The sequence below is a fragment of the Pseudophryne corroboree genome, chromosome 6 (assembly GCF_028390025.1).
Source record: "Pseudophryne corroboree isolate aPseCor3 chromosome 6, aPseCor3.hap2, whole genome shotgun sequence".
NCBI lineage: Eukaryota > Metazoa > Chordata > Amphibia > Anura > Myobatrachidae > Pseudophryne > Pseudophryne corroboree.
Window position 1 is genome coordinate 62,942,141 of NC_086449.1, and position 72,089 is coordinate 63,014,229.

Below are 72,089 nucleotides of genomic sequence, written 5' to 3' on the forward strand. Positions count from 1 at the left end.
TGAGGTCACATCCCTTGTACGGGTGCCCCTTTAACGGGTGCGAGTGCAAGCATGCACACACCCATCCTGCCACCACCATCTCACAAAATGCAGTCACGGATCCAGGGAGCTGCATGGGCACACACACTGACTGCAAGCACGCCAGCAAGCAAAACTACGTTTTATAAAAATACTAATGTGGGGCATAAGTGTCAGGTGGATTACTGTGTGGAATTATGTGTATTATGGACATTACTAATGTAAGGTGTATGTGTAAGGTGCATTACTGTGTGGCATTATGTGTATTATGGGCATTACAAATGTGAGGCATATGTGTAAGGTGCATCACTGTGTGGAATTATGTGTATTATGGGCATTACTAATGTAAGGTACATGTGTAAGGTGCATCACTGTGTAGCATTATGTGTATTATGGGCATTACTAATGTAAGGTATATGTGTCAGGTGCATCACTGTGTGGAATTATGTGTATTATGGGCATTACTAATGTAAGGTGTATGTGTAAGGTGCATTACTGTGTGGCATTATGTGTATTATGGGCATTACTAATGTGAGGCATATGTGTAAGGTGCATCACTGTGTGGAATTATGTGTATTATGGGCATTACTAATGTAAGGTACATGTGTAAGGTGCATCACTGTGTAGCATTATGTGTATTATGGGCATTACTAATGTAAGGTATATGTGTCAGGTGCATCACTGTGTGGAATTATGTGTATTATGGGCATTACTAATGTAAGGTGTATGTGTAAGGTGCATTACTGTGTAGCATTATGTGTATTATGGGCATTACTAATGTGGGGCATATGTGTCAGGTGCATCACTGTGTGGAATTATGTGTATTATGGGCATTACTAATGTAAGGTACATGTGTAAGGTGCATCACTGTGTAGCATTATGTGTATTATGGGCATTATTAATGTGGGGTATATGTGTCATGTGCATCACTGTGTGGAATTATGTGTATTATGGGCATTACTAATGTAAGGTATATGTGTAAGGTGCATTACTGTGTGGAATTATGTGTATTATGGGCATTACTAATGTGGGACATATGTGTAAGGTGCATTACTGTGTGGCATTATGTGTATTATGGGCATTACTAATGCGGGATATATGTGTAAGGTGCATCACTGAGTAGCATTATGTGTATTATGGGCATTATTAATGTGGGATATATGTGTAAGTTTCATTACTGTTTGGATTTATGTGTATTTTGGGCATTACTGTGTGCCATTATGCAGGGTTGAACTGGCACACAGGGTAACCCCCCAGTGGGCCCTTCTGCCTATATGTTGCTTGGTCAGATGCAGAACTAGCGGCGGTGCTAGGGGGCACCAGACAAAATTTTGCCTAGGGCATCAAATTGGCTAGGGACGGCTCTGACTAAACCCACAAGGTTCGGATGGTTTGGGGCATATTTATATGGTGCCACACAGACACTCCTACATCTGAAACACAAACCAATCACGTTTGAGTGACAAAAACAAAAGTACAGGTGGAAATGCGGCTGCAACATACTAAAACACCGACGTGAATGAAGACTACGGGGTATATTTACTAAGGTACCGATTTTAACTGATTTAGCTTTTTTTCTTCTAAGTGTCATCTCGGTAATTTACCAAACTGAAATCTCGGCAGTGATGAGGGCATTCATATTTTTATTATGGCTGTGTAGTAAAAATACGAATGAATACACCATCGGTCAAACGCGGCAGTTTAGGTATAGAACTCGGTCATTTACTAAGCATTTGTATTTGAAAACTCTACCGTCAAAATGCATGTGCGGGCATGAAAAAATAATATTCGTACAAAAAGCCTATAAAAAAGTAGACCTGCTTTTGAGAAGCATGTTTACATGTGTTGCCAATTCAACATTACTCACACCTGACTTTTGGGTCATTTAAGAGGGGCCCAAACACATTTTTCTCCTCTCTCACTCTGAAATGGCTGCTATCGTGTGTAGTACTGCTTTCTTGTTTGCTGGGGGATAACTGACTCTGTTCCATGAGGCTACAATAAACCAAGTCCAGGAAAATGAACATGGTCAGCAGGTTGTACAGGTTCCGCACAGGCTGGGCATGCTTGGTTTTTGTAATGGCCATTTAAACTTTAACAAATTGGCTGCTGACCAGGTTATACAGATAGTCTGACTACATGTAAATTAAATTTTCCGTCTGTATGACCTTGTCAAACTGAACCTAGACCTTGAGACAGCACGCTCTCGCTCTGTCTCAGGCCTGCACAAACTCCTGGCTGTGTTGCACTTTATGGCTACTGGCAGCTTCCAGCCTGTGACTGGCGATGTCATTAGTCTCTCACAGGCCACCTTTCATAAATAATTAATTCAGGTGAGTTAAAATACACATACACGTCTATGGGGTAAATTTACTAAGGTGGGAGATTTTTAGAACTGGTGATGTTGCCCATGGCAACCAATCAGATTCTACTTACCAGTTATCTAGCTGCTTCTAGCGGATAATAGATATAATCTGATTGGTTGGTATGGGCAACATCACCAGTTCTAAAAATCTCCCACCTTAGTAAATGTACCCCTATGTCTAAGTGGTGCTTCTGTACTGTAATATAACACAGTATTGTAATGATTACAGGTCATGACACTCACATTAAATTTAGGAATGTCCACTCAGGTTTTGGATGTCTTGGATGGCCACATAGATGCCTCTCTCTGCTTCCCTACCCTGGAGTCGCAGTGGCATGCAGTCAGGGTAGCTTTCTCTGAGCTTGCGGCCATGCCCAATGTGCTGGGTGCCATAGATTACACACACGTTGAGCTGAGGCCACCTAGGGGCAGGCAATATATTTATACCAATAGACATCTGGGCCTACACACTAATGTGCAGGTGGTTTCTTTTGCTAATTAAACAAGACACATATTCCTTGTGAGCAATTTATTACCTACAACAAAGGCATTTTTGCCCCAACAAATCAACATAATATAACATTTGACAAACTATTAGCTGCAGGGCAGATTATTATTATTTTTTTGTGTGTGCTGGGTGCCGAGGATTGGACTGGCTCATTTCTCCTGGTTCTACTGGAGCGTTTAACTGGGGATTGAACTGGGGTCTGGTTTGGTGTAGTTGTCCCCGAGCTAGAGCGGACTTGGTGTGATGCCAACACATTAATGCTTTGACTGAGTATATTGAGGCTGGCAGGGAGTTGCGTATTAGCTGCAGTGTTGCTTGCTATTATTCGGGACATTTTGTTGGTGATAATTTGGTTGTGTTGGATGAGCTGAATTAGGGTTTGTTGTTGCCGCTGTTGTTCATCCATGATGCGTTGGATATTTGCTTGCATTTGGCAGTTGTCTGCCCTCATCTGTTCCATTGAATTGGCTATTCTTCCCACTTGAACTATAAGTCTGCCTGAGTTTCGAGCCAGTCTAGGCAGATGATGGGGCAGACTTGGCAGGTATTGGCTGTGGGTGTTAAGGCACGCATAGTTTTGTGCCTGTTGTGTGGCCCAACTGCTCCAAAACTCAGGGCTGGTGTTGTGCTCAATTTGGGGCTGGGGGATGTTGGGGGTGGTTGGGGTATGTCCTGCGGTGTGTTTGTCTGGGTATCATCTATGGGTTGCAGGTGTAGAGTGTATGTATCCTGCTGGTCACTTTCCTGCTGGGCATCCTTGGCCATGATGGCTGGTTCTGCATGGGGTTGAAGACAGACAGTATTTAGTAACTTTTGAGCATTGGTCTTACTATAGCTTTACGTCAACATGCATTACTTCTTAATATTTATGTGGGAATTAATAAAAAGATTGTGGGCTAAACTTAACTATGTTGTTCACCTTTTTGTATAAATATGTTGATTCTAACGTTCACTACTCAGTTGTAAAAAGTTTGATGGAATTGTTGGACTCTGAGCCCTAATTAATGTGCAACCACGAAGAACTCGAACAAATACAAATATCTACATTTACATATTGGGTATGAAGCTTCCTTTGGAACAACACACACAATACAATAAATGTGTTTACCAATACACTTATACATTGTTCAAGGCAGTCAGTGGTCTGGTCAAAACGTTCTCAAAAATAGTGCTAGAAAATGTACACATTAACAATGGGTCAAAAAGTCTTAAGGTGCCCTACATTTAGAACTGGTGATGTGGGCCATGCAAAAACAATTGGTTGAGACTTAATATTTATGCAGGTGTTTTCCCAAAATAATCAAAATATACATATTTGTTGCTATGGCCAACATGACATATGAGAATTAACCATCTAAAAAAACCTTACCACCATGTGCTTGCTGTTGGTGATTATTACAAGGATGACTGGTCACTTGTGTTTTTTGTTTTTTTTTGCTGTACACAAACAGTGGGGCAGATGTATAAACCTGGAGAAAGCATAAGGAAGTGATAAACCAGTGATATGTGCAAGGTCATAAAGGCCCAAAGGCAAACAGCTCCAATATGTAAATGAACAGTTATGTTGTTTTGTGCTGCTGCCTTTATCACCTTGCACATATCACTGGTTTTTCACTTCCTTATGCCTTCTCCAGGTTAATACATCTACCACACTGTTTTTATAGTTATTTACAGGAAACTGCTATGTTTACTCACCAGACAACTGAGGGGATTGTGGATCCTCACTTTGTGGGCTTGCCAAAATAGCTTGTGGTGGCAGGGCCGACACTGTGAAGATGCGACATTGGGGTGGTGATGATGGTGCTGGGGCTTCAGCCTCAAGACGGCGTCTCTTGTTTGGCATCCTAGTAACCGAGCCCTGTGATGTTCGCCTTAGTGGAGGGGCGTTTGCTGAAGAAGAACCTATGTGATAAGATAAACATTAATGTTTTGTTTTCCTATGTGTTTGCAGAATATGTGTATACAGTAAAATCTTACCTGCATTGCCACCATCTGCATCTCTTGGCAGTGTGGGATGTGGCCTGGCTGTGCTGCTTCTCTGGCGTACTGTAAAAATATGAAGATTGTCCTTAGGAACATACTTGGTTTAAGAATATGTTTATGCAAATTCCTTATTGTGATGTAAACATATGTGGAACCTGATGTAAGTAAACTAAACGATGCTTATGTATTTCTGCCTGACTTAAGTGGGTGTGCATACTTGAAATAATAAACAATTTTTCAAAACAATACATTAGAGATGAGCAGGTTCGGTTCCTCGGAATCCGAACCCGCCCGAACTTCAGCTTTTTTTTCACGGGTCCGAGCAGGCTCGGATCCTCCAGCCTTGCTCGGTTAACCCGAGCGCGCCCGAACGTCATCATCCCGCTGTCGGATTCTCGCGAGACTCGGATTCTATATAAGGAGCCGCGTGTCGCCGCCATTTTCACACGTGCATTGAGATTGATAGGGAGAGGACGTGGCTGGCGTCCTCTCCGTTTAGACTTAGAGACACTTGATTTACTACTAATTTAGTAATTTTGGGGAGCATTAGGAGTACTCAGAGTGCAGAGTTTTGCTGATAGTTAGTGACCGCCAGTTTTATTTATTATTTATAATCCGTTCTCTGCCTGAAAAAAAACGATACACAGTCACATACCATATCTGTGCTCAGCCTCAGTGTGCTGCATGATATATCATCTATGTATATCTGACTGTGCTGAGTGCTCACAGTGCTCACACAGCTTAATTGTGGGGGAGACTGGGGAGCAGTTATAGCAGGAGTACAGTGCACACTTTTGCTGCCAGTGTGACCACCAGTATATTGTCTGCCTGAAAAAGTTAAACACTCCTGTGGTGTTTTTTTTTTAAATTCTATAAACGCATTCTGCTGACAGTGTCCAGCAGGTCCGTCATTCATAATATTATATAAATATTTACCTGCAGTAGTGTTATATATTTTTTTTCATCTCTATCATCTTTATCATCTCTATATTAGCAGACGCAGTACGGTAGTCCACGGCTGTGGCTATCTCTGTGTCGTCAGTGCTCGTCCATAATTGTATACCTACCTACCTACCTACCTACCTGTGGTGGGGTTTTATTTTCTATCTTCTTCATACTAGTAGTTTAGGAGTCTGCTGACAGTGTCCAGCAGGTCAGTCATTATATCATATATACCTGCAGTAGTGATATATATATATTTTTTATATCATTATCATCTCTATACTAGCAGACACAGTACGGTAGTCCACGGCTGTAGCTACCTCTGTGTCGTCAGTGCTCGTCCATAATTGTATTCCTACCTGTGGTGGGTTTTTTTTTCCTATCTTCTTCATACTAGTAGTTCAGCAGTCTGCTGACAGTGTCCAGCAGGTCCGTCATTATATATTATATATACACCTGCAGTAGTGATATATATATATTTTTTATATCATTATCATCTCTATACTAGCAGACACAGTACGGTAGTCCACGGCTGTAGCTACCTCTGTGACGTCAGTGCTCGTCCATAATTGTATACCTACTTGTGGTGGGTTTTTTTTTCTATCTTCTTCATACTAATAGTTTAGGAGTCTGCTGACAGTGTCCACCAGGTCCGTCATTATATATTATATATACTTGCAGTAGTGATATATATATATTTTTTATATAATTATCATCTCTATACTAGCAGACACAGTATGGTAGTCCATGGCTGTAGCTACCTCTGTGTCGTCAGTCACTTGTCATCCATAAGTATACTAGTATCCATCCATCTCCATTGTTTACCTGAGGTGCCTTTTAGTTGTGCCTATTAAAATATGGAGAACAAAAATGTTGAGGTTCCAAAAATAGGGAAAGATGAAGATCCACTTCCACCTCGTGCTGAAGCTGCTGCCACTAGTCATGGCCGAGACGATGAAATTCCATCCACGTCGTCTGCCAAGGCCGATGCCCAATGTACAGAGCATGTAAAATCCAAAACACAAAATATCAGTAATAAAAGGACTCAAAAATCTAAAATAAAATCGTCAGAGGAGAAGCGTAAACTTGCCAATATGCCATTTACCACACGGAATGGCAAGGAACGGCTGAGGCCCTGGCCTATGTTCATGGCTAGTGGTTCAGCTTCACATGAGGATGGAAGCACTCAGCCTCTCGCTAGAAAAATGAAAAGACTTAAGCTGGCAAAAGCACAGCAAAGAACTGTGCGTTCTTCAAAATCCCAAATCCACAAGGAGAGTCCAATTGTGTCGGTTGCGATGCCTGACCTTCCCAACACTGGACGTGAAGAGCATGCGCCTTCCACCATTTGCACGCCCCCTGCAAGTGCTGGAAGGAGCACCCGCAGTCCAGTTCCTGATAGTCAGATTGAAGATGTCAGTGTTGAAGTACACCAGGATGAGGAGGATATGGGTGTTGCTGGCACTGGGGAGGAAATTGACAAGGAGGATTCTGATGGTGAGGTGGTTTGTTTAAGTCAGGCACCCGGGGAGACACCTGTTGTCCGTGGGAGGAATATGGCCATTGACATGCCTGGTGAAAATACCAAAAAAATCAGCACTTCGTTGTGGAAGTATTTCAACAGAAATGCGGACAACAGGTGTCAAGCCGTGTGTTGCCTTTGTCAAGCTGTAATAAGTAGGGGTAAGGACGTTAACCACCTCGGAACATCCTCCCTTATATGTCACCTGCAGCGCATTCATCATGTCAGTGACAAGTTCAAAAACTTTGGGCGACAGCGGAAGCAGTCCACTGACCAGTAAATCCCTTCCTCTTGTAACCATGCTCACGCAAACCACCCCACCAACTCCCTCAGTGTCAATTTCCTCCTTCCCCAGGAATGCCAATAGTCCTGCAGGCCATGTCACTGGCAATTCTGACGAGTCCTCTCCTGCCTGGGATTCCTTAGATGCATCCTTGAGTGTAACGCCTACTGCTGCTGGCGCTGCTGTTGTTGCTGCTGGGAGTCAATGGTCATCCCAGAGGGGAAGTCGTAAGACCACTTTTACAACTTCCACCAAGCAATTGACTGTCCAACAGTCCTTTGCGAGGAAGATGAAATATCACAGCAGTCATCCTGCTGCAAAGCGGATAACTGAGGCCTTGGCATCATGGGCGGTGAGAAACGTGGTTCCGGTATCCATCATTACTGCAGAGCCAACTAGAGACTTGATTGAGGTACTGTGTCCCCGGTACCAAATTCCATCTAGGTTCCATTTCTCTAGGCAGGCGATACCGAAAATGTACACAGACCTCAGAAAAAGACTCACCAGTGTCCTAAAAAATGCAGTTGTACCCAATGTCCACTTAACCACGGACATGTGGACAAGTGGAGCAGGGCAGACTCAGGACTATATGACTGTGACAGCCCACTGGGTAGATGTATTGACTCCCGCCGCAAGAACAGCAGCGGCGGCACCAGTAGCAGCATCTCGCAAACTCCAACTCTTTCCTTGGCAGGCTACGCTTTGTATCACCGATTTCCAGAATACGCACACAGCTGAAAACCTCTTACGGCAACTGAGGAAGATCATCGCAGAATGGCTTACCCCAATTGGACTCTCCTGTGGATTTGTGGCATCGGACAACGCCAGCAATATTGTGCGTGCATTATATCTGGGCAAATTCCAGCACGTCCCATGTTTTGCACATACCTTGAATTTGGTGGTGCAGAATTATTTAAAAAACGACAGGGGCGTGCAAGAGATACTGTCGGTGGCCAGAACAATTGCGGGACACTTTCAGCGTACAGGCACCACGTACAGAAGACTGGAGCAACACCAAAAACGCCTGAACCTGCCCTGCCATCATCTGAAGCAAGAAGTGGTAACGAGGTGGAATTCAACCCTCTATATGCTTCAGAGGTTGGAGGAGCAGCAAAAGGCCATTCAAGCCTATACATCTGACCACGATATAGGAGGTGGAATGCACCTGACTCAAGCTCAGTGGAGAATGATTTCAACATTGTGCAAGGTTCTGATACCTTTTGAACTTGCCACACGTGAAGTCAGTTCAGACACTGCCAGCCTGAGTCAGGTCATTCCCCTCATCAGGCTTTTGCAGAAGAAGCTGGAGACATTGAAGGAGGAGCTAAGACAGAGCGATTCCGCTAGGCATGTGGGACTTGTGGATGGAGGCCTTCATTCGCTTAACCAGGATTCACGGGTGGTCAATCTGTTGAAATCAGAGCACTACATTTTGGCCACCGTGCTCGATCCTAGATTTAAAACCTACGTTGTATCTCTCTTTCCGGCAGACACAAGTCTGCAGGGGTTGAAAGACCTGCTGGTGAGAAAATTATCAAGTCAAGTGGAACTTGATCGGTCAACAGCTCCTCCTTCACATTCTCCCGCAATTGGGGGTGCGAGGAAAAGGCTCAGAATTCCGAGCCCACCCGCTGGCGGTGATGCAGGGCAGTATGGGGCGAGTGCTGACATCTGGTCCGGACTGAAGGACCTGCCAACGATTACGGACATGTCGTCTACTGTCACTGCATATGATTCTCTCACCATTGAAAGAATGGTGGAGGATTATATGAGTGACCGCATCCAAGTAGGCACGTCAGACAGTGTGTACGTATACTGGCAGGAAAAAGAGGCAATTTGGGGGCCCTTGCACAAACTGGCTTTATTCTACCTAAGTTGCCCTCCCACAAGTGTGTACTTCGAAAGAGTGTTTAGTGCAGCCGCTCACCTTGTCAGCAATCGGCGTACAAGGTTACTTCCAGAAAATGTGGAGAAGATGATGTTCATTAAAATGTATTATAATCAATTCCTCCGTGGAGACATTCACCATCAGCAATTGCCTCCACAAAGTACACAGGGAGCTGAGATGGTGGATTCCAGTGGGGGCGAAATGACAATCTGTGAGGAGGGGGATGTACACGGTGATGAATCGGAGGATGATGATGAGGTGGACATCTTGCCTCTGTAGAGCCAGTTTGTGCAAGGAGAGATTAATTGCTTCTTTTTTTGGTGGGGGTCCAAACGAACCCGTCATTTCAGTCACAGTCGTGTGGCAGACCCTGTCACTGAAATTATGGGTTGGTTAAAGTGTGCATGTCCTGTTTATACAACATAAGGGTGGGTGGGAGGGCCCAAGGACAATTCCATCTTGCACCTCTTTTTTCTTTAATTTTTCTTTGCGTCATGTGCTGTTTGGGGAGTGTTTTTTGGAAGGGCCATCCTGCGTGACACTGCAGTGCCACTCCTAGATGGGCCAGGTGTTTGTGTCGGCCCCTATGGTCGCTTAGCTTACTCACACAGCTACCTCATTGTGGCTCTTTTTTTCTTTGCGTCATGTGCTGTTTGGGGAGTGTTTTTTGAAGGGCCATCCTGCGTGACACTGCAGTGCCACTCCTAGATGGGCCAGGTGTTTGTGTCGGCCACTAGGGTCGCTTAGCTTACTCACACAGCTACCTCATTGCGCCTATTTTTTTTCTTCTTTGCGTCATGTGCTGTTTGGGGAGTGTTTTTTGGAAGGGCCATCCTGCCTGACACTGCAGTGCCACTCCTAGATGGGCCAGGTGTTTGTGTCGGCCACTAGGGTCGCTTAGCTTACTCACACAGCTACCTCATTGCGCCTCTTTTTTTTCTTCTTTGCGTCATGTGCTGTTTGGGGAGTGTTTTTTGGAAGGGCCATCCTGCGTGACACTGCAGTGCCACTCCTAGATGGGCCAGGTGATTGTGTCGGCCACTAGGGTCGCTTAGCTTACTCACACAGCTACCTCATTGCGCCTCTTTTTTTCTTTGCGTCATGTGCTGTTTGGGGAGTGTTTTTTGGATGGGCCATCCTGCGTGACACTGCAGTGCCACTCCTAGATGGGCCAGGTGTTTGTGTCGGCCACTAGGGTCGCTTAGCTTACTCACACAGCTACCTCATTGCGCCTCTTTTTTTCTTCTTTGCGTCATGTGCTGTTTGGGGAGTATTTTTTGGAAGGGCCATCCTGCGTGACACTGCAGTGCCACTCCTAGATGGGCCAGGTGTTTGTGTCGGCCAATTGGGTCGCTTAGCTTAGCCATCCAGCAACCTCGGTGCAAATTTTAGGACTAAAAATAATATTGTGAGGTGTGAGGTGTTCAGAATAGACTGAAAATGAGTGGAAATTATGGTTGTTGAGGTTAATAATACTTTGGGATCAAAATGACCACCAAATTCTATGATTTAAGCTGTTTTTTAGGGTTTTTTGAAAAAAACACCCGAATCCAAAACACACCCGAATCCGACAAAAAAAATTCGGTGATGTTTTGCCAAAACGCGTTCGAACCCAAAACACGGCCGCGGAACCGAACCCAAAACCAAAACACAAAACCCGAAAAATTTCCGGTGCACATATCTACAATACATACACAAAGGGACATAATGCACAATATTATATTACTTAAAACACAAATGTCGTAGCTTGACACAACCACAATATTGGCCCTCATTCCGAGTTGTTCGCTCGCAAGGCGATTTTAGCAGAGTTACACACGCTAAGCCGCCGCCTACTGGGAGTGAATCTAAGCATCTTAAATGTGTGACCGATGTATGCGCAATATTGCGATTACAAACTACTTAGCAGTTTTTGAGTAGCTTCAGACTTACTCTGCCTGTGCGATCAGTTCAGTGCTTTTCGTTCCCGGCTGACGTCATAAACACACCCAGCGTTCGCCCAGGCACACCCACCGTTTCCCCGGCCACTCCTGCGTTTTTTCCGGAAACGGTAGCGTTTCCAGCCACACGCCCCGAAAACGCCGTGTTTCCGCCCAGTAACACCCATTTCCTGTCAATCACAATGCGAACGTCGGAGCGATGAAAAAGCCGTGAGTAAACTTACTTTCTTCATAGTAAAGTTACTTGGCGCAGTCGCAGTGCGAACATTGCGCATGCGCACTAAGAGAATTCTCACTGCGATGCGATGAAAAACTCTGAGCGAACAACTCGGAATGAGGGCCATTGCACGCTAAGTTACCAATTTTTGAAGCTAACAACAAAACACTAGGCACAAATATCTAGCCAAACTTGAAAACCTAAATTCCAAATATGCAGGCAAAATCACATCAACAACACACATTTAAACCCAGAACAACTCACAATAAACATAAGTACATTGAAATAGTTAACCAAAAAAAAAAAACATTAAGCACACTTCTTTAAAATACACCAACAAACATTTACTTTTGAAATAAGACACCAGAAAAAGGCCAAGGCAACCAGAAACTTTGACAATACAATGGATTAAAACATACATAATTGAGATTAACACTACATTAGGCCTGGACAACATGTGGCTCTCCAGATATAGTGAAACTACACATCCCAGCATGCCCTGCCACAGTTTTAGCATTCTCTAATAGCAAAACTCTGGCAAGTCATGATGAGACTTGTAGTTTCACAACAGGTGGAGAGCCACAGGTTGGCCAGGCCTGTATTACATCACCAACACATTAGAAGAATGAACCATCTTGCAATCACAATTAGCTAGAAGACATTTCAGACAACTAAGGACAAAGCACAGATGATTAAATTTTTCAAAAAAACACAAATAACTCAGAAATCCTGCCTTGGCCGATCCGAATCCCGGAAATGAGTAGCACCAACCACTTCTGGCAGAATGAGAGTACGCACAGGCTCCTCCCAATCCCGATAAGATGCTCGGAACGGGTGTCCACCCCCGGTTTGGCGGGCTGATTTAGCCTCCCTCGACATCTTCGCCTTGACACAGCGCCTGATGTTGTAAAATCGCTTACGACACGTGTCGTCGGTACGCCTCACCACACCCTCACTATTAACAGTCGCAACGACCTTCACCCACAGAACAGTCTTCCTGCGTGATGACACCTTTGCAGCATCATGACCAAACAACTGTCGATGATGCCCCATCAGCTCCCGCACCAAAGCCATATTCTCAGCGTAGCTGAATTTAATATTGCGGACCGTCTATGTAGTGGAGCCTGGCTGCAGAGCCACAGCACCATCACTGTCACTATTACTGAAGGCCGCAGCAGCAACCTCCCTCTCCTCCTCACTAACCTCCTCCACCTAACTCACCTCCTCTCTCTCACTCACCTCCTCCACCTCACTCACCTCCTCCACCTCACTCACCTCTTCCACCACACTCACCTCTGACTGGACATAATCAGGACAAACAACAAATAACACTGAGAAAAAAAAACACTAAACACACTCCTCCACTACCACTACACACCACACATCAAACACACAAACACTAACTAACTAACTAACTAACTAACTAACTCACAAACAATGACAATATACGTAAAAAAAACTAAGACAAAAAACTAGACAGACTTTTAAATAACTACACAACAAGTATGACAAGACTACTTACACACACAGTACAGCACTCAACAATCGACAAAAAGCTCCTCAAATCCTCCACAAACTCCAAAAAACTCACCAACTCCTAACACACCTTCCTCTCACCTCTCCACTAGCTAAACCCACGAGGTGCAGCTGGTTTGGGGCGTTTTTATAGTAACGAATCAAACCAATCACGGACGAGTGACAAAATTTAAACTTAGAAAAAAAATGCATCCGCAAACGGATAAACACTGCGTAACTGAAATGTGACGCAGCCGTAAAAAAACTCATAACACGACCGCAAAACCACTAAATTGGCCGCTTTCTACCTTTCAAAACCACGAATGACATCGACATCGGAAAACACGAAAATTACAAATACGACAGCTTAGTAAATGAGTCGTAATCAATTCAAAAAGTTGCAAAATTACACATTCGTTGTCATTCGTGTTTGAACTTTAACCTCATTCAGAAAAATAAGAATTTTAGTAAATATACCCCTACGAATCTGGGGGAAAAACCCATCTTCGGTCGGAAAACACTAATCCGGTCGCAAATTGAGGATATAAAATACGAATAACATCGACATCGAAAAATACGAAAAACTAAAACTCGACAGTTTAGTAAATACCCAAAAATAATTTCAAAAAGTTGCAGAAAAATATGACCGATAAAATCCGAGATCAAACTCCTGCCAATTCGTCAGAAACATGAATCCTTTTAAATAAACCCCTGGGTGTAAATTTGTTATAAACTTGGCAGTGTGCTGGTTGTGTCTATGTTTTAACCCTGGAGTTTCTGTATGGACATGAGACTATATATTTATATACATTGCTCAAAAAAATAAAAGTGAACACTTAAACAACACAATGTAACTCCGAGTCAATCACACTTCTGTGAAATCAAACTGTCCACTTAGGAAGCAACACTGATTGACAATCAATTTCACAAGCTGTTGTGCAAATGGAATAGACAACAGGTGGAAATTATAGGCAATTTGCAAGACACCCCCAATAAAGGAGTTGTTCTGCAGGTGGTGACCACAAACCACTTCTCATCTCCTATGCTTTCTGGCTGATATTTTGGTAACTTTTGAAAGCTGGTGGTGCTTTCACTCTAGTGGTAGCATGAGACAGAGTCTACAACCCACACAAGTGGCTAAGGTAGTGCAGCTCATCCAGGATGGCACATCAATGTGAACTGTGGCAAGAAGGTTTGCTGTGTCTGTCAGCGTAGTTTCCAGAGCATAGCAGCACTACCAGGAGACAGGCCAGTACATCAGGAGATGTGGAGAAGGCCATAGGAGGGCAACAACCCCGCAGCAGGACCGCTATCTCTGCCTTTGAGCAAGGCGGAACAGGAGGAGCACTGCCAGAGCCCTGCAAAATGACCTCCAGCAAGCCACAAATGTGCATGTGTCTGCTCAAATGATCAGAAACAGACTCCATGAGGGTGGTATGAGGGCCCCACGTCCACAGGTGGGAGTTGTGCTTATAGCCCAACACCATGCAGGATGTTTGGCATTTGCCAGAGAACACCAAGATTGGCAAATTCGCCACTGGCACCCTGTGCTCTTCACAGATAAAAGCAGTTCTCAATGAGCACATGTGACAGACGTGACAGATTCTGGAGATGCCAAGGAGAACGTTCTGCTGCCTGCAACATCCTCCAGCATGACCGGTTTGGCAGTTGGTCAGTAATGGTCTGGGGTGGCATTTCTTTGGGGGGCAGCACAGCCCTCCATGTGCTTGCCAGAGGTAGCCTGACTGCCATTAGGTACCGAGATGAGATCGTCAGAACCCTTGTGAAACCATATGCTGGTGCGGTTGGCCCTGGGTTCCTCCTAATGCAAGACAATGCTAGACCTCATGTGGCTGGAGTGTGTCAGCAGTTCCTGCAAGATGGAGGCATTGATGCTATGGACTCGCCCGCCCGTTCCCCAGACCTGAATCCAATTGAGCACATCTGGGACATCATGTCTCGCTCCATCCACCAACACCACGTTGCACCACAGACTGTCCAGGAGTTGGCGGATGCTTTAGTCCAGGTCTGGGAGGAGATCCCTCAGGAAACCATCCACCACCTCATCAAGAGCATGCCCAGGAGTTGTAGGGAGGTCATACAGGCATGTGGAGGCTACACACAGTACTGAGCCTCATTTTGACTTGTTTTAAGGACATTGGATCAGCCTGTAGTGTGTTTTTCCACTTTAATTTTGAGTGTGACCCCAAATGCAGACCTCCATGGGTTAAAAAATGTGATTTCCATTGATAATTTTTGTGTGATTTTGTTGTCAGCACATTCAACTATGTAAAGAACAAAGTTTTTTTTAAGATTATTTAATTCATTCAGATCTAGGATGTGTTATTTTAGTGTTCCCTTTATTTTTTTGAGCAGTGTATGTATATATATATATATATATATATATATATAGTATACATATATAATGGAGCACCATGTGACATATCCACACCCTATTTTTTAACAAAAGAGGCATAAGGTTAGATCCAGTGTATACAGTTGCAGGCTGTACCTTGAGGTTCCCATATCCTCTATCTTTTCATTATCCTTTATATCAGAATGTCTTTAAGATCATGGAGAAACAAAATTATTTAAAGGCTGTACTAACATTAGTCTGTACAATTGAATTGTTTGCTTCTTTATGAAAGAGTTTTGTACTGAATCATTGTGACATTCCTGCTGATATGTAGAACAGGTATTTCTTCTGATAGTCTGCCTGGACAATAGGTGACTCCTAAACAAAAAGGTCCCATTGTAGTCTGTGACCATAGGAATATTTACACCTCATTTACAAGACAAGGAGCTGGGCACGAGAAGCTGATGTGCTGAATGACTATATACTAATGTTATGAGACCCTAATTTACTTGTCACCTCTCAGTGTAAGAATTTCTTCTGCCCATCCTGGGAACTACTGGGGAGAGATGGGGGAGGAGTGACTATAAATAGGCTGTATCAGGCCTCTGATAGCTGATGGAGGAGCTGCTGGATGAGTTACTGGTTGGAGAGCTGGGAGGATGGAGCAGTAAGAGAGAGACTGAGAAAGAATCTCCAGAGTAAGTTAAATATATTATACATAAGTATATACTGATACATGAAAAACATTTGTGGATATTGTCTTGTTATCTAAAATTAAAACATTTTAACTTAAATATGGTTATAAAGTATAACCATTTAGTTATATGCAAAAGGATATATGACTGTTATCTTTATATTCTATATGTTGTATTATCTATTAATTTATGCACCTTTTTGACATATGACCCAAGATTTTGCTTTGTCAGACCTGGAATTTTCAACCCTGGGCCCAATCCGGGGTTTTGCTCACAAACACCCTCTTACACTACAATACAGACAAGGGAAATTCCCGGGTCAACCTCTTTTAGACATAAACCGGGGTTTTTCAGTAATTTGTTCAGCTTTCCACATATAGTCATTTAAAGGGGACAATTTGCTGGCTCTGCATCTGCATTTCTGTGTCTGGCTTGCAGTCTGCATGTGTAGTACCTTACATAATACACTGTGCATCAGGTTAGTATATATAAAGGGGTATCTAGGTATCAGCTCCATCACAGTATCTTACATATTGCTCTGTGCGTCGTCTGACATCTGGAAATGAGGATATAGCAATTTGGTAAAATACACAAATATAAAAATGACAAACGGCAAATGACTGGATCATGGGCCCTATTCAGTATGGATCATTTCTGATATGCGATCGCATCGCTGGCGGCCATTTGCATACTGGGCTTCCTTGCCCTGTCCTAGGCAGCCCCCAGCATGTGATCACAAGCAGTTGCAGTTTTGCCAATTTAGCATAACTGCAACTGAAGCTGAATCAGGTCCCATGTTTGTTAGTCTACAGAAATATATATTATGTTCCAAACAAAAAACTATTACTGTAAAAGTAGAATTACCCCAGTAACCTTTATGCTTTTTCATATAAACTTTTTTTCTTACAGGACAAATGTGCACGATTTCCGCTGAGAATATTGCTATACATTGTGGAAAGGAACATTGATAGCTAATCAAGACAACTACAGGCATCATTTCTTCTTATACCTTTGGAGAATTTACTAAAGTGATTTTAACTTTCTGATAAGCAGAAACTTTCAGCAGCTAATTTGTTTCTCATCTAATACATGATGAGTCTCACAGGAGAGAAACCACATCTGTGCTCTGAGTGTGACAAATGCTTTACATATAAATCACAGCTTCTCATACATCAGAGGAATCATACAGGAGAGAAACCATTTATCTGTTCTGAGTGCAGCAAAAGTTTTCCCCAAAAGTCATCTCTTGTTATGCATCAGAGGAGTCACACAGGAGAGAAACCATATACATGTTCAGAATGCAGCCAATGTTTTCTCTGCAAGTCAAATCTTGTGCAACATCAGAGGCTTCACACAGGAGAGAAACCATTTACATGTTCTGAATGCCGCCAATGTTTTCTCTGCAAGTCACATCTTGTGGCACATCAGAGTATTCACACTGGAGAGAAACCATTTACATGTTCTGAATGCAGCAAATGTTTTTCCCGAAAATCATCTCTTGTTATACATCAGAGGATTCACACAGGAGAGAAACCATTTACATGTTCTGAATGCAGCAAGTGTTTTCTATGTAAGTCAAGTCTTGTTAGACATCAGATTAAGAAGCATATAAATGTCTGAGGACCTAATTCAGCTTTGTACATAAACCCTGTGGTTTATAGACAAATCTGATGTTTGGGAGTCTGCACATGCACAAGACCTGTTCTATGTATGTGCAGATTGGGTCATGTGATATATCTCGCAGCCCCCTGGCACCACAGCAGGATGACATGCTGTGGAATTTAGGGGGCAGCAACTGGCACTGTTTTTACAATGGGGGTGGTTTAGGGTTTGCTTCTTTGGATGCAGACTTCATGGACCTGGGTTTCCGCATTCTACGGCCAGTCTGAGGAGGCTTCAGATTAGACAGACAGACCATGGTATGCAAACATTGTGAGTCTTGACCAGTGATTACAATTGACATAGTAACATAGTAGATAAGGTTGAAAAAAAACAAAATGTCCATCGAGTTCAACCTGTATTATAATTCTTACACTACTCAGTTTATAACTTGTTAACTATAATGACCCAGATTAAATTATGTTTATAGTTCTAAATAACAGCTATAGTTCATGCTTTTACTAACATTCTCTTCCTTTAAATGCTATATCCTTGGATATTTTGTTCATCTAGCAATTCATCTAATCCATTTTTAAACATATTAACTGAGTCCGCCATTACTACTTTCTCTGGCAGAGAATTCCAAATGTTTACTGCCCTTACTGTGAAGGAACATTTCTCTCCTCCAAACTCAGAGAGTGCCCACATGTACTGTGTAGAGCCTTTTTGATAAACAAATCACCTGATAGATCCTGGTATTGTCCCTTTATATACCTGTACATTTTAATTATGTCTCTTCTTAGATGCCTCTTTTTTCGAGTGTAAACATATCTAACCTAGTAAGCCTTTCCTCATAGTCCAGTGCCTCTAACCCCTTGATTAGAATGATGGCTCGCCTCTGAAGCCTTTGTAGTTCCAAGATATCTTTTTTATAGTGCACTGCCGAGAACTGTACACAATATTCAAGATGTGGCCGTACCAATGATTTGTATAGTGGCAGGATTACACTCACATCCCTTGTCTCCATTCCCTGTTTTATGCATCCTAATACCTTATTTGCCTTTGTTGCTGCACTTTGACATTGGGATTGGCTACTAAGTCTATTATCAATGAGCACCCCCAAATATTTCTCCACTACTATCTCCCCTACAATTTCCCCATTTATTTTATAGGCTGCCCGATTGTTCGTAGTCCCAAGGTGCATAACTTTACATTTTTCTATATTGAACCTGATACATCACCTCAGATACAGCACTGGGATCTTGCAGATGCATGCAGGAGGTGTCTATCTCTTACAGATGCCTCCTGCTGTGTTTCAATGTTATTTGTACAGAATTGCACATCCACTTCCCTGCGGCTGAATAATTCCTTACACATCTGAATCAGCCACTGAAAGCAGCAAGTGTTTTACTGGAAATATAACGTGTATTAATCACATGAGTAGTAATTCTGAGGGCCTGAATGTAGCATGTGTTTCATAAGTAAGTTACCTTGTAGCACTGCAATATGGTTACAATAGGAAATGTTTCTCTTTTTGAATGTGAGAAGTGTTTTATATAAACCAGTCTTGTTACAGACCGGGGAGGAGAAACATCTGTCGCTGATCATGTGTACCAGTGCAATGTAATAAACAATTTGTATAATAAAACTCCCTAAATAGCCTGAAATGATTATTTATTTGTGAATATAATTTGTCACTATCATGGTATAAGGGGTAGTACTACTGATACCTAATACACTGGTATACAACACACAGGAGAGAGAATAGCAGTTATCTTGGTGTAGTGCATTGGTTTAAAAAAATGTTTTCTCATTTTCATAAAAGGAAATTCATCCATGTTAAATGATATCAGTAAACTATTAGAACATGCTGTAAAATGTATTAAGGAAACTGACAGATAGGTATGAAAATGTTATACAAATAAAAGAATGGAGCTGGGGCAAGTGGTGCAATAATTTGCATTGTATACCCAATAATTCTTAGCCAGTTAAGATGGATACATACTATAATACCCCTATTCCACAGATGCTAAAACTGTGGTTATTGCCGTGATAATCCGGGAGTGGCTCAGTAAGAAAGGGTTAACACAGGTCATGTGACTCGGGAATCCAACCTGTCTAGCTCACAGGGTTGGTCCTGGGAAGGACCCAGGTCACAGTGCAGAGTAAACGGGTAAGTCTGATCAGTGCCATTTAACTTCTCTCCAATATGACAGTTTTTCCTACCCTTAACCACAGCACCAATTTGTATAACTTCCTCAATGTGTATAAATGAAAGTTTGTGGATTTTTAATGCATTTACAGATAACAGACAATTGCACACAGTGACCATGCAGGGCAGCTTCACCCAAGTTGATTCTGTTAAAAATGAAACACTTTGCAGAACACAATAATTCAAATATTGTACAGATGGTCAAATGAAAATATGTTACCAAATAAACAATGTTGTTGTAAAAGAACAATGCTACTTCATATTGATACCTGCTGTGAAGACAGGCCAGTCCCAACCTGCAAGTGCCACCTTTCAGGAAACCCACAAAACATTACTGCACAGAAGATATGCACTCGGAGGTCAGAAGTCACATACCCTGGTAAGTTATCAGAGGATGGAACATTATGCACCCATGGTCAGAGGTCACATGTGCTAAAGATTGCCTGGAATAACAGACAATGGTATGTGGCAGCAGATTGCTAAGGTCTACAGTGTTCCATGTTCTTTGCACCCTGCTGCCAGAGCTTACAGATGTCTGTGGAAGTTCCCAGATGTCTTTATCAGTAGCCAGAATAGCAGAGTATGTCTGCTGTCCCAGAGCCAGGAAGTAAATGGGAGAAAGTAGGCATAGACTTGCAGTAAGTGTCCACTTGAGGAACATGTTTGGGAACCTGTGGCTTTGTCAGTTAATATTTCACATTTATATTGTCAAATTGTGGCAAGTAGTCCGGATTTTTGCACTACACACTTTGTCCTTAGCTACATCAAAACACTAAACCTAAATTTCTAGAACCTTTCTTCAACTAAAAGTAGATTAAGACTGAAGGCCTGTAGACACTAGTCGATATAGTAAATTATGTCGCTCATTTTGACCCTTCCTGAGCGATATCTTTTACTATATTGCCCAGAGTGTACACAGCGATGTGTGGCCCTGCGCCTCATTAATGAGGCTCGCTGTCGCCTGGCCAAAGCATCTCAATTTGGACTTAACACCCAAATTTGCATACACGGCCCGGCCGCGGCATAATGTCACTGTGAAAGATTGATAGCAATATTGCTCAGTGTGTATGTCCATTTGGCTGGCCCTGGCTGGGAGAGGGACACTAAGCAATGTCACTCATGGAGCACATTAACTAGTGTGTACCGACTTTAAGATTGAGACTAAAGGTGCGTACACATGGTGCGAGGCAGGCTAACGGACAATACTGACTATATTGTGCATGTATTCAGTATTGGGCCTGCCTGTACCCACTATATTTTATTGTGATGCTGACACCGCGAGAACACGAATCTGCTTTACAAGCTTATACACACCATGCGATATGCACTATGTTTCCATGCACTATACAGTCCATATCGCATGGAAATTTGCACCGTGTGTATGCACCTTAAAATATATATATATATATATATATATATATATATAAAACCTTACAGAATGACCCGGCACTCCAGCGGCCCCCTCCGCATCTGTAAATCTGCTACCGGTGCCCTCCTCGTAGAGGCAATCCTCTGAGATATATGGCGTGTAATGAGGCGGCACTCCGGAGACTTTTTATGTTGTTTTATTATAGTGTCTACGTTTCGGGGACGCAGCCCCTTCATCAGGATAAATGTGTACAATAAACATATAGTGCTTAAATACCTTTGTGAATTCTGTAACACCCGCCGCCTCCAACCGCGTCGCCCGGTTTCCGGTCGCGTCCTCCCGTTCCTGCCGGAAGTGACGTCATGCTGGCCCGTCCAGCGTATGCATTGTGGCTGAGGAAGAGAAACCATGGATACATGTAAACAATATGTCTGCCTCCATAGATCACTATACTGAAATGCAATTATACAAATCTTAAGGCAGCAAATACAGTGCACAAAAACATTAATTAAGACGATCTGATATACTCAAAAACATACATTAATATCAATCAGAATTAATCAGAGTGAAAATTGTGAAGACAAAAAAGCTAAAACAATGCTGCCTGATTAGACCAACCTGGCCTGTGCTATAAATAAAATAAAATTCCTTTCGCTGACAATTACTACCATCAATGTTAGGGTGCCCTACTTGATACCAGAGTTTTAATTAACTATTAATACCATCATCATACAATATATCTACTATACCCCACAATTTAACAGGCAACATACCCTCTTAATGGCCTGCCTTATTTTTCATAAAAAACACCTTAGGTTAAGAGCTTCATTTAGCCCTTTTGGGACAAGTGTATTTAATACATGTATCCAGCGTGAATCTAGTTGTAACAGTTTTTTTAGATCTGTCCCCACCCCTTAGGGATTTGGGGACCTGATCAATGATTTTGTACCGCAATGTGGCCATGTTATGTGGCTTTTTAGCAAAATGACGGGCAACTGGTTGATCACTATCCCCTATTTTTATGGCTTTGCGAATGGCATATCTGTGTTGCGCCATTCTGATCTCAAAAGTGCAGTCCGTCTTGCCTACATATGATAGGCCACAAGGGCATGTCAATAGATAAACCACAAATTTCGATTCACATGACAAAAAATGTTTGATAGTATATGATTTCCCCGTGTGAGGATGCAAGAATTTTGTGCCCGGTGTCATGTAGCTGCATGTGGTGCACCCACTGCACCAATAGCACCCTGCTTTTTTGCTTAGAAAATGTTCTTTTGGGGTATTAAGCTGAGATATGTCAGTTTTTACGACAATGTCTCGTATACTACAATTTCTGGAATAACTCGGCAGTAATTTAGATTGAAACACATCACCTAACCCTTTATCCATAGCCACTATGGGCCAGATTTGTTTAGTCCTCTTGGTTAACTGATGACTACTGGTATTGAATCTAGTGACCCAGGGGAAACTTCCCTGTAACTGTTTTTGAGGTTTTGGTTCTAATAATTGTTCTCTTGAACAATTTAGGGCTTTCTTCCTTGCTGCTTTCAACAGTTTAATGGGATAGCCCTGCTCCAGAAATTTTAATGTCATGTTATGTCATGCTTGATCTTTTTCCTGTGGTTTAGAAGTAATGCGGCACACTCTCAAGAATTGAGAGAACGGTAAACTGCGGACTGTGGATTTAGAATGAGAGCTGTCATATTTCAACACATTGTATCTGTCTGTGGGTTTCACAAACAGCGACGTGTTGATCATTCTATTCTCAATGGTAATACAGACATATAGAAAATTGATGGTTTTAGCACCAATTGTCACAGTCAATTTAATTGGACTATCTGATGCGTTGTGCGTCTGCACTAATGTTTCTAAGTCAGACTGATTGCCTTTCCAAAAGATAAGGATGGCATCTATATATCAACAATACAGACTCATCCTATCTGAAATGACCCTGTTTTGTAAGAATAAGTCACACTCCACCTCCCACATATATGAGTTGGCAAAGGATGGCGCCACCGCCGATCCCATTGCGCATCCCGTGCGCTGCAAATAAAATGTTTTATCATATAAGAAATAGTTGTGGGTTAAGGAAAATTCTAACAATGCTAGAAAAAAATACACTTGCCCCAAAAGGGCTAAATGAAGCTCTTAACCTAAAGTGTTTTTTATGAAAAATAAGGCAGGCCATTAAGAGGGTATGTTGCCCGTTAAATTGTGGGTTATAGTAGATATATTGTATGATGATGGTATTAATAGTTAATTAAACCTCTGGTATCAAGTAGGACACCCTAACATTGATGGTAGTAATTGTCAGCGAAAGGAATTTAATTTTATTTATAGTACAGGCAAGATTGGTCTAATCACACATATATGGCAGCATTGTTTTAGCTTTTTTGTCTTCACAATTTTCACTCTGATTAATTCTGATTGATATTAATGTATGTTTTTGAGTATATCAGATCGTCATAATTAATGTTTCTGTGCACTGTATTTGCTGCCTTAAGATTTTTTATAATTGCATTTCAGTATAGTGATCTATGGAGGCAGACATATTGTTTACATGTCTCCATGGTTTCTCTTCCTCAGCCACAACGCGTACGCTGGACGGGCCAGCGTGACGTCACTTTCGGCGGGAGCGGGAGGACGCGACTGGAAACCGGGCGACGCGGTTGGAGGCGGCGGGTGTTACAGAATTCACAAAGGTATTTAACCACTATATGTTTATTGTACACATTTATCCTGACGAAGGGGCTGCATCCCCGAAACGTAGACACTATAATAAAACAACATAAAAAGTCTCCAGAGTGCCGCCTCATTACACACCATATATATATATATATATATATATCCAACATATGCCAGCATTCAGTATAGAAAACACAGCATGTCCCGGTGCTCAGTTCATATATACAGACACACAGTAATCACAGGAATGGCACTCTGAGATGAACATCTGATGCAAAAACTGGGTGTATTGGAGTAGAACCCCCTTTGTCATGCCAACACCACAAAGTACAAATGTACAGAGCAAATACACTTAGCTTTAGCTAATATATATTTTTACATTTTAATGTTGGTTATTATATTGTTTTTTTTATAATGTATGCTCCCCCTACAGGCAATCCTGGGATATTCCTTGTGTGGCATCGCTGGTGACTGCGGGATCCACTTCAATAGGTGAGGCTTATTGGAAGTTCCAGGAAGTATCCGTGGGATGGTTTGGAATGCATACGGACAGTTGCCAGGTAGCGGTGGAATGCAATACCCAGAAGTGCATCAGCTAGGCTCTTTATATGGATACAAACAAACAACAGTGACAAAAGAGCACCCCCTAGTGCAATAATGGAGAACTTCCACAGTGAATTCAAGCAAATAGAAGGATGCACATGTACAGTACCATGAATTGAGGCAAAAAGTTATACTTTGTTTGCCCAATATAGCTTTTTCTATATTCACAGTAGATTCTGGTTTCTGGAAACCATACTCTCAGTGATATCAGTAGTATGCAATGTGCAAAAATAGAATAACGTTAAGAGATATTTAAAACACAATTTATTAAGTGTATATACAAACATACATTTAAGTTTAAAATAGAAAGCTTGGGGCCTTACTGAGGTTTTAGGAAAATGGTTGGTTGAGTCAGCACAGGATCACTCAATATGTACAGTTGATATCCAAAAATTATATTATTAACGCTATAGCTCTAAAATAAACCAATATATGGCCATATACCCAATAAGCAATTAGGGTTCGGCACTGGGTTGGCGGTGCTCCCAGAAAATAGTTCAGTAAACTACTTGAGAAAATTGGGGGAATGGTTACCGTTTAGTACCGGAACCAAAAGAAAGAAGAAAGACTACGTGTCTCTTCTGGGGCACACTTGTGATTATGAATTGCAAAAAATGTGTAATGTTATTAGATTAAAATATAACTTTTATTTATGTGCCTCCTAAAATAATAGCTGAGAGGCGACAAAGAATAATAAAAGACAATATATAACAAAATCTAAATAAACATCAAAAAGTATCAGTATTGGAAATACTGGCGTTGTGGCTCATTGAGCAAAAATATGTCTTATGGTGAGGATTGATCTCATCTTCCTGAATTGTTGCAATATAAGCTATAATAGAAATATAACAGGAAGAAAGAAAGTACTCCGGGCTCTAACCAATTCACTAATGAAGTACTAGCTGGGGGAAATATGTAGTGATGCTTGGTTCTGGGTCCTATGTCCTTTGTTTGGATAAAAATACCCGCGGTACCAGGTATTCTCTGGTGGTTCCCCACCCAGGTACTGACCTGGTCCACAGTGCTTGGCTTCCAAGATCAGACGAGGTTGGGCATACTCAGTGTGGTTTGACCGCAGGTAAGTACATCGTACCTTGTGACACCAGGAAACATGCGTTGTCTGATCTGAATCCCACGGCGACCAGTGAACAAGCTCTCCTGAGCGAAACGCGCATCATTTCCGGTTCCGGTGTTCCGAACTTCCGGTCAGTAGAACCGCGGATAAGTATATAGCACTTTGCAGAGCAATAGGAAAAGCAGCACCAATAATCTGCTTCACCAGCAAACCAGTGACTCTGTCATTAACAGAATAACTTTCTTGTAATTTTTCAATCAACATGGGATTTCTGGAACTCCCTCTCATCCTGTTTAACAACCTAAAATGGGCAGAAATCCGTCTTCCAGCATTGTCTGCATTATTAGTTCCGGGAGTCCTAAACTGGGAAGCGGACTGTCTCAGTCGACACACCATTCAGGCAAGCGAATGGGCTCTACACGCAGAAGTCTTTCAGACTCTGGTAGACAAGTGGGGTTTACCAGAGATAGATCTCATGGCATCCCATCTGAACAACAAAGTACCAGCATACAGGTCAAGAACAAAGGATCCTGGAGTGATCTTTGTGGACGCCCTGTCATTGGAATGGGACTTTCATCTGGCTTATGTGTTTCCTCTGATCATCCTACTACCCAGGGTGGTGAGGAAAATAAAACAAGCAAACAGTGCCGTGATTCTAATAGCTCCGGATTGGCCCAGAAGGCATTGGTACATAGATCTGAAGAGGATGTCGATGGATGCTCCAATTCTGCTCTCTCAACGTCTAGATATACTGATGCAGGGTCCTTGTTATCGCAGACATCTGCATCGGCTGTCTTAGATGGCGTGGCTATTGAAACCTCTCTCCTGAAGTCTAGAGGATTCTCACAACAGGTAATTCAAACTATGCTCAGAACAAGGAAACCTTCCTCAGCTCGCATTTATCACCGAATATGGCAGGCCTATATTAATTGGTGCAGTGAAAGAAGGTAGGGCCCAAAATCTTTCAGAGTATCTAGGGTCTAAGGTTTCCTTCAGGCAGGAATGGAAAAGGGTTTGAAAGTGGCATCCTTGAGAGTTCAAGTATCAGCATTAACTGTATGGTTTCAAAAGAAAATTGCAAATTTACAGGATGTGCGTACTTTTTTCCAGGGAATGCTGCACATTCGACCTCCTTTTGTTCCTCCTGCAGAGCCTTGGAAGTCTGGTTCTCAAAGCCCTTCAAGTTGCTCCATTTGAACCACTTAATAAAGTGGATCTTAAATGGTTGACAGCTAAAGTTCTCTTTCTACTGACTATGGCATCAGCTAGAAGAGTGTCAGATTTAGGAGCGCTGTCATATAAATCTACTTTTCTGATTTTTTTATCAAGATAAAGCAGTTCTCAGAACTAGGTCTGGTTATCTTCCTAAGGTGGTATCTAAATTTCATCTTAATGAAGAGATTGTAGTCCCGGCTTTTCAAGTATCGGGACTTTCTGCAGGAGAAGCATCGCTGGACGTAGTCCGCGCATTAAGAATCTATGTAGATCGTACCAGTGCCATCAGAAAAACCAATTCTCTCTTCATTCTCTATGGATTTCACAGGCAAGATGGCTTCGAATGATGATTTCAGAAGCATATTTTGAGCTGATCTCCCTGTTCCAGCTAATGTCTCTGCTCACTCTACTCGTAAGGTAGGTCCTTCGTGGGCAGCACAACATGGTGCTTCAGCAGAACAGATTTGTAAGGCAGCCCCATGGTCTTCCATTAACACATTCATTAGACATTATGCCTTGGATACTTTTGCCTCTCATGATGCTGAATTCGGGCGTAAGGTTCTCCTGTCCAATCAGGAGCATCCCCACCACTAGAAATTGCTTTGGGAAATCCCATTGTTATCCTCTGGATAACCTGTGGACCCTGCTGGAAAAATATACGTTATGGTAAGAACTTACCATTGATAACGGTATTTCTCCTATGTCCACAGGTTCCACGGGGATCCCACCCTGACGCACCTGATTTGAGGCTCTTCATACTCACTAAACCTCTTCCCTCTTGTATGGAAGGGTGTGCATGTGTGTTCTTCTCTACATAATGCTCCTGTCTAAATGCTTTGGAATCCAACTGATTTGCCTGAGCCAGTGGGTGGGGATATATGGATGAGCCCGTTGACGCCTGGGAGGACTGAAAGCTTGTGATCGTTTGGTGCCAATCCGCTGTCACATAATATCCCATTGTTATCCTGTGGAACCTGTGGACAGAGGAGAAATACCGTTATCAATGGTAAGTTCTTAACATAATGTATATTTTTATTATTGGACACTATGAAGATATGACAAGCGTGTTTTTTTATAATACTGTGTAATTTAAATTTGAACATCATTATCTTTGGTTTATTTCTTCAGTAAATACACATTTTAGAAAATAAAATTGCATCAACGTTTGTTAAAGTGTGTATTGTATGTACTTTGTCACCAAACCAAAAGCAAAATCCACATAATTGGGCCATGTGCTTAGCTCACATTTCCAACCAGCCTAATGTTTAAGCACTAATAGTATCACACAAAAAACACATACATTAACACACAACACTACAAATACCAATTAAGTTTATACAGAATGTGGAGTGTAAAATAATTAATGTAGGCAGAAACAAAACAGTATGATGTGTTCAAGTCCACAAACACTTTTACACCCCCAAAAAACCTATTACATCCCCAAAAAATGAATGAAAAAAATATTTAATAAACAAATATTAGCACTAAATGGTAAACATATTGTCCTCAAACCAAAAAAGAGTACTTTTGTCACATGGCAAGTAAAGTGAACATCACCACCAAATAACGACAAGCACCTGAAAAACACCAAAAACACACTCAATCCACAAAAAGACACCATCAGCTAATTTTTAATGCAAGACAAACATTTGACGTTTGCAGACAAATTTACAATACAAAGAGTAAGTGGCTCTGCCTCATGAGCCACACAAAAAAGTCTACAGTATGAAAACAGAGCCAATCAACATAAACAAGCAAATGCAGTAATGTTATTATGAGTTTCAACACAAAAATTAAATATGCACACTCCAATCGGTGTGCAAAGAAAACCACAACAACTAAACAGAAATGCATAAAGTTACTTACACAAACAAATACAGTAAATAGAAGATGTTATGTTTTTAACAGTTACAAATGCACAAAGAAATGCCAAAATATATTTAAAAAAATAACTCACCATCCTGCCTGGTCTGATCCGAATCCTGGACATAAGTAGCCCTGACAAATTCAAGAGGAATTAGGCTCCTCATGGGCTCCTCGTTCTCAAGATATTTGGTGATAAAGGAATGTCCCCCACCTGTCTGTCAAGCAGACTTCACCTCCTTGGCCATTTTCACCTTCACACGCCGCGTTATATCATAAAAGCGTTTGCGGCACGTGTCCTCTGTTCGCTGCCAACACCCTCAATGTTGACAGCCACAACCACTTTGCCCCACAAGACACTCTTCTTGCGTGATGTGACCTTTGCTGACTCATGCCCAAACAGCTGATGATGATATTTCATCAGCTCACGCACCAAAGCCACATTCTCTGCATAACCAAATTTAACATTGCGGCCAGTCTTAGTAGTGGTGCATGGCTGCGGAGCTGCATCACTATCACTGTCACTAGAGGATGCAGCAGCAACCTCACCCACCTCACTAACCTCCTCCCTATCACTAACCTTCTGCACCACACTCACCTCCTCACTGTCACTCACCCCCTCCACCTCACTCACCTCCTCCTTCTCACTCACCCCCTCCACTGCACTCACCTCCTCCACCTCTGAGTCTTACATACTAAAGACAAACAGCAATTAGCACTAGAGATGAGCGGGTTCGGTTCCTCTGAATCCGAACCCGCCCGAACTTCATGTTTTTTTTCACGGGTCCGAGCAGACTCGGATCCTCCTGCCTTGCTCGGTTAACCCGAGCGCGCCCGAACGTCATCATGACGCTGTCGGATTCTCGCGAGACTCGGATTCTATATAAGGAGCCGCGCGTCGCCGCCATTTTCACACGTGCATTGAGATTGATAGGGAGAGGACGTGGCTGGCGTCCTCTCCGTTTAGATTAGGAGAGAGAGATTGACCTGAGGCTGATACTGTAGAAGAGAGTGCAGAGTTTAGTGACTGACCACAGTGACCACCAGACAGTGCAGTTGTTTTATTTAATATATCCGTTCTCTGCCTGAAAAAAACGATACACACAGTGACTCAGTCACATACCATATCTGTGTGCACTGCTCAGCCCAGTGTGCTGCATCATCTATGTATATATTATATATCTGACTGTGCTCAGCTCACACAGCTTATAATTGTGGGGGAGACTGGGGAGCACTGCAGTGCCAGTTATAGGTAATAGCAGGAGCCAGGAGTACATAATATTATATTAAAATTAAACAGTGCACACTTTTGCTGCAGGAGTGCCACTGCCAGTGTGACTGACCAGTGACCTGACCACACTGACCACCAGTATAGTTAGTAGTATACTATATTGTGATTGCCTGAAAAAGTTAAACACTCGTCGTGTGACTTCACTTGTGTGGTGTTTTTTTTTTGTTCTATAAAAAACTCATTCTGCTGACAGACAGTGTCCAGCAGGTCCGTCATTATATAATATATATACCTGTCCGGCTGCAGTAGTGATATATATATATTTTTTATATCATTATTTATCATCCAGTCGCAGCAGACACAGTACGGTAGTTCACGGCTGTAGCTACCTCTGTGTCGGCACTCGGCAGTCCATCCATAATTGTATACCACCTACCCGTGGTTTTTTTTTCTTTCTTCTTTATACATACATACTACTACATCTCTTTATCAACCAGTCTATATTAGCAGCAGACACAGTACAGTACGGTAGTTCACGGCTGTGGCTACCTCTGTGTCGGCACTCGGCAGTCCATCCATAATTGTATACCACCTACCCGTGTTTTTTTTTTCTTTCTTCTTTATACATACATACTACTACATCTCTTTATCAACCAGTCTATATTAGCAGCAGACACAGTACAGTACGGTAGTTCACGGCTGTGGCTACCTCTGTGTCGGCACTCGGCAGTCCGTCCATAATTGTATACCACCTACCCGTGGTTTTTTTTTCTTTCTTCTTTATACATACATACTACGACATCTCTTTATCAACCAGTCTATATTAGCAGCAGACACAGTACAGTACGGTAGTTCACGGCTGTGGCTACCTCTGTGTCGGCACTCGGCAGTCCGTCCATAATTGTATACCACCTAACCGTGTTTTTTTTTCTTTCTTCTTTATACATACATACTACGACATCTCTTTATCAACCAGTCTATATTAGCAGCAGACACAGTACAGTACGGTAGTTCACGGCTGTGGCTACCTCTGTGTCGGCACTCGGCAGTCCATCCATAATTGTATACCACCTACCCGTGGTTTTTTTTTTCTTTCTTCTTTATACATACATACTACGACATCTCTTTATCAACCAGTCTATATTAGCAGCAGACACAGTACAGTACGGTAGTTCACGGCTGTGGCTACCTCTGTGTCGGCACTCGGCAGTCCGTCCATAATTGTATACCACCTAACCGTGGTTTTTTTTTCTTTCTTCTTTATACATACATACTACGACATCTCTTTATCAACCAGTCTATATTAGCAGCAGACACAGTACAGTACGGTAGTTCACGGCTGTGGCTACCTCTGTGTCTGCACTCGGCAGTCCGTCCATAATTGTATACTAGTATCCATGTCCATTGTTTACCTGAGGTGCCTTTTAGTTGTGCCTATTAAAATATGGAGAACAAAAATGTTGAGGTTCCAAAATTAGGGAAAGATCAAGATCCACTTCCACCTCGTGCTGAAGCTGCTGCCACTAGTCATGGCCGAGACGATGAAATGCCAGCAACGTCGTCTGCCAAGGCCGATGCCCAATGTCATAGTACAGAGCATGTCAAATCCAAAACACCAAATATCAGAAAAAAAAGGACTCCAAAACCTAAAATAAAATTGTCGGAGGAGAAGCGTAAACTTGCCAATATGCCATTTACCACACGGAGTGGCAAGGAACGGCTGAGGCCCTGGCCTATGTTCATGGCTAGTGGTTCAGCTTCACATGAGGATGGAAGCAATCAGCCTCTCGCTAGAAAAATGAAAAGACTCAAGCTGGCAAAAGCAGCACAGCAAAGAACTGTGCATTCTTCGAAATCCCAAATCCACAAGGAGAGTCCAATTGTGTCGGTTGCGATGCCTGACCTTCCCAACACTGGACGTGAAGAGCATGCGCCTTCCACCATTTGCACGCCCCCTGCAAGTGCTGGAAGGAGCACCCGCAGTCCAGTTCCTGATAGTCAGATTGAAGATGTCAGTGTTGAAGTACACCAGGATGAGGAGGATATGGGTGTTGCTGGCGCTGGGGAGGAAATTGACCAGGAGGATTCTGATGGTGAGGTGGTTTGTTTAAGTCAGGCACCCGGGGAGACACCTGTTGTCCGTGGGAGGAATATGGCCGTTGACATGCCAGGTGAAAATACCAAAAAAATCAGCTCTTCGGTGTGGAGGTATTTCAACAGAAATGCGGACAACAGGTGTCAAGCCGTGTGTTCCCTTTGTCAAGCTGTAATAAGTAGGGGTAAGGACGTTAACCACCTCGGAACATCCTCCCTTATACGTCACCTGCAGCGCATTCATAATAAGTCAGTGACAAGTTCAAAAACTTTGGGTGACAGCGGAAGCAGTCCACTGACCAGTAAATCCCTTCCTCTTGTAACCAAGCTCACGCAAACCACCCCACCAACTCCCTCAGTGTCAATTTCCTCCTTCCCTAGGAATGCCAATAGTCCTGCAGGCCATGTCACTGGCAATTCTGACGATTCCTCTCCTGCCTGGGATTCCTCCGATGCATCCTTGCGTGTAACGCCTTCTGCTGCTGGCGCTGCTGTTGTTGCTGCTGGGAGTCGATGGTCATCCCAGAGGGGAAGTCGTAAGACCACTTTTACTACTTCCACCAAGCAATTGACTGTCCAACAGTCCTTTGCGAGGAAGATTAAATATCACAGCAGTCATCCTACTGCAAAGCGGATAACTGAGGCCTTGGCATCCTGGGTGGTGAGAACCGTGGTTCCGGTATCCATCATTACTGCAGAGCCAACTAGAGACTTGTTGGAGGTACTGTGTCCCCGGTACCAAATACCATCTAGGTTCCATTTCTCTAGGCAGGCGATACCGAAAATTTACACAGACCTCAGAAAAAGAGTCACCAGTGTCCTAAAAAATGCAGCTGTACCCAATGTCCACTTAACCACGGACATGTGGACAAGTGGAGCAGGGCAGGGTCAGGACTATATGACTGTGACAGCCCACTGGGTAGATGTATGGACTCCCGCCGCAAGAACAGCAGCGGCGGCACCAGTAGCAGCATCTCGCAAACGCCAACTCTTTCCTAGGCAGGCTACGCTTTGTATCACCGGTTTCCAGAATACGCACACAGCTGAAAACCTCTTACGGCAACTGAGGAAGATCATCGCGGAATGGCTTACCCCAATTGGACTCTCCTGTGGATTTGTGGCATCGGACAACGCCAGCAATATTGTGTGTGCATTAAATATGGGCAAATTCCAGCACGTCCCATGTTTTGCACATACCTTGAATTTGGTGGTGCAGATTTATTTAAAAAACGACAGGGGCGTGCAAGAGATGCTGTCGGTGGCCAGAAGAATTGCGGGACACTTTCGGCGTACAGGCACCACGTACAGAAGACTGGAGCACCACCAAAAACTACTGAACCTGCCCTGCCATCATCTGAAGCAAGAAGTGGTAACGAGGTGGAATTCAACCCTCTATATGCTTCAGAGGTTGGAGGAGCAGCAAAAGGCCATTCAAGCCTATACAATTGAGCACGATATAGGAGGTGGAATGCACCTGTCTCAAGCGCAGTGGAAAATGATTTCAACGTTGTGCAAGGTTCTGATGCCCTTTGAACTTGCCACACGTGAAGTCAGTTCAGACACTGCCAGCCTGAGTCAGGTCATTCCCCTCATCAGGCTTTTGCAGAAGAAGCTGGAGACATTGAAGGAGGAGCTAAGACAGAGCGATTCCGCTAGGCATGTGGGACTTGTGGATGGAGGCCTTCATTCGCTTAACCAGGATTCACGGGTGGTCAATCTGTTGAAATCAGAGCACTACATTTTGGCCACCGTGCTCGATCCTAGATTTAAAACCTACGTTGTATCTCTCTTTCCGGCAGACACAAGTCTGCTGGGGTTGAAAGACCTGCTGGTGAGAAAATTGTCAAGTCAAGCGGAACGCGACCTGTCAACATCTCCTCCTTCACATTCTCCCGCAACTGGGGGTGCGAGGAAAAGGCTCAGAATTCCGAGCCCACCCGCTGGCGGTGATGCAGGGCAGTCTGGAGCGACTGCTGATGCTGACATCTGGTCCGGACTGAAGGACCTGACAACGATTACGGACATGTCGTCTACTGTCACTGCATATGATTCTCTCACCATTGAAAGAATGGTGGAGGATTATATGAGTGACCGCATCCAAGTAGGCACGTCACACAGTCCGTACTTATACTGGCAGGAAAAAGAGGCAATTTGGAGGCCCTTGCACAAACTGGCTTTATTCTACCTAAGTTGCCCTCCCACAAGTGTGTACTCCGAAAGAGTGTTTAGTGCCGCCGCTCACCTTGTCAGCAATCGGCGTACGAGGTTACATCCAGAAAATGTGGAGAAGATGATGTTCATTAAAATGAATTATAATCAATTCCTCCACGGAGACATTGACCAGCAGCAATTGCCTCCACAAAGTACACAGGGAGCTGAGATGGTGGATTCCAGTGGGGACGAATTGATAATCTGTGAGGAGGGGGATGTACACGGTGATATATCGGAGGATGATGATGAGGTGGACATCTTGCCTCTGTAGAGCCAGTTTGTGCAAGGAGAGATTAATTGCTTCTTTTTTTGGGGGGGTCCAAACCAACCCGTCATATCAGTCACAGTCGTGTGGCAGACCCTGTCACTGAAATGATGGGTTGGTTAAAGTGTGCATGTCCTGTTTTGTTTATACAACATAAGGGTGGGTGGGAGGGCCCAAGGACAATTCCATCTTGCACCTCTTTTTTCTTTTATTTTTCTTTGCGTCATGTGCTGTTTGGGGAGGGTTTTTTGGAAGGGCCATCCTACGTGACACTGCAGTGCCACTCCTAGATGGGCCCGGTGTTTGTGTCGGCCACTAGGGTCGCTAATCTTACTCACACAGCTACCTCATTGCGCCTCTTTTTTTCTTTGCGTCATGTGCTGTTTGGGGAGGGTTTTTTGGAAGGGCCATCCTGCGTGACACTGCAGTGCCACTCCTAGATGGGCCCGGTGTTTGTGTCGGCCACTAGGGTCGCTAATCTTACTCACACAGCTACCTCATTGCGCCTCTTTTTTTCTTTGCGTCATGTGCTGTTTGGGGAGGGTTTTTTGGAAGGGACATCCTGCGTGACACTGCAGTGCCACTCCTAGATGGGCCCGGTGTTTGTGTCGGCCACTAGGGTCGCTAATCTTACCCACACAGCTACCTCATTGCGCCTCTTTTTTTCTTTGCGTCATGTGCTGTTTGGGGAGGGTTTTTTGGAAGGGCCATCCTGCGTGACACTGCAGTGCCACTCCTAGATGGGCCCGGTGTTTGTGTCGGCCACTAGGGTCGCTAATCTTACTCACACAGCTACCTCATTGCGCCTCTTTTTTTCTTTGCGTCATGTGCTGTTTGGGGAGGGTTTTTTGGAAGGGCCATCCTGCGTGACACTGCAGTGCCACTCCTAGATGGGCCCGGTGTTTGTGTCGGCCACTAGGGTCGCTAATCTTACCCACACAGCTACCTCATTGCGCCTCTTTTTTTCTTTGCGTCATGTGCTGTTTGGGGAGGGTTTTTTGGAAGGGCCATCCTGCGTGACACTGCAGTGCCACTCCTAGATGGGCCCGGTGTTTGTGTCGGCCACTAGGGTCGCTAATCTTACTCACACAGCTACCTCATTGCGCCTCTTTTTTTCTTTGCGTCATGTGCTGTTTGGGGAGGGTTTTTTGGAAGGGACATCCTGCGTGACACTGCAGTGCCACTCCTAGATGGGCCCGGTGTTTGTGTCGGCCACTAGGGTCGCTTATCTTACTCACACAGCGACCTCGGTGCAAATTTTAGGACTAAAAATAATATTGTGAGGTGTGAAGTATTCAGAATAGACTGAAAATGAGTGTAAATTATGGTTTTTGAGGTTAATAATACTTTGGGATCAAAATGACCCCCAAATTCTATGATTTAAGCTGTTTTTTAGTGTTTTTTGAAAAAAACACCCGAATCCAAAACACACCCGAATCCGACAAAAAAAATTTGGTGAGGTTTTGCCAAAACGCGGTCGAACCCAAAACACGGCCGCGGAACCGAACCCAAAACCAAAACACAAAACCCGAAAAATTTCAGGCGCTCATCTCTAATTAGCACTGAGAAAAAAACACAAAAAAACACACTCATTCCACTACCACTACACACCACACACCAAACACACACACACAGATACACACACACACACACACACACACACACACACACACACACACACACACACACACACACACACACTGACAATAGACTAAAAAAATGACAAGGACAAAAAATAAGACAAACTCCAAACAAACTACACAACAAGAATGACAAGACTACTTTCAAACACAATACAGCACTAAGAACTCACAACACCTCACCAAATCCTCAACCAACTCAACAACTCCAGAAAACAAACTCTCACCTCTCCACTAACTAAACCCAGAGCCAGCCTTAGCTGTAGGCAGGCTAAGCATTTGCCTAGGGCATCCAAGCATGTCTAGGGGCATCCAAGCATGTCCCTGCAGTATCTCATGCTGGGTGGTAAAGTCTGCAAACTAACCGTTACTTTCCAAATGTATTCAATCAGTACTTGTATACACTGCTGTTTACATTTGACAAATAAAATGCACACTCTCCCTTAAGGTTCTTTAAACTCCCTCTGACATCCTTAAATGCCCCTGACTTGTGAGACCTCAGACAGACAGCAGAAGCCCAGTATCTGCAGTTCCTGGACCTGTGACATTTTCATTGACTATATAAAGTTATAACTTATTACTGGATGGCTCCTTATGATACAACATGTGTATTTGGAATACTGCTTCACATAAATCTGACATCACCTATACTGCTTGTGCCATCCTGTGTGTGTCACTTATCCCTGTGCAAACCCCAGGTGTCTGCAGGGACATAACATGTGCAGTGTTCTCCTCACACTTTATTTCCTACTAAGATCATGCCGTAAAATTCCCCTGCCAGGATGGCATATCCTGTGAGGTCACATCCCTTGTACGGGTGCCCCTTTAATAGGTGCGAGTGCAAGCATGCACCCACCCATCCTGCCACCCCATCTCACAAAATGCAGTCACGGATCCAGGGAGCTGCATGGGCACACACACTGACTGCAAGCATGCCAGCAAGCAAAACTACGTTTTATAAAAATACTTATGTGGGGCATATGTGTCAGGTGCATCACTGTGTGGAATTATGTGTATTATGGGCATTACTAATGTAAGGTGTATGTGTAAGGTGCAATTACTGTGTGGCATTATGTGTATTATGGGCATCAATAATATGGGGCATATGTGTCAGGTGCATCACTGTGTGGAATTATGTGTATTATGGGCATTACTAATGTGGGATATATGTGTAAGTGTCATTACTCTTTGGAATTATGTTTATTTTGGGCATTACTGTGTGCCATTATGCAGGGTTGAACTGGCCCACAGGGTAACCCCCTGGTGGGCCTTTCTGCCTAAATGTTGCTGGGTCAGATGCAGAACTAGCGTCGGTGCTAGGGGCACCAGACAAAATTTTGCCTAGTGCATCAAATTGGCTAGGGACGGCTCTGACTAAACCAACAAGGTTTGGATGGTTTGGGGCATATTTATATGGTGCCGCTCAGACACTCCTACATCTGAAACACAAACCAATCATGTTCGAGTGACAAAAACAAAAGCACAGGTGGAAATGCAGCTGCAACATATTAAAACACTGCCGCAAATGAAGACTACGAATCTGGGGAAAAACCCCATCTTCGGTCGGAAAACACTAATCCGGTCACAAATTGAGGATATAAAATATGAATAACATTGACATCGGAAAATACGAAAAACTAAAACTCGACAGCTTAGTAAATACCCGAAAATAATTTAAAAAAGTTGCAGAAAAATACGACCGATAAAATCCGAGATCAAACTCCTACCGATTCGCCAGAAACACAAATCCTAGTAAATAAACCCCTGGGTGTAAATTTGTTATAAACTTGGCAGTGTGCTGTATGTGTCTATGTTTTAACCCTGGAGTTTCTGTATGCACATGAGACTATATATATATATATATATATATATATATATAGATGAGAATTGGACCGGCACTCCCACAATTGGTGCAGCTGCCCTGGTGCCCTCTGAAGAAAATCCAGTTACAAATGCATAGTAGAAATTCAGCGGCACTCAGAGACTGTTCAAATAGTCATAAAGGTTTGTATTAAAGATTACTGCAAAAATCCAACGTTTCGGGACTGAATTGTCCCTTTTTCAAGGTGAGTAACTCATCTTGAAAAAGGGACGATTCAGTCCCGAAACGTTGGATTTTTGCAGTAATCTTTAATACAAACCTTTTTGACTATTTGAACAGTCTCTGACTGCCGCTGAATTTCTACTATGCATTTATGTATATATATATATATATATATATATATATACACTGCTCAATAAAATAAAGGGAACACTTAAACAACACAATGTAACTCTGCGTCAATCACACTTCTGTGAAATCAAACTGTCCACTTAGAAAGCAACACTCATTGACAATCAATTTCACATGCTGTTGTGCAAATGGAATAGACAACAGGTGGAAATTATAGGCAATTAGAAAGACACCCCCAATACAGGAGTTGTTCTGCAGGTGGTGACCACAGACCACTTCTCTGCTCCTATGATTTCTGGCTGATATTTTGGTCACTTTTGAAAGCTTGTGGTGCTTTCACACTAGTGGTAGCATGAGAGGGAGTCTACAACCCACACAAGTGGCTCAGGTAGTGCAGCTCATCCAGGATGGCACATCAATGCGAGCTATGGCAAGCAGGTTTGCTGTGTCTGTCAACGTAGTGTCCAGAGCATGGAGGCACTACCAGGAGACAGGCCAGTACATTAGGAGACATGGAGGAGGCCGTAGGAGGGCCACAACCCAGCAGCAGGACTACTATCTCTGCCTTTGTGCAAGGATGAACAGGAGGATCACTGCCAGAGCCCTGCAAAATGACCTTCAGCAAGCCACAAATCTGCATGTGTCTGCTCCAATGATCACAAACAGACTCCATGAGGGTGGTATGAGGGCCCAATGTCCACAGGCGGGGGTTGTGCTTACAGCCCAACACCGTGCAGTACGTTTGGCATTTGCAAGAGAACACCATGATTGGCAAATTTGCCAATGGCGCCCTGTGCTCTTCACAGATGAAAGCAGGTTCTCACTGAGCACATGTGACAGACGTGACAGAGTCTGGAGATGCCAAGGAGAACGTTCTTCTGCCTGCAACATCCTCCAGCATGACCGGTTTGGCAGTGGGTCAGTAATGGTGTGGGGTGGCATTTCTTTGGGGGGCAGCACAGCCTTCCATGTGCTCGCCAGAGGTAGCCTGACTGCCATTAGGTACCGAGATGAGATCCTCAGACCCCTTGTGAGACCATATGCTGGTGCGGTTGGCCCTGGGTTCCTCCTAATGCAAGACAATACTAGACCTCATGTGGCTGGAGTGTGTCAGCAGTTCCTGCAAGACGAAGGCATTGATTCTATGAACTGGCTTGCCCGTTCCCCAGACCTGAATCCAAATGAGCACATCTGGGACTAGTGTCTCGCTCCATCCATCAACACCACGTTGCATCACAGACTGTCCAGGAGTTGGCGGATGCTTTAGTCCAGGTCTGAGAGGAGATCCCTCAGGAGACCATCTGCCACCTCATCAGGAGCATGCCCAGGTGTTGTAGGGAGGTCCTACAGGCATGTGGAGGCTACACACACTACTGAGCCTCATTTTGACTTGCTTTAAGGATATTATATCAAAGTTGGATCAGCCTGTAGTGTGTTTTTCCACTTTAATTTTGAGTGTGACCCCAAACTCAGACCTCCACGGGTTAAAAAATTTGATTTCCATTGATCATTTTTGTGTGATTTTGTTGTCAGCAAATTCAACTATGTAAAGAACAAAGTATTTAATAAGAATATTTCATTACTTCAGATCTAGGATGTGTTATTTTAGTGTTCCCTTTATTTTTTTGAGCAGTGTGTGTGTATATATATATATATATATATATATAGTATATATATAAAGGAGCACCATGTGACATATCCACACCCTATTTTTTAACAAAAGAGGCATAAGGTTAGATCCAGTGTATACAGTTGCAGGCTGTACCTTGAGGTTCCCATGTCCTCTATCTTTTCATCATCCTTTATATCAGAATGTCTTTAGGATCATGAGAAACAAAATTATGTCATGGCTGTACAAACATTAGTCTTGTTAAATAGAATTGTTTGCTTCTTTATGAAATAATTTTGTACTGAATCATTGTGACATTCCTGCTGATATGTAGAACAGGTATTTTTTCTGATAGTCTGCCCGGACAATAGGTGACTCCTAAACAAAAGGTTCCTTTGGTGACATAACAGGAGGCCAGAGGCTGCTGTGATCTAATTAGAATGCAAGGTGTTACCCTGCCAGGGTGTAATTAGCTTTTCCCATTGTAGTCTGTGACCATAGGAATATTTACACCTCATTTACAAGACAAGAAGCTAGGCACGAGAAGCTGATGTGCTGAATGACTATATACTAATGTTATGAGACCCTAATTTACATGTCACCTTTCAGTGTAAGAATTCCTTCTGACCATCCTGGGTGCTACTGGGGAGAGATGGGGAGGAGTGACTATAAATAGGCTGTATCAGGCCACTGATAGCTGATGGAGGAGCTGCTGGATGAGTTACTGGTTGGAGAGCTGGGAGGATGGAGGAGTAAGAGAGAAACAGAGGAAGAATCTCCAGAGGAAGTTAAATATATTATACATAAGTATATACTGATACATGAAAAAACATTTGTAGATATTGTCTTGTTATCTAAAATTAAAACGTTTTAACTTAAATATGGTTAAATAGTATAGCCATTTAGTTATATGCAAAAGGATATATTACTGTTATCTTTATATTCTATATTTTCTATAATCTGTTTATTTATGCACCTTTTTGACATATGACCCAACATTTTGCTTTGTCAGACCTGTGATTTTCAACCTGGGCCCAACCCGGGTTTTTGCTCACAAACATCCTCTTACACTACAACATAGACAAGGGAAATTCCCGGGTCAACCTCTTTTAGACATAAACCGGGGTTTTTCAGTAATTTGTTCAGATTTCCACATTTAGTTATTTAAAGAGGACAATTTGCTGGTTCTGCATCTGCATTTCTGTGTCTGGCTTGCTGTCTGCATGTGTAGTACCTTACATAATACACTGTGCATCAGATTAGTATAGATAAAGGGGTATCTAGGTATCGGCTCCATCACAGTATCTTACATATTGCTCTGTGCATCATCTGACATCTGGAAATGAGGATATAGCAATTTGGAAAAATACACAAATATAAAAACAATGGCAAATTACTGGATCATGGGCCCTGTTCAGTATGAATCATTTCTGATATGTGATTGCATTGCTGATAGCCATTTACATACTGGGCGTCCTTGCCCTGTTCTAGGCAGCCCCCAGCATGCGATCACAAGCAGTTGCAGTTTTGCTAATTTAGCATATTTGTAACTGAAGCTGAATCAGTTCCCATGTTTGTTAGTCTATATAAATATATATCATGGTCCAAGTACAAAAAAAAACTATTACTGTAAAAGTAGAATTACCCCAGTAACCATTATGCTTTTAAATATAAACTTTTCTTACAGGACAAATATGCACGATTTCCACTAAGAATATTACAATACATTGTGGAAATGGACATTGATCGATGATCAAGACAACTACAGGCATCATTTCTTCTCATACCTTTGGAGAATTTACAAAAACCATTTTAATTTTCTGATAAGCAAAAACCTTCTGCAGCTAATTTGTTTATTATCTAATACATGATGAGTCTCACAGGAGAGAAACCACATCTGTGCTCTGAGTGTGACATAAGATTTACATGTAAATCACATCTTCTCACACATCAGAGGAGTCATACAGGAGAGAAACCATTTACATGTTCTGAATGCATAAAGTGTTTTTCCCGAAAGTCATCTCTTGTTATACATCAGAGGATTCATACAGGAGAGAAACCATTTAAATGTTCTGAATGCGACATATTTTTTCCCGAAAGTCATCATCTTGTGAAACATCAGATGAGTCACACAGGAGAGAAACCATTTACATGTTCTGAATGCAGCAAATGTTTTTCCCGAAAGTCATCTCTTGTTATACATCAGAGGATTCACACAGGAGAGAATCCATTTAAATGTTCTGAATGCGAGATATGTTTTTCCCAAAAGTCATCTCTTGTTATACATCAGAGGAGTAACACAGGAGAGAAACCATTTACATGTTCTGAATGCAGCAAATGTTTTCTATGTAAGTTAAGTCTTGTTAGACATCAGATTAGGAAACATATAAATGCTCTGAGGACCTAATTCAGCTTTGTATATAAACTCTATGGTTTATAGACAAATCTGATGTTTGGGGGTCTGCACAGGCACAAGACCTGTTCTATGTATGTGCAGACTGGGTCATGTGATATAGCTCGCAGCCCCCTGGCACCACAGCAGGATGACATGCTGTGGCATTTATGGGGCAGCAAAGGCGATGTTTTACAATGCGGTAGTTTAGGGTCTGCTTCTTTGGATGCAGACTTCATGGACCTGGGTTCCCGTATCCTACGGCCAGTCTGAGGAAGCTTCTGATTATGTAGACTGACCATGGTCTGCAAACATTGTGAGTCTTGACCACTGATTGCAATTGTCATAGTAATATAGTAACATAGTAGATGAGGTTAAAAAAATACAAAATGTCCATCGAGTTCAACCTGTATTATAATTCTTACACTAATCAGTATATAACGTGTTAACTATAATGACCCAGATTAAATTATGTTTGTAGATCTAAATAACAGCTATAATTCATGCTTTTTCTAACATTCTCTTCCTTTAAATGCTATATCCTTTGATATTTTGTTCATCTAGGAATTTCTCTAATCCATTTTTAAACATATTAACTGAGTCTGCCATTACTACATTCTCAGGCAGAGTATTCCAAATGTTTACTGCCCTTACTGTGAAGAACCATTTTCTACGTTCAGTTTGAAACTTTCTCTCCTCCAACCTCAGAGAGTGCCCACGTGTCCTGTGTAGAGCCTTTTTGATAAACAAATCATCTGATAGATCCCTGTATTGTCCCTTTATATACTTGGAAATATTAATAATGTCTACTCTTAGAGGCCTCTTTTCAAGTGTAAACATATCTAACCTAGTTAGCCTTTCCTCACAGTCCAGTGCCTCTAACCCCTTGATCAGTTTAGTGGCTCAACCTCTGAACCCTTTCTAGTTACAATATTTTTTTTATATAGTGCGGTGCCCAGAACTGTACACAATATTCAAGGTGTGGCCGTACCAATGATTTGTACAGTGGCAGGATTACACTCACATCCCTTGTCTCAATTCCCCGTTTTATGCATCCTAGGGGTCAATTCGATTCAATGACTAGTTGCCAATTCCACTAGTTTACTTAAGTTTTGTCGACAATTGGAATTCCCACCTATTCAATTGTCGCCAATGTGACTGTTTAGTCGGCGATGTATATACAATTCCTGACAATTTGTTCTCCCTATAGGTTATAATGGTCAGACCAATTCAATGAACTCGCGGGTGGGGAGAGAGTTCGAATTCCCGACAATTTTAGACTTAAACTCTCCCTTTTTTTCTCTCATCCCCCAAGGGGTGAGAGTTGACCAATTTTTGTTTTGAATTTAATACTAAGCTATTAGAAATGCTGTAAATAGGTCTCATTTTTCAATCCAACACATTTATATTCCCACTGGCTACTTTAGCAAGTGGTTTTTCCCTCTCCCTTCTTAGTTGTTTCAACTAATAATCTTGCTGCAGTAGAGGATTTCATCTGAAGGGGGAAGGACTGCATACACCTGATTGGAGTTTTAAGAGGACACCGATCAAATCTTATCGTATAGTACATAATTACCCAACTAGGACAGCGATGTGTTTTGTGCCGCAGCGCACCGCAAACAACATTGCAGCAGGGCAGTTATGTCAGAGAATGCTGGTTTTCCCTACAAAACAGCAGGTTTAAGGTGCGAGAACCGGCATTCTCTGATTTACGGAGAGTTAAATTGACTAGCTGCAAGAGCCCCCTACTGGCACTATTCAATCCGTTCTGAAACTGAATTTACCCATTCGAAAAACATTTTACTTAATTTAATATTATTTTCAGAATTTTTAAATAAACTTTTGGACTTGCGGTGCTGTGAAAAAAATTCTGATACTCAGGTGGCGATACAAAAAAGTTTGGAAAACCACTGCACTACACTACTAAATAAAAAAAAAAAACACTTTTCTACTGCTGCTACTCTACACCGCTCACCCTGCACACACTACAGTACTGCTGCTAATCTCTACTCCCGGCCCCACCTACAGTACACTATAGCCCCATACACACAGGGAGATTTCCCCAGAGATGTGTACTGAGTGAGGAGGGGGGAGTCGCTCATGTCACCCAGCGGTGAAATGAGTGATGTGCTAGATTGAGCCAGCATGCAGGCTCAATCTAGCACCAGCGATAGTGAAGCGCGGGGCTGCGCATTGCTATCACTGTGGGGGTACACACGGATAGATCCTTGCTTAACGTCTAAGCAATCTAGGCAGATTGCTTAGAATTTAAGTACTGATCTCTATGTGTACCCCCCTTACCTCTCATCCAATACACTACTTCACTCCCTTCCCTGCATAATCCGTCACTACCCTGCACTGCACCCCCCTCCCTGCACACACTATCTTACACCCCCATCCCCACAAACACTATACTACAGCCACTACCCTGCACCCCACTACCCTGCACCTAGTAAACTAGGCTGGACAATCGGTTGATCGACAGTTCATGCTACCATATTAGTAACCTACTCTTAGTGTACATAGACCCCTGAGTATTTACTATATGAGAACATAAGACATTTGCACAGGGGCAATTCCCAAAGTGAAAAGGGCAAACACATATGCATGGAGAAATGTACTGCAGGTCAGTATTTTTGCAACTTTAGAAGTAATTTGGAGTTGGGTACATACCCATTTGCATAGTGAAATATCCACATTTGACCTGTGCATGCCTACCTCTCAACCAACACTCGGGTGCGGAATGGCTGACAGGTGGTAAGCATACCAGCAGCGGAACCTTGCGGGCTCACTGCGCTGAAGGCTCGGTGGTGCCCTGCGCTCACCACGGCTTCTATTCCCACTCTATGGGTGTCATGGACACACAGGAATGGGAATAGTCCCTGTTGGTTGGCATGCGGCCCGCCGGGATAGTGAAGGTGCGGGATGGAGGGGGAGGACATGTGATTGTCCGTCTCCTGACCGCCGGTCACATGAAAACATCCCCCCAACACTCCCTTCCCCACACACGGTACACTACCTATTACCCTGCATACCCCTCCCCGCAAACACAACTGCAGCTACCCTGCACCCTCTCAATGCACACACTTCACTACTTCTCACTGTACACACCCTACCCTGCATACTACCGCCGAACAAGTGGATACCTTTAAATACCTGGGTTCAACTATGAACGGTCAACAGATAGCTGCTACAAGTGACATCACGAGTGCCACAGCTGCCTTTGCAATTCTGGAAAAAGGCCTCAGGGACCAAAAGGACATTACCATTGGCACAAAAATTAGGGTATTCAACATATCAGTTAGAATAAATTTACTTTATGGTTCAGAATAATGGCAATACTTAAAAATGGCCTAACAAAGCTGGAATGTTTCCAAATGAGGTACTTATGAAATATACTTTAAAAAAAAAGAATGAACCGGAGAAATTAAAACATCCGAAAACCATTCAAAGACCAACCCACAGTTGAATCCTATGTTAAAAGACAGCGTTTAAAGTACAGATGAGGGGGTTCGGATTTAACGCCAGAATTAACGCCAGTTCGGTTTTATCCGGATTTTTTCTATTGGCTATCCAAAACATGTGACATCCGTGAGCCAATAAGATGCTGTTTTGAGAACCGAGTAAATCCGAGTAAAAAACGAACCCGCTCATCTCTAGTTTAAAGTGGTTTGGACATGTCTGCAGAATGGAGCCTAAAAGAATACCATACCAGTGCCTAAATACTGTAACAAATTCCTGAGGAATGGAAAATAGTAAGTGATACGCTAACATGGCTAAAGTCGATTGCACAAGATCTTCAACCATTACACTTCCATATTGATGATGCCAAGCAAGCCGCCCTAAACCAATCCCAGTACGTGTGATTATTAGTGATTCCCTGCCTTTGGCTGTCACAGTGCCAGCAAGCTTACCCTACTGGTGCCAACAACAATTAAGTCACATTATAAAGCGATGATTAATGTTTTTCAACACTTCCACAGAACAATTTACTGCTTCCCACTGCTGCTACCATTCCTTTCATGTCAGTACCAAAATGGTTGTGGCTTCTACGCCAAAGTCTTGCCTTAACATTACATTCCTGTGAGTAAAAGGAGGGAAAATAAGTCTCCTTCCTGTCCCTTCCCCCAAGTTGCATATTTAAGTCAGACTTAATACAATATCCCTCCCTGAAGTGAATTTCAGACTAAAAAAAAAAACAAAAAACACATTCCTGACAATTGAATTCCCAGGAGTTTGCAAATTCCCTACAATCATATTTAAGTCAGACTAATTACAATATCTCTCTCTGAATTGAATTGCCGACTAAAAAGTACATTCCTGACAATTAAATTCCCGTGATGAACGGGAGTTTGTATAGTCAGAAATTTGAAGACAAACTGTCACTGAATTGAATTGACCCCCTAATACCTTATTTGCTTTTGTTGCTGCACTTTGACATTAGGATCGGCTACTAAGTCTATTATCAATGAGCACCCTCAAATCTCTTTCCACTACTGTCTCCCCTACAATTTTCCCATTTAATTTATAGGCTGCCTGATTGTTCTTAGTCCCAAGGTGCATAAACTTAACATTTTTCTATATTGAATCTCGATACATCACCTCAGATACAGCACTTGGATCTTGCAGATGCATGCAGGAGGTGTCTATCTCTTACAGATGACTCCTGCTGTGTTTCAGTGTTATTTGTACAGAATTGCACATCCACTTCCCTGCGGCTGTGTAATTCCTTACACATCTGAATCAGCCACTGAATGCATCAAGTGTTTTACTAGAAATATAACGTGTATTAATCACATGAGTAGTAACTCTGAGGGCCTGAATGTAGCCTGTGTTTCATAAGTAAGTTACCTTATATCACTGCAATATGGTTACAAGTAAGGTTATGTGTATTTTTTTTTTAATGTGAGAAGTGTTTTATATAAACCAGTCTTGTTACAGACCGGGGAGGAGAAACATCTGTAGCTGATCATATGTACCAGTGCAATGTAATAAACAATTTGTATAATGAAACTCCCTAAACAGCCTGAAGTTATTATTTATTTGTGAATATAATTTGTCACTATCATGGTATAAGGGGTGGTAGTACTGACACCTAATACACTGGTATACAACACACAGGAGAGATAATAGCAGTTATCTTGGTGTAGTGCATTGGTTTAAAAAATATTTTCTCATTTTCATAAAAGGAAATTCATCCATGTTAAATGATATCAGTAAACTATTAGAACATACTGTAAAATGTAGTAAGGAAACTGACAAATAGGTATGAAAAAGTTATACAAATAAATGAATGGAGCTGGGGCAAGTGGTGCAATAATTTGCATTGTATACCCAAAAATTCTTAGCCCGTTAAGCTGGATACACACTATAATACCCCTATTCCACTGGCACTAAAAACTTGGGTTATTGCTGTGATAATCCGGGAGTGGCTCAGTAAGAAAGGGTTAACATGGGTCATGTGACTCGGGAATCCAACCTGGTTAGCTCGCAGGGTTGGTCCTGGAAAGGACCCAGGTCTCAGTGTAGTGTAAACGGGTAAGCCTGGTCAATGTCATTTAACTTTTCACCAATATGACAGTTTTTCTACCCTTTACCACAGCACCAATTTGTATAACTTCCTCTATGGGGTCAATTCTATTCGGCAACTAAAGAATAGCTCCGGGAATTAGCTCCCGACGCTATTCAACTCAGCTAAAGTTAAGTCGGCGATGTCCCGTTCTCGCCGATTTAACAGGTAGTTTTGTCGGGAGAACGGGCATTCTCCGACTTAACTACCCGGCGCGAGGCTGATTCCCGACAGAATCAGCCTCGCGCCGGCCGCGAGGCAGGACTTTTGTCGGGTTTCTTCTCTCATCCCCCGGGGATGAGAGAAGAATTCCCGACAATTTCGGGCAACTAGTAGCAGAATTGAATAGCGTCGGGAGCTAATTCCCGGCGCTATTCTTTAGTTGCCGAATAGAATTGACCCCTATGTGTATAAATAAGAGTTTGTGGATTTTTAATGCATTTATAGATAACAGACAATTGCACACAGTGACCATGCAGGGCAGCTTCACTCAAGTTAATGCTGTTAAAAATTATACACTTTGCAAAATACAATAATTACAAAGATTGTACAGATAGTCAGTTGAAAATATGTTACTAAATAAACAATGTTGTTGTAAAAGAACAATGGTACTTCATATTGATACCTGCTGCGGAGACAGGCCAGTCCCAACCTGCAAGTGCCACCTTTCAGGAAACCCACAAAACATTACTGCACAGGAGATATGCACTCAGAGGTCAGAAGTCACATGTCCTGGTAAGTTATCAGAAGATGGTACATTATACATCCATGGTCAGAGGTCACATGTGCTAAAGATTGCCTGGAATAACAGACAATGGTATGCAGCAGCAGATTGCTAAAGTCTACAGTGGTCCATGTTCTTTGCACACTGCTGCCAGAGCTTACATAGGTCTGTACAAGTTCCCAGATGTCTTTATCAGTAGACAGAATAGCAGAGTATGTCTGCTGTCCCAAAGCCAGGAAGCGAATGGGAAAAAGTAGGCATAGATTGGCAGTAAGTGTCCACTTGAGGAACGTGTTTGGAAACCTGTGACTTTGACAGGTAATATTTCACATTTACATTGTCAAATTGTGGCAAGTAGTCCTGATTTTTGCACTACACACTTTGTCCTTACCTACATCAAAACACTAAACCTACATTTCTAGAACCTTTCTTCAAACTAAAAGTAGATTAAAACTGAAGGCCTGTACACACTAGTCGATATAGTAAATTATGTTGTTTATTTTGACCCTTCCTGAGCGATATATTTTACTATATTGCCCAGTGTGTACGCAGTAAATGATGAACGATGAGCAACCCCACGCCTCATTAATGAGGCTCACTGTCACCTGGCCAGGCAGCTTAATTTGGACTCATCGTTCCAAATTTGCATGCAAGGCCCGGACGCAGCATAACGTCACTGTGCGATATTGTTAGCAAGTTATAATTAGTGGGAATCCTGCTCCATTTTTGTCCAGTATGATGAATTGATCTTGCCCAATATTTTTGCCACAAGGACGTATACCACTTCAAATATTTAATTCAAAGGGGAAATATTGACACTTGTATTTAAATTATATAGCCCAACAAATTAGTTTTTTTTTTAATTTGATTTATTAATAGCTAATTTTTAATTGAAAATAAATATACCATTTTACATATATACACAAAAGAGTGCTCCAAACAAAGGAATTTTATCTCTCCCAGAGTTCTGCGGTTCACCACACACATCGGAAAGTCATGTACTAACTACATAATTCCAGGAGCACCTCCAACAAACAGGTAGTTAGCCATCAGGATTGATGGTTTAGTAAATTGGTTTTGTCAAACTACTATTTTCAAGGATTCTCCTACCAAGAAAATGAAAATAGTTTTTTTGTGAATCCCTCAGAATTTTATAAAGTAATGAAATCTTTAGTTGGCTTGATCAGAGAACAGAAAGCAAAAAAATATAGTAAACCACTGCGCTCAACGGCTGCGGTTGCGTAGTACCAAGGTGTCACTCAACACCATGCAATTGGACCTAAAGAAAAAATGGGGACTACATCAACTGCGCACAATAACCAATGATCTCTATAATGTCTCTAAACATTAAGAAGTGAGTCAGTTCAAGGATTGTTGGGTCTTCTTAAGACTTCCTTTTCTTATTCCAATGGGTTGGAGTCCTCTTAGCAAACTTGTTCCAATGTCCCTCAAAAAGCAGAAGAAAGGAGAGCGATATCGTGTAGTACGTCCCAGATTCAAAAGAGGGGAAGTTGTTCTAGGATTTCATAGTTTGACGAATAAATTTCGTACCGTACTCACGTCTAGAGGGAAGTTTTTTCCACATATAAAGGTTTCTTTATAGGTCCAGATTACTCCTGGCCGAGCAGATGGATGTTCCAGACTTCTTTCGGTTTCTCCCCAAACGATGACCCAAGGCGGAAAATAAGGGAGAAAGTAGTCAAATTAATAGACCACAACTGTAGTCTATTATCTCAACCAAAATTTATAGACGGAGGGGTTAGCCAGCTTACCGTACTTACACTAAACATGTGTATAAAGGCACATAAAGGTATCTTTAACTGTGATTAATTGCCTGACCATTCACTCAGTGTTGAGAATGTCAATGGGTAAGCGTACCCCACTTACGATCTTCCACTTGTTGTCTCTCACGTAGCGGTTTCTTTCTCCACCTCCTTCTCAGAAGGTGGAATTCCACCCTTGGATGCGCCCAATCATATCGTAAGTAATGCTGGGCTAGAAGTGATGATGGCTGGCGGTACCCAGTATCAGCTCCACATTCAAACACAAAGAAATGAGGGATTTAATACTCATCTAGGGAAGTATGGGTGGAGACGTTTAAACTGTTCCTTATACGTTGTGTCCTTTCCAGCCAACTTAAAAGCCAGTGTGCAGATGATCCTCAAACCAGAGAGCACGTCAATAGCAATTGCAATGTTTAGAATTCTGAGTGATAGATAGAGTAGGACTATGGGGGAGACTTTCGAGCAATTGATCAGCTTTACAAATGTTGCAACAACTGAATGTAACATTCCCAGTGTCACTTCAGGTGTGGCTGGGGATCCGTTGGGTCCTCTGACAGAAGGGCTCTGGCATCTGGCAAGCTATGATGATCCTCTGCAGGGTTCATCATAGCTTGCCAGATGCCAGAGCCCTTCTGGCATTTGTAAAGCTGATCAATTGCTCCAAAGTCTCCCCCATAGTCCTACTCTATCTATCACTCAGAATTCTAAACATTGCAATTGCTATTGACGTGCTCTCTGGTTTGAGGATCATCTGCACACTGGCTTTTAAGTTGGCTGGAAAGGACACAACGTATAAGGAACAGTTTAAACGTCTCCACCCATATTTCCCTAGATGAGTATTAAATCCCTCATTTCTTTGTGTTTGAATGTGGAGCTGATACTGGGTACCGCCAGCCATCATCACTTCTAGCCCGGCATTACTTACGATATGATTGGGCGCATCCAAGGGTGGAATTCCACCTTCTGAGAAGGAGGTGGAGAAAGAAACCGCTACGTGAGAGACAACAAGTGGAAGATCGTAAGTGGGGTACGCTTACCGATTGACATTCTCAACACTGAGTGAATGGTCAGGCAATTAATCACAGTTAAAGATACCTTTATGTGCCTTTATACACATGTTTAGTGTAAGTACGGTAAGCTGGCTAACCCCTCCGTCTATAAATTTTGATTGAGATAATAGACTACAGTTGTGGTCTATTAATTCGACTACTTTCTCCCTTATTTTCCGCCTTGGGTCATCGTTTGGGGAGAAACCGAAAGAAGTCTGGAACATCCATCTGCTCGGCCAGGAGTAATCTGGACCTATAAAGAAACCTTTATATGTGGAAATAACTTCCCTCTAGACGTGAGTACGGTACGAAATTTATTCGTCAAACTATGAAATCCTAGAACAACTTCCCCTCTTTTGAATCTGGGACGTACTACACGATATCGCTCTCCTTTCTTCTTCTTTTTGAGGGACATTGGAACAAGTTTGCTAAGAGGACTCCAACCCATTGGAATAAGAAAAGGAAGTCTTAAGAAGACCCCAAAATCCTTGAACTGACTCACTTCTTAATGTTTAGAGACATTATAGAGATCATTGGTTATTGTGCGCAGTTGATGTAGTCCCCATTTTTTCTTTTGATCAGAGAACAGTTTCCCTTTCCACTATGTCTCTTATTCTTAGTGGGAATCCTGCTCCATTTTTGTGCAGTATTTTATCCTGTAAGAAAGAAAAGATCACATTTAAAAGCTTAAGGATTACCTGTGTAGATCTACTTGTACAGTTATAATGTTATATTGTATAAGGAACATGATGTCTATATATTTACACTAACATTTATGATCTAGTCTTTTACTATTCTTTAAAAAAAATTCTATATTTTCAAATTGCTATATCTCCAATTCCAGTTATATGTGCAGCACCGAGGCCTCTACATTATGCAGCTAATAACAATACTTAATATACACCATATGGTCTATTAATGTTTTTATAAAAATTGTATAATCCCTATACTCTGACCTCAGTATGGGCATATAATACATTTCTCACCCTCCACACTGACCATAGATGGGTAACACATGCTACCGATCCTGTAACACCTACTGTCAGCTGATGCACCAGGATGCTGCCATTATCTCTGCACACACCATGGGAATGTGGAAAACATGATCATCTCAGAGTAAATGTAAAGGAACTACTAGAGACAATAGAGGAGGTCACCTCCAGGTGCATGCCATGAATAGCGCAACCTCCTCCATTGCCCTTCCTGTCTTTGCTATATTTGTTGCAGAGCCCCCGTCTGGAGTCTGGAGAGGATCTAAAGTGTAGCAGGCTACTAAGGGTCAGGTGCATATGTAAAAGTTCATGTCCCACCTTCTATCAGCTTCTCATCCCTCCACAACTCTTACACATAAGTCTGACCCTGTCTCCTCTGCTTTGGAGGTCGGAGCAGTGAGCATGGAGTAGCACACTGCAGCAAGGAGGTGGGATAACTTTTCAGCAACAGGTGGAATGTTGGGATGAAGAAGGTGGGGGTGTAACTACTGATATGGGTGTGTGATCAGTGTTGTATATACATTGTTGTGTTTGTGTATATGTACGTATTTATGTATGTGTGTAGGAATCATAAAAATATTAGCGCTTAATGTATTATATTACATTCATTATTTTATTAACATGGGAGGAAAATAGGGGAAGAACAGTGGAAGATGGGAGGAAAACAAGAGGAATAACAGGGGCTAGATGGGAGGTAGATGTGATAATACAATTTTCTACTGTTGGTGTCCAGATAACAGGAAAAAAAGGAAATTTGTGACAAAATAACACCACTTTAAGGGCATGAAACCCCACTTCTGCCCTCACTAGACGTTACATCCAGGTACACTAACTGAAAGTGGTATAGACGCAACCTGAGAGAAAGGTGGAACACAGAGAAACTAACAGGATGAGATGGGAGGAAAGGGAATGAAAAAAGTACAAAATACATATTATATACACACATACCCAGAATAATAGTGAGTTCCAGAGAATAGTTATGTGTGTGTCAAATATAGATTGATAGATAGATCTGTTAGTAAACTTACATTTTGCATCTAATTTCACAGCCCTGTATTGTGGAAGCTGTGGATCCTACTGAGTTGCACATACATCAAAGGGCCAAGCATATGCACTACTCTTTAATTTATACCCTGGATTTGTTGCTGCAAGGGGCCCTTCTATTGGCTATTTTGGAATTTATATCAGGCATCGCTCTGCTTTCCAATGGCTGGCCTCTCACTCAAGACCAGACACAACTGATCCGTGTTCCTCTAAGAAACCATCCCTCCCTTTCTATATCCTGTCTTCCCTCTGTCCCCTTAAGGGCCGGCCCAAGCTTTATGTTTTTGGTAAGCAAATATATATATTTGCACTCCTTAATGATTAAAAAATCTTTAAAGGGACAGTTTGTCCTCACAAGGACGGGGCATGGCCAAGAGTACAGGGAGATCATCGGCGACAGGGAAATAGTAGGAGACTGGGGAGACAACGGTATTGGAGATAGTGGGTGACTGGGGAGGCAGGGTTGACCTGACCTACTAGCACCAGACACAGTTATAGTAACACTGAAGGCCTGGCTTTCTGCGGCCGACAATAACCACACAGCCATGGCAGCCCACCCAGCATCTAGAGAGAGCTGCTGCTGGAAAAGGAACACTTTCAGGGATGCACATGGGGTTTTGGGTAGGCTGGGGGCATGGTCCAGGATGCCCAATGCCCTTTTTACTGTGGCACCTTATCAGCCGCGTATCCAGTTTAATGGTATGGTCGGCCCTGGTACCTCCCACTCAGCACCTCATCTCTTCTCTATACTGCGGCAGTGCAGGAAGTAGCAGAGCAGTTCCTGCAACATGACTATCCGATGTCTGTGGTGAACCACAGCACTCCGGGAGAGAGAAAATTCCTTTGTTTGGAGCACTCTTTTGTGTATATATGTAAATTGGTATATTTATTTTCAATTAAAACTTAGCTTTTATTTAGTCAAATTCAAAAAATACAAATTTGTTGGGGTATATCATTTAAATACAAGTGCCAATATTTCCCTTTTAATTAAATATTAGACGTGGTATTCATCCTTGTGGCAAAAATATTGGGCGAGATCAATCCATCATAACTGGATATGTTTCTCACAATTACTTTTCTCTGGTGATATTTATTCTATCTGATCTATAAAGAGTATATACATGTGGATACATGATTCTTCATTTTATAAATGGTGAGGTGAGTTTTATGAGGAGGTATTTATGATCATGGAAGGAAACAATACGATGACCATTTCAATTTATTAATCGCATCAAGCATATATAGGAGACAAATGAGAAGAAGTATACCGAATAGAATTTTGGCTATAGTAATTGCTTATAACATGTATTTATTTATTTAATTTCATATAGACAGTCACTGCCTGCTGCAACCGTGACAGATTACTGTCCTATTTGCTATGCTTGAGAAACAACTTGATCATAATAACTTAATAATAATAACTTGAATAAATCAGAGATAAGGCACTTAAAGATCTTGCTAGCTATTCTGATATCACAATACGCCCCGCCGACAAAGGCGGGGGCATTGTGATACAGGATTTACATGTGTATAGAAGTGAATTGCAGAGACAGCTCAGTGATAGTAAGGTATATAGATTATTACCAGGTGAACCTACTAGGATATTTTCTCAACTACTTATTGAGCAATTGCAGCTGGCAGTGGATAACAACATAATTTCTAGTGTGTTAATGAAGGCTCTCATTACTGATCATCTGGTGGTACGTGTTCTTTATTCCCTACCTAAAATCCACAAGAGTTTAGTTAACCCTCCGGGTCGGCCTATCATCGCTGCCCGTGATGGTTCGTTTCAAAAGGCAGCGACTTACATTGACACATTATTGCAACCTTGCATCATTAATAATGAACAATATTTACTTGATACTACTTTGTTTATTAATTGCATTAGGTTGTTGGGGAGTTTCCCTCCGAATAGTGTTTTGTGCAGTGTGGATATTTCCAGCCTTTATACTGTCATGCCTAATAATATGGGTTTGGCAGCCGTTCGTAAGCTATCGACCGATAATAGCGCATACTCTGGACCAGATGTCAATTTTGTGGTGAATTTACTCGAATTGATTTGGACACACATATTTTATATTTGATGGCAGGTTTTACCTGCAGACAGCTGGGTGTGCGATGGGATCCCCTGTGGCCCCATCATATGCTAATGCATACATGTTTTGTGCTGAAAAAGAGATATTTTTTGATAGTTGTGTGGCTGAATCCATTCTAGTTTACAAACGGTATATAGATTATCTCTTTATCATCTGGCTTAAAACTGAGGAAGAATTTGTTTTTTTCATTGATAAACACAATAAGTCTGATCATCCCATTAAGTTTATTTGTAGCACGAGTAAGGAATGTGTTAACTATCTTAATGTATCTGTTTCTGTTCGTGATGGAGCATTACATACTGAATTGTACCATAAACCCACAGATCGGAACACGTTACTACACGCAGAAAACTTTCATCCTAAACCACTTAAGTACGGACTTCCGTATTCTCAGTTTATATGGGCAGAATGTAGTTGCAGTGATAAGACAGTAGCATGCAGGCATATAGATGAAATGATGATCAAATTCACTCAAAGGGGATACCCTATGGAGACATTGTTGTTGGCTAAATGTAGAGCTTTAAATATGGATAGAGACATATTGCTAACATGTAAACGTAAGAAACGTGAGAGTGATCGGTTGCCTTTGGTAAATCATTTTAATACATAAAGCCAGTCCATTTCTAAAACAGCCAAAACACTGTGGCCTATTGTAGGCACGGATAAGGATTTAAATCTGAGTACTGTGTCCATTATGCCAACATACACAAGATGAAAAAACATTAGGGACTAGGTTATGAGAACTGATATTACCGGACAACATTCGGCTAATAGCAAACAAAATTTTATGTCACTAAGAAAGGGCTGCTTTCGGTGCTTAAATTGCAACACATGTCATTCTCTGATCACAGGCTCATGTTTTTCTCACCCTCAAAGTGGACGTAAACACTCGATTGATCATCGGGTTACTTGTACCACTAGATTCATTATTTACTTTATCACGTGTCCATATGTGCTTTGCTATGTTGGCAAAACTGACCGCACTTTGAGGGAACGTATGGTCAACCATAAATTAGCCATTAGGAATGCACTATTGTCCGGGAATAGCGATCAACCTGTTGCCCGGCATTTTGCTCAGGTGCATCATAGCGTAGCTGCGCTTAAGTATATTATTATAGATCATGAACCAGAGAAACTTCGAGGAGGTAACAGGTCTGCTTGATTACTTAGGAAAGAATCCCTTTGAATTTTTGAACTTCAAACTTTGACCCAAAAGGGCCTCAACGAGACGCTAGGACTTTGTTGCTTTTTATAAGTAATGGGGGTATAGGTTTTTCAGTCTATTTATGAAGAGATTGATATAGAGGATTTATTCAGTGTGCCATTTTTCTGTTCACAATTATTGTATAAGTTTATGCTATGCCAGTGTCACTTATACTATATACTGATGTCTTCATCTGTATATTTTTTAAAGTTTTTGTTATTCATTCCTGTTTTATTGTGGGTGTGGGTATATTGAGTGCTCAGGTGTTGCGGCTCAGTACGGTGACGTCATCAGTGGGTGTTTCCGTCCGGACCTGTGACTGAGCTCAGTGCACGTTGTGGGGAGATACTATAAAGGTATGTGTTTTATGCTTCTTGTTTGTAATCTCAAGAAGAGGTGATTAAACTTCGAAACGTCACTATCTAACCTGCTTGTGCCGTGCAGTATATTCTGAGTGCCGCCTACATCGTCTTTGCTATATATATATATATATATATATATATATACAAAGGAGCACCATGTGACATATCCACACCCTATTTGTTAACATAACAGTTACTGGGTTGGATCCAGTGTATACAGTTGCAGGCTATACCTTGAGGTTCCCATATCCTCTATCTTTTCATCATCATATATATCAGAATGTCTTTAAGATCATGAGAAACAAAATGATATCATAGCTGTACAAACATTAGTCTGTACAAATATAATTGTTTGCTTCTTTATGAAAGACTTTTGTACTGAATCATTGTTACATTCCTGCTGATATGTAGAACAGCTCTTTCTGCTGATACTCTGCCTGGACAATAGGTGACTCCTAAACAAAAGGTTCCTTTGGTGACATAACAGGAGGCCGGAGGCTGCTGTGATCTAATTAGAATGCAAGGCGTTACCCCTGCCAGTGTGTAATTACCATTCCCCATTGTAGTAAGTGACTTTAGGAATATTTACACCTCATTTACAAGACAAGGAGCTGGGCACGAGAAGCCGATGTGCTGAATGACTATATACTAATGTTATGTGACCCTAATTTACATGTCACCTTTCAGTGTAAGAATTCCTTCTGGTCATCCTGGGAACTACTGGGAAGAGATGGGGGAGGAGTGACTATAAATAGGCTGTATCAGGCCACTGATAGCTGATGGAGGAGCTGCTGGATGAGTTACTGGTTGGAGAGCTGGGAGGATGGATCAGTAAGAGAGAGACAGAGGACGAATCTCCAGAGTAAGTTAAATATATTATACATAAATATATACTGATACATGAAATACATTTGTAGATACAGTATTGTCTTGTTTTCTAAAATTAAAACGTTTAAACGTAAATATGGTTAAATAGTTTAATCATTTAATTATATGTAAAAGGATATATTACTGTTATCTTTATATTCTATATTTTGTACTATCTATTAATTTATGCACCTTTATGAGATGACCCAAGATTTTGTCTTGTCAGACCTGGGCTTTTTAACCCGGGCCGAATCTGGGTTTTTGCTCACAAACACCCTCTGACACTACAATATAGACAAGGGAAATTCCGGAGTCATCCTCTTTCAGACATAAGCTGGGTTTTGTTTCTGCTGTTCTGTGTCTGGCTTGTTGTCTACATGTGTAATACCTTACATATTACTCTGTGCATCAGGTTAGTAAATATAAAGTGGTGTTTAGGTGACAGCTCCTTCATATTATCTTGTAAATTTCTCTGCATCAGGTATATAAAGGGATCTATGTGGCAGCTCCTTTAAAGATACATATTCTTCTTTATATCTGGTATCTATAAGGAAGAATCTATGTGACAGCTCCACCATAAACTCCTCCACATTACTCTGTGCCTCATCTGACTGGAAATTAGGATATTTGAGCAATTTGGTAAAATACACAAATATGAAGACAATGGTAAATGACTGGAACATGGGCCTATTCAGTATGGATCATTTCTGATATGCGATCGCATCGCTGGCGGCCATTTGCATACTGGGTATCCTTGCCCTGTTCTAGGCAGCCCCCAGCATGTGATCACAAACAGTTGCAGTATTGCTAATTTAGCATAACTGCAAGTGAAGCTGAATCAGGTCCCATGTTTGTTAGTCTATATAAATATATATCATGGTCCAAATTAAAAAAAAACTATTACTGTAAAAGTAGAATTACCCCTGTAACCTTTATTCTTTTTAATATAATATTTTTTTGTTACAGGACAAATGTGCACAATTTCCACTAAGAATATTACAATACATTGTGGAAAGGGACATTTATCGCTAATCAAGACAACTACAGATGTAATTTCTTCTTATACCTTTGGAGAATTTACAAAAACGATTTTAATTTTCTGATAAGCAAAAACCTTCTGCAGCTAATTTGTTTATTATCTAATACATGATGAGTCTCACAGGAGAGAAACCACATCTGTGCTCTGAGTGTGACAGAAGCTTTACATATAAATCACATCTTCTCACACATCAGAGGATTCATACAGGAGAGAAACCATTTACATGTTCTGAGTGCAGCAAGTGTTTTTCCCTAAAGTCATCTCTTGTTATACATCAGAGGATTCACACAGGAGAGAAACCATTTACATGTTCAGAATGCAGACAATGTTTTCTCTGCAAGTCACATCTTGTTATACATCAGAGGAGTCATACAGGAGAGAAACCATTTACATGTTCTGAATGCAACAAATGTTTTTCCCAAAAGTCATCTCTTGTTATACATCAGAGGAGTCACACAGGAGAGAAACCATTTACATGTTCTGAATGCAACAAATGTTTTTCCCAAAAGTCATCTCTTGTTATACATCATAGGAGTCACACAGGAGAGAAACCATTTACATGTTCTGAATGCAACAAATGTTTTTCCCGAAAGTCATATTTTCTTATACATCAGAGGATTCACACAGGATAGAACCCATTTACATGTTCAGAATGCAGCCAATGTTTTCTCTGCAAGTCACATCTTGTGAAACATCAGAGGAGTCACACAGGAGAGAATACATTTAAATGTTCAGAATGCAGCAAATGTTTTCTATTTAAGTCAAGTCTTGTTAGACATCAGATTAGGAAACATATAAATGCTCTGAGGACCTAATTCAACTTTGTACATAAACCCTATGGTTTATAGACAAATCTGATGTTTGGGTGTCTGCACAGGCACAAAACCTGTTCTGTGTATGTGCAGACTGGGTATTGTGATACAGTTCACAGCCCCCTGGCACCACAGAAAGATGACATGCTGTGGAATTTCTGGGGCAGCAACTGACAATGTTTTTATAATGGTGGTGGTTTAGGGTCGGCTTCTTTGGATGCAGACTTCAAGGACCTGGGTTTGAGTCTGAGGAAGCTTCAGATTATGCAGACTGACCATAGTCTGCAAACATTGTGTGTTTTAACCAGTGATTGCAATTGTCATAGTAACATAATAACATAGTATATGAGGTTGAAAAAATACAAAATGTCTGTCGAGTTCAGCCTGTATTATAATTCTTATACTACTCAGTATATAACTTGTTAACTTTAATGACCCAGATTACGTTATATTTATAGCTCTAAATAACAGCTATAATGCATGCTTTTTCTAACATTCTCTTCCTTTAAATGCTATATCCTTGGATATTTTGTTCATCTAGGAATTTATCTAATCCATTTTTAAACATATTAACTGAATCCGCCATTACTACCTTCTCTGGCAGAGAATTCCAAATGTTTACTGCCATTACTGTGAAGAACCATTTTCTACGTTCGGTTTGAAACGTTCTCTCCTCCAACCTCAGAGAGTGCCCACGTGCCCTGTGTAGAGCCTTTTCTATAAACAAATCACCTGATAGATCCTTGTATTGTCCCTTTATATACTTGAAAATATTAAGAATGTCTCCTCTTAGAGGCCTCTTTTCGAGTGTAAACATATCTAACCTTTCTAATCCTTTCCTCATAGTCAAGTGCCTCTAACCCCTTGATCAGTTTGGTGGCTCGCCGCTGAAGCCTTTGCAGTTCCAAGATATATTTTTTTTAGTGCGGTTCCCAGAACTATACACAATATTCAAGGTGTGGCCGTACCAATGATTTGTACAGTGGCAGGATTATACTCACATCCCTTGTCTCCATTCCCTGTTTTGTGCATCCTAATACCTTATTTGCTTTTGTTGCTGCACTTTGACATTGGGATCTGCTACTAAGTCTATTATCAATGAGCACCCCCAAATATTTTTCCACTACTATCTCCCCTACAATTTCCCCATTTAATTTATAGGCTGCCCGATTGTTCGTAGTCCCGAGGTGCATAACTTTACATTTTTCTATATTGAACCTGATACAAGATACAGCACTTGGATCTTGCAGATGCATGCAGGAAGTGTCTATCTCTTACAGATGCCTCCTGCTGTGTTTCAGTGTTATTTGTACAGAATTACACATCCACTTCCTTGCGGCTGTGTAATTCTTTACACATCTGAATCACCTACTGAATGCAGCAAGTGTTTTACTAGAAATATAACGTGTACTAATCACATGAGTAGTAACTCTGAGGGCCTGAATGTAGCCTGTGTTTCATAAGTAAGTTACCTTGTATCACTCCAATATGGTTACAAGTAAGGAAATGTTTCTCTTTTTGAATGTGAGAAGTGCTTTATATAAACCAGTCTTGTTACAGACCGGGGAGGAGAAACATCTGTAGCTGATCATATATACCAGTCTAATGTAATAAACAGTGTGTATAATGAAACTCCCTAAATTGCCTGAGATTATTATTTATTTGTGAATATAATTTGTCACTATTATGGTATAAGGGGTAGTACTACTGACACCTAATACACTGGTATACAACACACAGGAGAGAGAATAGCAGTTATCTTGGTGTAGTGCATTGGTTTAAAAAATATTTTCTCATTTTCATAAAAGGAAATTCATCCATGTTAAATGATATCAGTAAACTATTAGAACATACTGTAAAATGTAGTAAGGAAACTGACAAATAGGTATGAAAAAGTTATACAAATAAATGAATGGAGCTGGGGCAAGTGGTGCAATAATTTGCATTGTATACCCAAAAATTCTTAGCCAGTTAAGCTGGATACGCACTATAATACCCCTATTCCACTGGCACTAAAAACAGGGGTTATTGCTGTGATAACCCTGGAGTGGCTCAGTAAGAAAGGGTTAACACAGGTCATGTGACTTGGGAATCCAACCTGGTTAGCTCGCAGGGTTAGTCCTGGGAAGGACCCAGGTCACAGTGCAGTGTAAACGGGTAAGTCTGGTCAATGTCATTTAACTTTTCACCAATTTGACAGTTTTTCTACCCTTTACCACAGCACCAATTTGTATAACTTCCTCAATGTGTATAAATGAGAGTTTGTGGATTTTTAATGCATTTACAGATAACAGACAATTGCACGCAGTGACCATGCAGGGCAGCTTCACCCAAGTTAATGCTGTTAAAAATTATACACTCTGCAAAATACAATAATTACAAAGATTGTACAGATGGTCAGTTGACAATATGTTACTAAATAAACAATGTTGTTGTAAAAGAACAATGCTACTTCATATTGATGATACCTGCTGTGAAAACAGGCCAGTCCCAACCTGCAAGTGCCACCTTTCAGGAAACCCACAAAACATTACTGCACAGGAGATATGCACTCAGAGGTCAGAAGTCACATGTCCTGGTAAGTTATCAGAAGATGGTACATTATACACCCATGGTCAGAGGTCACAGGTGCTAAGGATTGCCTGGAAATACAGACAATGGTATGTGGCAGCAGCTTGCTAAGGTCTACAGTGGTCCATGTTCTTTGCACCCTGCTGCCAGAGCTTACAGAGGTCTGTGCAAGTTCCCTGATTTCTTTATCAATAGCCAGAATAGCAGAGTATGTCTGCTGTCCCAGAGCCAGGAAGTGAATGGGAGAAAGTAGGCATAGATTGGCAGTAAGTGTCCACTTGAGGAACGTGTTTGGGAACCTGTGGCTTTGTAACAAAGAAAGAAAAAGTATGACTCTTGTTGGGGCGCACTCTTGTTGTATCGTGTTGTCTAATGATTAGTGATGTGTATAAAAAATAGTAATTTCTTTATTTCTACTCTTAAAATATTTGGGAACTCAGCACAAAACAAAAATCAATAATTAAATTTAACATAATTACTGAATTAGCGCCACTGTCACACTTACACTTATTGTTACTTTGAAATTATGGCCCACTTGTGGGTGAGAAAAAATGTTTTGTTGTCTTTTACAAATGGACAGAAATTGAATACAGTTTTTGTTAACAAAGAAAACAACTGTTTTATCAAACAAGAACTTGTGGTTGTCCTCTATAACGCCCAAACGGACAATCAGATCCAAATTTTGGATTGCAAATCCAATGTGTAGAATTTAATAAACTACAAAAATGGTCCAGTCTTTTTTATACCGTATCCGCTATGGATGCTGCTCGGGTAACTCCAAAGGGATGTACTCATGTGACCAGCAGTTAAATAACCTCCCCCTACATACCGCCCCCTCACAAACCCAACGGTCGGCATGCCGACCAACAGGGACTTTTCCCTATCGTGGGTATCTACCAATAGAGTGGGAATAGAACCCATTGCTGCACTTGCTCCCCCCCCCCCACCCCGGGATTCCGCTGCTGGGATCCCGGCGTCGGTATGCTTTCAGCCCTAGGTGGACGACTCTTTCCCGCTCTCATTGCCCCCATTCACTGCCCATTGTGGCACATGGGGCAACAGTAGAAAGGGAACCTGTTTCCACACACCTGGGGTTCTTTCCTGTTCTTAAGCTGATGCACATTATTAATCATATTATATTGATGTACCCTATGCTACTATTATAGCTTCACCTGGTGTGCCGATATATAATCTGAGTTATGAACCAGAGAGGTATTTCAATTTTGAATTAATTGTTTATTAGCACCTCATGTTCCAGTGAGAAAAATCTCCACAGTTTCATATGAAAATTAATGTTAAAATTTAGGTCTCACAATCTGAAGGATAGGAACTGTAGCGGTGTTACAGAGGCCATTTGTGCCTCTATATATATGCTTTGATATTACATGCACATGGGTTGCAGTGATAAGAGCTGGTTGTGTGTCTGCTAAATCTCCAGATACTGCCTATGCAATTTGTCCTAAAGAAGGAAGTGTGGTTCTTGCATTTTTCGTGAATCGAACAGAAGTAACAGACAGTATGGAGCAAATTAATGATCATTGTTTCTGTATAACCAAGTTTGTATCTGTCTCTCTTCTTCTTCAACGAGGATAGAAAGCTGTTATTTGTGCCCATACATATGTTTTGGTATTACACGCACATGAGCTGCAGTGATAAGAGCTGATTAAATACCTACCATATACATTTTTCTATTCCAATGGCAGCCCTTCTTTGGGGCGCAAATATTTGAGACAAAAACGTATAAATGCTTTGGTATCACATACACATGGGTAGCAGTGATAAGAACTTCTAGACACCTACCATACACTCTTTATTGACAGCCTCTTCTCTTGGACACAAATACTTGAGACAGAGTATCCATTATCTGGTCTCTAGTACGTACTGTCATGTCAGCCATACATTGCTGCAGAATGGTGGACACAATCATGTATCAAATTACATTAGCACCATTACTGCAGTCTTGAACAGTAGACTGGTGTAAAGGGTGACTGTATGTTACAAAACTTTCATACAACTCATTTTGCTCCTCTTCCTTTCCTTTTTTACTCCTTGGAATAACACAGGAGCTATTACTCTGGCAATGCATTTATTGATGGTACTCACAGAAAAGTGAATCCCTCTATAGAGGGTTACTAAAGTTATAGTATTATAGAGATAACTAAAATATATATAGTCTCCAAAGGGAACATAACAGTAGCTAACCAGCACTGATAAATTTCATTAATATATCACTTAGCTTACTGAATTGTATTAACCCCCCCTTTTTGCCTTAAAATTTATGCACCCTGACATCATTTAAATGTCTCAGTCCCATTGGCTATCCCTTTGTTAATTTTGCACTTTCAGGCTATCAGATGAAATACTATGCCTGATCATAGTGACTCATTTTAAGTTTGGAAATATAAGTTACATTTTAAATATCGAATAATCACTTCAAAAAGAGTGCACCACACGCTAAGCCCTTCTTTTAGTGACAGGCCCACTAGTGGCTTACACTAGATAACCTCTAGAGAAAAAAAAAGCGCTCTGGTCTTAGCCATGGTGGAGAGGAAGCAGTCTGACTGTTTGAGGTTGTGGACAGGTGTCTTTTATACAGAAAACCAGTTAAAACAGGTGCCATTAATACAGGTAATGAGTGGAGGATAGAAAGCTTCTTAAAGAAGAAGTAACAGGTATGTGAGAGCCAGAAATCTTGCTGCTTGGTAGGTGTCCAAATATTTATTTTTCACAAGAATATACAAGTAATTTGTTTAAAAATCATACAATGTGATTTCCTGTTTTTTTTTTTCAGATTCTGTCTCTCACAGTTATGATGGAAATGACAGACCTCTCATCTTTTTAAGTGGGTCAACTTGCACAATCGGTGGCTGTCCAAATACTTTTTTGCCCCACTATATATATATATATATATATATATACAAGCTCCACCATCTGATGGTTTAGCTGTCTTTGGCCTAGTGCCATGTAATTACCTAGGTATTTAACTTTGTCAGTACACCGTTTCATTTTGTCCTGCGATTCCTTGTGTCCTGTTCTGCAAGAAAACACAACACTGGTTAGTATATGATACTGATGCTACAAATGGTTTGGAGCACAACAGCAGATCATCCACACTCATTACTTGCTCCCATGCACAACTACAAACTTTCCTCAGACTATATCTATCCTACAGAATGCCTTACCATATAAAAGCATTCCCTGAGAACTCACCTATTCAGACAAGCTTATCAAATCCCAGAACCTCTCACATTATCTGTATAGCCTTTCTGTACAATCATATACCACCCATACTTTCTTTCTACTGACCCTGGTAGATCACTGCAAATCATGCAGTCCAATAAGAACACAGAAACCGGCAGTTTACCGGAAAACACAGGGATTGCCTTTTTTGGAGCACTCTTTTTAATTAATTGATTTTGAATTGATATGATTAATACTGTACAACGTAACCTTTAATGACACTCTTTAAAATAAAGAGGGTGAAAATTTGATTCATAGCTGTCATATATATTGACACGCCTCCCCCCGAAAAAATTAATAAGCACACAGCTATTTTAACAATTCTTATCATTATCGTTATGGTGACTAATATTTTGTGTGAGAAAATCTTTCTAACCTAAAATGAAATATAAAACTCAAATGAATTGATTATCTTAGTCAACGGCTTAATATTATAATCACCTGGCTATATATTGTTCTTGCATAGATAATACTCCAGAATTTGCATCACTGTTTAAAACAAACTATATAGAGTGTGCTGCTTCAATATGGTCTATTCTTAGAAATAATGCTAATACAGTAACGTCCTGCTGTTTATACATGTGGCACAAACCACAATCTTCCAAAAATTAATAAGGTGGCATAAATAACTAAACACTTAAATTGTGATTTTCACAGACACTTAAATAACACACAGTGCCAGACACAATTGACATGTGTGGTTAAATTATTTTGTCAGCTGGAATTAACGTGATCCCAATTCAATCCATCACACTGGTCTGTTGTTATAACCTGATTAGGAATCAGCAGAGAGTTGATACCACGACCTGTAACAGTGGTTAACAATTCCTAGGAGGTGCAGAGTGGTGCTGATTTTACACAGTATTCAATGATATAGCGCAAGTCATAACCCACAAGACCTTAGTAAAGTAGCAAAAATAATTCAAACCTGATTTATGGTTTCATAAACACTGACGTAGATGTCACAATGTCAAGCACAATTAATCCATGTTTCTTTGTTCAATTCTTAAACATCAGAAAATATATTACCTAGTACTAGCTAGATAAGCATAATTACAGTTCAAACTGCAATGCCAGTCTGTTATTAAGACTTGATTGGGAATCAGCTAAGGGTTGATAACATAGCCTCTAACCAGTGTCAGCCTTACCTACGAGGTACTGAGTAATAATTATCGGCAAAAATAGATGTGCATTAGCCAATTACAGACACTCAGGCTGTAAGCACAATATGAACATGTTAATTAATTCCTCTGCATTTAGACCTATAGCTGGAAAATGTAAAGACATTAATCCGCTGTTAGAGAATGTGAGTTCAGCGGCTCATTAGTGGCATGTATGTGACAGCTGCAATGTTTTCTTAATGGTATCTATTCAAAGCTGATTATAACATACATATACCAATTATAATGTTTCTAGAATTACAACCCCCCAGAGACAATTTTATCTCATCAGATTCGGCATATTGGATTGATACCCATGGTTACACATTTAATTCCCCTGTGACATCACATCGCTTATAGTGTTACCAGATTTGACATAATGTATATTTACAGCAGTGCCTCAATATAATAACATATATCGAGACAAGATTATACCATCGGATTCAATGCGGTAGATCAATACCCATACATTTTAATCCACTGTAAGTGCACGCAGTTTGTAATATTTCTACATTAGACACAACATGTATTTGCAGCAGTGTCTCTATATAATATCAGAGCAGCGTTCCTTAAATAAACCTTTTAGATTATACACATGCCTAAAGGATCCCATTCCCATATGAATGTAAGCTGCCCAATAAGAACAGTTCAGCAATGCATTGTTACAAACTCTAAATGTCATGTATCACATTAAATAGTTTTCATCACCTTGAGACAATTTATACTTTGAGACAATTTATAATGTTTCTACATTTAACTCAACATGTGTTTGCAACAGCGTCTCTATATAATATCAGTACAGCGTTTCTTTAAAAATCTTTAGGTTATACACATGTCTAAGGGATACCATTCCCATGTGAATGTAACCTGCCCAAAAAAGACAGTTCAGCAATACATTGTTACAGACTCTAGGTGTCATAGATCACATTAAAGAATTTTTACATATCACTGTGAATTATCGTTTGTTCTAATACAGCAAAGTCCAATAAGAACCCCTGCAATCTGGAGGACAACTATGCAATAGCTAGCATCTATCCTTGTGTATAAATGCCTATACTTTGTCATGGATTTCAGCAAGCATATCCTTTACCTGCATTCATGGAATCACAGGGTAAGTGGAATATATATATATATATATATATATATCTAAAGAAAAAGACAGAGGGGGCGCTTCATAGTGCAGTAAGGTTTTAATTCATAAAAGCACAGAACTCTTGTTAAAACCACAACGTTTAATATATGAGGAATTTAACCTTGAAACGTCACTTCATGAGAAAATCAGATGCACCAATTAAAAACTTGGAAAGTAGGAATCACAGTGGTAGTTCAAAGTCAGGGCTCAAAAATAAATCTACATTCTACCCGGTAGAGTCCAAAGGTCCATATATAGAATTATTTTCAAAAATGGTCAAAAAAGATATAGACCAAATGCCATTAACCACAAGAGATGTAAAAAGTAAAAATTTGACAAAAAGAGAGTTCCAAGCCTTGAAGGGGTTGGCAGACAATGTAGATATAGTCATAAAGAATGCTGACAAGGGGGGTGGCACTGTAATTATGGACAGAGAATATTCTGAGAAGGAAGCATATAATTTGTTGTTGGATGAGATGTCTTACTCTAAACTTAAAAATGACCCTACCAATGTTTCTTTAGGAGAACTTGAAATATTGCTAAAAGAAGGTCTTAAGAACAAAAGTATTACTATAGAGGAGTACAATTATTTATTTAATAAAAATCCTAAGGTTGCAACCTTTTATCATATTCCTAAGATACATAAAAATCTGTCCCACCCCCCAGGTCGACCTATAATTAGTGGAATAGGTTCCTTGAATTCTAGGCTGTCGGAATATATTGAAATATTCCTCAAAAAATATGTGGTTAAACTAGAGTCATATGTTCAAGACTCCACTGAAGTTTTACAATTGATAAAAGGGTTAAATGGAAGACTAATTATAAGTGGTGTTCAATTGATGTACAGTCTCTGTATATGGCGATCCCTCATCAAAAGGGGACAGAATCCGTGAGACAAACACTTAGTAATGATACAGAGATGGCTGAGCATATGGTAAATTTTATTTGCAAATGTTTAGAATTTGTATTGAAAAATAATTACTTCACCTTTTTGGATGAGTGGTTTATACAAACCTGCCGGACCGCCATGGGAAGAATCTGTGCGCCGAGCCTGGCAAATTTATATATGGGCCAGTGGGAACGTGAGATATTGAGTGGCAATTTAGGTGAACATCTAGTCATCTTCAAAAGATATATAGATGATATCTTGATTGTGTGGGACAGTGATGAAATAGAATTTGAGAAATTCATGGTAGAAAATAATAGAAATATTTTTAATCTCAATTTTACCCATACTATAGGTGGGAATAAAATACAGTTTCTGGATCTGATCCTAGACTCTACACACTCGGTAGATACTGGAGTACTAGAGACGTCTACACATTTTAAGGAAGTAGATAATAATAGCTATTTACAGTATAATAGTTGTCACTTAAATAAATGGAAGGAAAATATCCCACTATCCCAATTTACGCGATTGAGAAGGAATTGTTCTAATATAGAGAAATATGATGAACAGTCGAGCATATATACGAAAAGATTTAATGAGCAAGGATACCCAGGTGAATTGGTTGAAAGAGCGAGATGTAAAGCTAAGAGCAAAACTAGGGATGAACTGTTGGTGTATAAGCAAAAAAAGAAACGGTGAAGTGATGATACTAAAGTAATATGTCCCTTCAGTACCCAGTTTAATGACGCAAATAAACAGATAGAGAAAGTGTTAAAAAAGAACTGGCACATCTTGCAAATGGACCCAGTATTATGAAAATCCCTTCCGGATAAACCAACTGTCATATATAGAAAGGCAAAAACAATAAAGAGCCTGGTCTCAAAAAGTTGTTTACAAAAATTACCAGAAACAAATGGTCTAAATAGGATTAAAATGTTTGGGAATATCAGGGGATTTTTTTCCTTGTGGATCATGTAAAGTATGTCCACACGGAGAAAAGGGTGCAAAACATTTTGAAGAAAATGCGACTAATAAACAACATGCGATTACATAATTTATTAATTGTAATTCTTCCTATATTATCTATATGCTCACTTGCCCCTGTGGGCTAAAATATATAGGTAAAACAAAAAGGTCACTAAAGATCAGGATCTTAGAGCATTTAAGAAATATAAAGAATGGTGTCACAAACCACAGTGTCCCCAGGCATTTTCAAATGTGTCATAATAGTGATCCTAAGGGTTTAAAGTTTAAAGGGATTGAACACGTTGTGCAAGATCAAAGAGGAGGGAATTGGGACAGAAAATTGATTAAAAGAGAAACTTATTGGATAGTAACAGTAGACACCTTAATACCGAAAGGGTTAAATGAAAACTATGAACTCACTCCATTCATTGAGGAAAGATAATATCCCCCTTTTGGATCTGATTTTTATGTGTTCTCTATATTTCTTTATTTAATATTTTTTATCATCTATAAGTGATGGTTCTGATATGACTAATTGGTTATTCATTATATCGCTATGCATTTAATTGCATACTGGTGAAAGATGGCATTTCTTTCGCCTAGGGGTTGTTGGTGCTTTCACTCCCTATGTCTCTATCTTCCATGGCTCTTTTTGCGATGTATATATAAAAATGCTCTGCTATTTCTTGATCATGCTGCCAATATATAATAGGAGCCGATAAGATTGAAATGTGTGAATATAAAATTATATATGGTATATTCCTTCCTTTTTTTCTCAAGCTTTATGTTAGTTTATCTGTTTCTATATATATGAAAAAAACGTTATGAATAATATACTGTCACTAACTAATTTGTCTGAAACAAAAGCTGTACAAAAATGTTGAAAAAATGTAGCAATATCTGAGGAGAGTTCTTTTTAGGTGTAAAATGTATCTATGAAGTGATTAAAGTAGCTTCCCCCATATTTAAATGAAACTCCGTTTGGAAAGATGTTTCTAATTAATTGCCTAGATCTCCCAGGTGCGGGTTGTAAAGCTGAGGACAAAACCAAAGATCGTTTACTGCACTAGTTTTTTATTTATTTATATATATGATAACAAAGTTCTATCCGAATCTATGTTGTTATCCGTTATTATTTGGAAATGAATTTATTTATGGTTTTTGACACATTGGTGGAGTGAGTCCCCCATGGATATATTATAAATATGCAAATGAGAATAGTTGATGTAAGTAGCTGATTGGCGGTAGCCGGTTGTAAAAGGACGGGCACACGGGCAGCGGGTCAGCCCTCTGACGAAGTCTGTGACAAAATGTGTAGGGGTGTGGCCTGCTGACGTGTGTGATCGAGCCCCCCTCTGCTTCCCCAGGTGTCGGAGAGTGACGGTGTCTCGGCGTGCGGCGGCTGACTAAAGCAGTCTAGGGGCATGAGTGTGAGGTCCTGTCCTGGATGATTACCGAAGGTTTGCAGTATTGCTGGGGAATTGTGTATTTTAAATCATGTGGTATTAAGCCCACAGCAGAGGTTGTTTTGGTACGAGCAATAACGTTGTGATTTTAACAAGAGTTCTGTGCTTTTATGAATTAAAACCTTACTGCACTATGAAGCGCCCCCTCTGTCTTTTTCTTTAGATGTCTTCTCCCCGTGGAATTCCGGGTTATTTGTGACAGTTGGGAGCAGCGGTTCAATAAAGAAAAAGAACACTAGTGCTTTCACTCCCTATACTTAATAGGAGCAGTGACTTGAGGTCTTAAACTGAAAGAGATTGATTTCTGTTGCACTGAGCGCACCTGATTATCTTTTTATATGTTATACGGCACTCAGAGATAATATGATGAAAAACTGGATATATTCATTAATGTTTCGGGGCAGCAAGCCCCGTCCTCAGAATGAACACAGAAACATAAAGACACAAACTTACCCCCTTAAGTAACCCACCGTGTAGCGTCTCCCGCTTCCATCACCGCGTCTCGTCCCACCAGCTGAATCCGTCACGTCATATCCGGGAGCAGGGCTGGAGGTTGTCTAGGGAACGCAAGCATGCGTTCCACCTAGGTCCTGCGCTGCGCTCCACTGCTCCTGCACGTGGGGAGGGTTGTGGAGGAGACTGCAGGGAAAAA

At 41.3% G+C, this 72,089-nt stretch overlaps 1 protein-coding gene and 1 pseudogene across 1 annotated transcript; one reads left to right on the top strand and one right to left on the bottom strand.

Annotated features, from left to right (window-relative positions):
- The first annotated feature begins 17,324 nt into the window (after nt 1–17,324).
- On the top strand, nt 17,325–59,833 carry LOC134934250 (zinc finger protein 84-like). Its single transcript, XM_063929727.1, has 4 exons — nt 17,325–17,816; nt 27,219–27,235; nt 41,955–42,425; nt 59,368–59,833. Exons 1-4 carry the CDS (start codon nt 17,325–17,327, stop codon nt 59,831–59,833), a joined length of 1,446 nt encoding a protein of 481 aa, XP_063785797.1.
- On the bottom strand, nt 25,666–25,783 carry LOC134937661 (5S ribosomal RNA; annotated as a pseudogene).
- Nucleotides 59,834–72,089: the final 12,256 nt, after the last annotated feature.

Bases quoted from the DNA above. Each gene is read 5' to 3' on its own strand.
- LOC134934250 (XM_063929727.1), top strand. From the start codon at position 17,325: ATGAGTCTCACAGGAGAGAAACCACATCTGTGCTCTGAGTGTGACAAA. The intron at 42,426-59,367 runs ATGTAAGTTAAG...CAGAAGCTTTAC, and splicing joins GAATGCAGCAAATGTTTTCT to ATATAAATCACATCTTCTCA.